Here is a 72,089-nt window from a genome sequence, read left to right on the forward strand (position 1 = left end):
TTGTGAACCGTGGAGAGTATATACAGTTCAAACCGAATCAGAGTTGATTTCGAGAATTAAAGCAGTTTAGAAATGTGATCCGAATGTTCAGAACTTAATTTCGATAATCAGAGCAGAGCATCGATCAGATTAACAGATATGTGATTTTTACTGTATGAGAATGATTATCTTGTGATGTCAAATGTTTCAGAATTGTACAGCAGAATTTGATATCGATAGTCAGAACCGAATACCAGGTAGGTATTTTTCTTTAATTTATATTATTAACTGATTTGTTTGTATCAAATAGTTCGAATCTGAAATGACAGATAGTGTCAGAAACACACAATAGTGGATTCAGTTTTCATTTTGGTGACTGAGAATGTATAATATTCGGACAGACAGTTTTGATATAGACAGATTAAATCAGTTATGATATGATTTGTACTGAAATGTTGGCAGGAATTGTACTGAAATATCTGAATTGCCAATAAATAAAGATAGAAAGATAGAAATCAAAAGATTTATTACAGAATTTGTATATTTCTGACTAGACATGGGGAGTATATTTCGCTGAATTTCGTAATGAGACCACTACAATACTTTCCAGATTGTGATATGATATGATTGTGATTGACAGATTGTTCAATCTATATATGTTAGTTTGTACAAGATGACGTACAAACATGACCAGAGGACAAAGATCGATGTCAAAGGAATGGTCAGATTGACCAGAATATAGAAGTAGACTATAGCAGATTGTGAATTTTGATTAAATTAGTACTTATGGCAGAATATACCATGAGCTCTTTCATATATTATTCACAGATTGACAGATAGCCAGAGTGTACTATCCAGATATTGGAAGATAATTAAGGAGCTGTAGTGTTGGATGCTAGAACTAGTTGACATGACATATTGTCACTATTTGAATTATCGTATAATGATAGCTATCAAATGAGTATTAATAGCTACAGATGAGACATTGTACAGTGAGTACTGCGGATTTCCTTTGAATAGGAATGATATTACGGTGATATCTGAGATTGAATTTGATAAAAGCAGAAATCTGATAAAGAAAATGAAGCTGATTCAGAAAAGAATGAAAACCAGCTTCGAATGAACAGACTGAATATGCCAGAGTCGGACGATAACTGTTAGTATTTGAAGCCGAAGATTAAGTATATCCTTGACCGGGATAAACAGATTTAATAACAGCTGATGATGTTGATTTGTTATGATTTGTTGAGTGGTATATACGGATTTGGTATAGCCAGTATTGCGAGATTGATTTTCTCAGAGCTATTTTAAGGGGCATTATGATATTATAATTTTGAATTCTTATTCCAGATTGGAATCAGAGATTCATAAAAGAAAAATATTTCAGAACGAAGATTATTCTGTTGTTGAAAACACAGTCAGATTGTCAGAATATCAAAGAAACTATTTGAGAAATAGAATCTAATATGATTGAGATTTCAGAATGGATTTATTGAAATGAGTTTCTGATTTAAACTCTGTATACATTTCTTCTGATATATCTGAATTGATTACTAGCGAGTTCGAGGACGAACTCAGATCTAAGAGGGGGAGAAATGTAAGGCCCGAGATTTTATTAATGTAATCTGAGATTAATCTGAAATGATTTATTTATTAATTGAGATGATTATAAACGGAACGGATAAGACCGGGAGAGCCAAAAGAATATTTGACATGAGGTGCAAGGAAGAATCCCCGCGCACATGCACGACATGTATGGGCGCACATGCGCGAGGAAGACAGAACCATGCGCGCACATGCGCGGCTTGAATGCGCGCACATGCGCCGAACGTCCAGAACCTTGGGCTCACATGCGCGAAAGAAAGACGTGCATATGCGCGAGAAGATAAATGCGGAAAGTGCCGGGCAGAACCTCCAGCGCATATGCGCGGCTTTGTGCGCGCATATGCGCGAGGCATGCAAAACTAAAAATCGCCACTTGGTCTATTGGAATGCAACGTGTATATATATGTATAGATAAGGAACAAACTTAATCTCCCCTGAAGCAAAAAGAAAGAAAGAAACGAGGGCCAAAGGAATTCTTAGATTTCAAATCATAGATTCGTGATTTTGGGAAATCTAACCGTATGATCTTCAATCCGAGTATAGTATTGAGTTCCTATCGACGCAGGCTACAGTTGGACGTAAGTTTTGTTACGTTTAGACATGATTTGAATTTATGATATTGTCAGAATTGAATATGAATAAGATTTGATTTTTCTACTACAGTAGACATTGTATGATTGAAGCCAGATTAAATAATAGACTGGTTATACAATTGTTATGATTTTCAAAGTTAAATTAATTGAGATTTGATATCGGAGTTGTGTTTGTTGGAAACTAGATTCTGGAGTTTGACAAAACATAAATCAATCGATTAAAAAAATATGAATCAACTGATACGCGGAAGCAAATTCGGCAACTGAACTTATCAACTGAAGTCAGTTGATACAATGATACAAAGTAAACTGATCAGTTGGAACTGATCAGTTAAAAACATTCAGCCGAATGTCTTAAAGTCTCTCAACTGAAGATGTCTCGGGAAAGAACAAAGAAGACATAACAGAGCACAAGAACGCCGCACAACAACCAAGACTACTTAAGACAACGCATTCCGGACAAAGCAATTAAGACGCCGAACTACAATCATTGAAGAGAACATTGACCAAGGAATGATGAAGTGGCAATCAACGGATACTAGAATTCAAATGCATATCAAAGTTACCGTTGAAAGAGAAGTATAAATATGACTGAAGAATAGCAGAAAAAATAACAGACGATCACTCAATCTTAATCTTGCTGTTACTCTGTCAAAATCTCAGCTCACTTTCATTTGAATTACTCGTAGCAATCAAGGCTACAATCTGAGCTTATTAGCACTCTCTAAAAGTTGTTAGATTCAATTGTGCTAATATCAGTTACGCACTGAGAATATTGTGTAGAACTAAGAGTTTCAGTTTTGGCAGTTGTAAGTCCAAACTGAAGTGGGTCTTTACAAGTGTTGTACTTGATCAAAGTCTTTAGTGAATATCCTATTCTTGTGATAGAAGGGGTGACGTAGGAGTAATTAAATTCTCCGAACATCCAGAAACAACTCTTGCATATTTCTTTCAGTTTCGTATTCTATCTTTCAGTCAGTTACTTTCCGCAACTACTCCAGTTTAACTGATTGTTATTGACCAACAAGATTCCGAGATTCAGTTTGTCACTAAACTGAACTCAAATATTGTTAAAGAACAATTTTAAGTGTAAGTGTTTATTCAACCTCCTTTCTAAACACTCTTGTTACGACAACCGATCCTATCAAGTGGTATCAGAGCAGTTGAATCTTGTTTTTGAATACTTCTAATCTATAAATCTGCTAGCATGACTTCATTCAATAAAATTCCTATGTTCTCAAGAGAAGATTTCGATGACTGGAAAATCAGAATGCAGGCTCACTTAGCTGCACAAGATGATGACATGTGGTATGTCATAACAGACGGACCCATGAAGATTCTAAAAGCAAACACAGCAATTGCCATAACTGAAGGGGTACCACAGAGAATTCAAAAGCCCAGAGAAGAATGGGCAACTGAGGACAAAAGAAAAGCCAATCTTGAAAATGTGGCCAAAGATACTCTGTACAAAACACTGGACAAAGCAACATTCAACAAAATAAAGATGTGCAAAACAGCAAAAGAAATTTGGGAAAAGTTGATTCAGTTATATGAAAGAAATGACCAAACAAAAGAAAATAAACTCTCTGTTGCTGTTCAGAAATTTGACAATATCAAAATGAAGGTTGGAGAATCAATGAATGAGTATGATGAAAGGGTGAGCAGTATTGTAAATGAATTAAATGCACTCGGAAAAGTGTATACCAACAAAGAGGTTGCACTAAAAGTGATGAGAGGTCTTCCAAAGGAATGTGATGTCAAAACTATGGCTATGAGAGAATCTAAAGACTTGAACCAGATCGAACTTCATGAACTATTTGCTGATTTAAAAGCTTATGAATTTGAATTGCAGAACAGAGAAGGAGAACCATCTACTCCTACAACTACAACTACTTTAGCAGCTGTCAGAACTGAACCAACTAGTTCAGCCGAGAAATCTGCTGATCAGTTAAGCAATGATGCTATGTCATTATTCATCAAAAAGTTTGGGAGGTTCATGAGAAAGAACCAAGGAAACTTTCAGAAGCAATACTTGAGAAATAATTCCAAAGAAGAAACAAATGCTTGCTACAATTGTGGCAAAACGGGTCATTACATTGCTGACTGTCCTAAACCTAAAAAGGACAGTCAAGGATCAACTGACAGAAGAAAGAAACCTTATGAGCATAAGAGAAGACCCAGAGATGATAAGAAAACCTAAAGAAAGAAACACGAAGTTCTATTAGCTGAAGAGAACAAATCCAAATGGGCAGAAACTGATAGTGACGAATCAGAACCAGAAAGCTCATATAGCTCAAGTGATGAAGATGGAGTCAAATGTCTAATGGCAAATGATACTGAAGCAGAATCTACAAGTCAACATGAATTTGATTTTATTTCAACTGATTTTACACGAGAAGAACTCATTTTAACATTGCATGAAATGGTAAATGAGTACCAGAAATTTGCATCATCATTTGAGGAAATAAAGTCAAAGCAAAATGATCCCATGGACAACAAAACCAAAACTGATGAATCAGTTGATGGGTTGAGTCTAAAAAGGGAAATTGCTGAGCTAAAAGCAGAGAGAAAGAAAGATCAGTCACTGATCCAGAAATTGATCCTTGAAAATTCAAAACAGACTGAACTCATCCAATCTTGGAATAAGTCGTCTACTGCACTGAATGAGATGCAGAATTCACAAAAATCAGTTTCTGATAAAACTGGTTTAGGGTTCAGTAATCAAGGAGAAACGTTTTCAAATGATAATCAACCAAAGCTGACAATGAACAAAGGGAAGTACATTCACTTTGTCAAATCAGCAGTGGTACAAGAACAAATTGAGCCCAGTAAACTGATTGAACAACCTACTGAGAAGTTGAACAAGGCTAGAAGATATGGGATTGGCTATAGTCAAAAGCTTTCAACTGATTCACAAAGCGGGTCATCAAAAAGATTTCACAAAAACTATTCGAATGGCTATATCAACTACTATAACTGCAAGCCAGTTCAGAAGAGATACAGATTGAACAATCAGTTGAATAAGACTAAAACACATACTGTATCATCTGTACACTATTCACCAAGCACACAAAAACCGAGAAAAACCATTTGGAATACAGCTACTGGAAATTCAGTTAGACTAATCCAAGTATTGGTTCCAAAGGGACTAATAAGCTTTGGACCCAAATAGATATGGGTACCAAATCATATTATGTGTGTGCTTGCAGGTAACAGGTACAAATAAAAATTCAATATGGTATTTGGACAGCGGTTGCTCACGACATATGATAGGAGATGCAAGTATGCTATCTCAACTGACCAAATATAGTGGTCCAAACATCAGTTTCGGAGATAATTCCAAAGGTAAAACCGTGGGTAAGGGTAAGCTTATCCATGGTAACTTTACTATTAAAGATGTTTTATTAGTAGAAAATCTGAAGTATAACTTGATTAGCATCAGTCAGTTATGCGACAATGGATTCTCGGTACAATTTGATAAAAACTCATGCTCAGTGAAAACATCAACTGATGAAATCATACTAACTGGTAAACGATGTGGAAACACATATAAAGTCAGTTGGAATAAACAGTCTCATGCACCAGTATGCTTTATTGCTTCAAAATCATCTCAAAACTGGTTGTGGCATAAAAGGGTAAATCATTTAAACTTTAAATCCATTGCTTATCTGAGTAAACATGAATTTGTAACTGGTTCGCCCAAAATAAATTTTTCAAAAGAAAAACTTTGCTCAGCAAGTCAGTATGGAAAACAAGTACGATCTTCTTTCAAAAACAAGGGCTGTAAATCTTCATCCCGATGTTTAGAACTATTGCACATGGATCTCTTCGGTCCAATACCAATCATGAGCTTAGGGGGAATGAAATACACCTTGGTGGTCGTAGATGATTTTTCAAGATTTACTTGGGTTATATTTCTCAAATCCAAAGACCATACGGCTGCACAACTGATTAAACTCTTCAAAAGACTTTTAAATGAAAAATCAGTTGGGATTGATCGAATCAGATCTGATCGAGGAACTGAATTCATCAATCAAACACTTTCAAGTTTTCTAGAAAATGCTGGAATCAAGCATGAGCTCTCAGCAGCAAGAACTCCTCAGCAAAACGGTGTAGCTGAGAGAAGAAATCGGACCCTTAAAGAAGCTGCTAGAACAATGCTTGCTGATTCTGACATTTCTCAAAGATTTTGGGCAGAGGCAGTAAACACTGCATGTTATACTCAGAACAGATCAATGATTAATAAGAATCATATGAAAACACCATATGAGATCTGGCAGGAAGAAAAAATATAATCACTTATTTCAAAATATTCGGCTGTAGATGCTTTATTCATGATAATGGTAAAAATTACTTAAAAGCATTTGATGCCAAATCTGCAGAAGGAATATTCCTTGGATATTCATCAGTTAGTATAGCTTATAGAGTCTTTAATAAGAAAACTTTAAATGTTGAAGAATCTGCGCATGTTGATTTGGATGAAACTGTACTAACTGATAAGCCAACTGATCAAGTTGAGCTAGCTGATCGATTTACAGATATCAGTTTGGAAGATGATGACAAAGATGAAAGTCATAACAATCAAGACATCTTTCAAACACCAGAACCAGAGATATTGGATCAATTAAATGAGCAGGAAGTCAATGCTGACAATCAGTTATTAAAGTAAACTGATAAAATTCAAATACCAGCTGACGAAGCATCAACTGAAGCTGAAAATTTCATTCAGTTACCAACTGAAGAAGTTGCTGATGCAACAAATGCAGAGTACAGATGAAAAAAATCACATCCACCACAACTGGTAATAGGAAATCCATCTGATCCAGTAAGAACTCGCAATCAAATGTTAAATTTATTTATTCATTCAGCATTTGTTTCACAACTAGAACCAAAGAAAACTGATGAAGCTCTTGCTGATCCTAACTGGGTAAATGCTATGCAGGAGGATCTGAATCAGTTCACTCACAATAATGTCTGGAACTTTGTTCCAAGACCAACTTCAAAAACCATTATAGGTACAAAATGGGTGTACAGGAATAAACTAAACGAGGACGGTTCAGTTATATGCAACAAAGCAAGACTAGTAGCACAAGGATATTGGCAAGAAGAAGTAATTGAATACGATGAGACGTATGCTCCAGTTGCAAGATTGGAAGCAATCAGAATATTTATTGCTTATGCATCTCACAAAAACTTCAAAGTTTACCAGATGGATGTGAAGAGTGCATTCCTAAATGGTCAGTTACAAGAAGAAGTATATGTCGAACACAAACTTCCTGATCATGTATATTATTTGAACAAAGCATTATATGATCTTAAACAAGCTCCCAGGGCTTGGTACGAAACTCTTTCAAAATTCCTAATTGATCACGACTTTACCGTCGGATCAGTTGATAAGACCTTGTTCAAATTTACTAAAAATAATCATATTCTATTAGTTCAAATTTATGTTGATGATATAATTTTTGGATCAACTAACCCCAAATTGTGCGAAAAATTTGCTAAGTTAATGCAGGATAAGTTTGAAATGAGCATGATGGGTGAACTGACATTCTTTCTTGGACTACAAGTGAAGCAATTGGAAACTGGTATATTCATTAGTCAAACAAAATATACAAAGGAGTTGCTAAAGAAATTTGGTATGGAATCATGTTCAGCTGCAACTACTCCCATGAGCTCATCAGTTAAACTAGACACTGACGAAGGGGGAATATCAGTGGAGGCGACATTATATAGAGGGTTAATAGGTTCATTGTTATACCTAACAGCCAGTCGTCCTGCTATTGTTTTTGCTGTCTGTATGTGTGCAAGATTTCAAGCAAATCCTAAGCAATCACATTTCTCAGCTGCTAAAAGAATTCTGAGATATCTTAAGGACACGCAAAATGTTGGGCTATGGTATTCCAAAGACTCCACCTTCAATTTAGTTGGATACTCAGATGCAGATTATGCAGGATGTAAGCTTGATCGCAAAAGTACAAGTGGATCTTGTCAGTTCTTAGGAGACAAACTGATCTCTTGGTTCAGCAAAAAGCAGACATCCATAGCTACCTCAACAACTGAAGCAGAATATCTTGCTGCTGGTAGCTGTTGTGCACAACTGATCTGGATTCAGCAACAACTGAAGGATTATGGAGTAACATCAACTGAATCGCCCATATTTTGTGATAATACCAGCACAATTGCCATCACTTACAATCCAGTTCTTCACTCAAGGACCAAGCATATAGATGTCAGGTATCACTTCATCAGGGATCATGCGTTAAATAAGGATATTCGACTAGAATATATTTCAACTGAACAGCAAGCAGCTGACATCTTCACAAAACCGTTACCCGAGGCTAAGTTTTCTTATTTTCGAAATATTCTTGGTTTAATTGATTTATCTTAGAAATTATTAGTAATATTGCTTCACTAACAGAATTATACGAAGAAAATAAGAACACAACAAATTGAAAATAACACTTCATTAAGAATACCAACGTTCCCATTTTACAGAAGATATCATGGAATCAACTCAATCTAGCCACGCCCTAACCCAATCATTTAACTCATAAATTCGAACTCTAGCAAATGCCCTAGATTTCGAAATCTTATCAACAACATGCCACTCCTTCCATAGCATCGCCTCCAAAAGACATTTGTCTTCAACCAAATCCCTAACATGTCTAACTTCAAAACGTTCAAGGTATTTCAGTGCTCTTGCCTCCTGAGCATGAGTAGGAATAGCACCACTGTCACTCACCCTCTTCAACTCATGAATCTTTTCCCATGTTGACATCACCTTCTGAAAGACATATATCTCCATCTTTCTCTTGATATTTGTTAAACGAGGGGTTGACTGCTCAGTAACATGAACATGAGTGCTGCTGCATGCATCAGAATCAGACATATTGAAATATTTTTGAACTGATATTGCATCACATTTTTATCACTATCATCTTATTTATAGGAAAATGACGTTGGAGAAGCTGAAGAGTCTCAAGACAATTAATGCGTCTTTCACATTTACCAAGGACTTTAAGTTGTCAGTTGTTCATTGTCAACTGACACCAGTTTGAATTCTGTTAATAATTGTTTAAATAGTCCCAGTTCATTATCAACATATGACAGTTAGTTTCTCATCAGTTTATGTCACAACTGATGAAATATATCATTTGCAGAAAAACAGAGTTAAAATCAGATAAATATTTCATTACTTATAAATGTTGGTCTGGATTACATCATCATACTTCTTCTCCACAACAATTATCCAAAATTTCAGCCAAACAAATAAAGAAGAAGGAGCAGTCATGAGAAAGCTGTGAGAATGAGCTATGCGCCTCAGGATCTTCAATTCCTTGCAGAGCATCAGCTGATTCATGTGACCTGAAGACGTCCACCCACACAGCAATATTCAAGTGCTCTCGCACTTGATTCAGTTCTGCCACCAATTCAGGAGTGGTGGCCTCCCCAGAGTTATATAAGAGCTCAAGCTCCAGCAATCGCTCCCAGTAATGCAGACTTTCATAGAAGACTTCGTCTTCTATCTCAGCCTTCCTGGCCTCCACAGAAAAGGGAGAAAAACTTGAGTCACCTGTATCAGACATTTTTGAATATTTTGGATGATATGTCTAAAACTAATTGAGTCATTTCTATTTATAGGAGAATATCAAGAAAGCTGAAGAGACGTCAACGGTTCAGCAAGACCAATAATTTCTCTGACTCTTAAAATTATTTTGTAGCACTACTTTAATTATTATATGCACCAATCTAGGGGGAATTTCAGTTTTTAAAGAAGTTAACTGAGAAGACAATCGTTTCTGAATTCTCAACTGATTTGAATCAGTTTCCCAACTGATCGTTCAATTTGAAAATTGTACAAATCTTCTCACATAAGTTAACCAATTAAAAACTTATTATATTCCAAATCAAGTGACGTGACTAAATTCTTATGACGTGGCATATTTTAAAACCGCTCATTATTATATACACACGATTACAGCACATGTGCACACATTTTTATTCAAAAATTTTCCCGGGCTGACACGTGTCCAGAATTTGAACAATCACAAACAAAACCATTTTGCCCGCTTCACTTCAGTTCCATTCTTCACAATTACAATCAGTTTCTAAGAGTATACAAATTTCAGAACTTATTCTCTTCAATTTGCAGATCACTACACTTTCCGAAATGGCAAACCAGATCCCAGCCCATATTTTGAATGCGATGGTCATCGATTTTAACTCGGTTCTATCGATTCAAGAAGCAGACGTTAAGAATGTATTTCTAAAGCTTGAGTCAGCAGGTATCAAGGTGTTCTTAGGACAATCTTCTCAGAAGATGTATCTCAAGGAGGTCAATGAATTCTATCGGAAGGGATTTATCACTGCTAATGACACTATCTCTGTGACTATCAATGATCAGTTGCTACTCCTTTCTGAAGAAGCTTTCGGAGAAATCTTTTCTTTGCCAACTCATGGTTATGTCAACTTTTCTGAAGTAAAAACTCAGGACATTGAAGAAATGCAGTCTCGATTATCTGCTGATGGACGGAAAATTAAGGTTTCCGATCCAAAGAAGGAATTGAAACCAGAAATTCAGTTGTTAGCTGATATCGTGGCAAAGGGAATATTAGCAAAAGCCGGTCCGTATGCTGCTCTTACGCTCGAAAAATTCCAGGTAATGACCATAATCATGGGTGAAAAGAAAGCAAATTGGAGATATATTCTTTTTAACATCTTGAAGAATATGCTCAAGTCATCCAAACAGTCATGTGGCTTGGCCATTCAAATCAGTTATCTGTTAAAACTGAAGGGTTTAGTAGCTGAAAATACTGAAACATCATCAAAATTCAAGGTATTTACTGCCAAAAACACCTTGCAATCAAAAACCAAACTAGAAGTTGAGCCATCACCAGTCAAGAAGGCCAAAACAGCAAAAAGGAAACCGATTCTCAGTGAATCAGATTCAGAGAAAACTCTTTCCCCTAGGCTTGTCAAGAGACCAAGGACTAAAAGAACCAAACCAATAACAACAGTGGAAGTTATTCAATCAGCTGCTGAACAGCCTATTCAAGCTATCCCTTTGCAAGTAATCTCACCTGATGATTCAGTTACCAAAGCAAAGACACCAGCTAAGGTAAGAGCTCCCTTGACTCTTGTAAATCACCCTACCATCTTGCCTAGAGCCAGATCTAAAGGTATAATATTAAGGGAACCAGAGCCATCTACACACTCTAGAATGGATCTTCCTCACACTCTCTCAACTGACAAAGGAAAAGGCAAGCTGGTTGAAGAACCCCGGCCATCCAATGTCATTCAAACACACATTGACCTAGTTTGGGAACATGTCAATGCATTTGCCACATCAAATTAAAATCTTTTGATTGTTGGAAAAGCTTCAGAACAGAAATCTTTGCCAAAGAACTGAAGCATAAATCTCAACTGAAAAAGTTCATCAAGCTAGAAGCGATTGTGATGAAAGTAGTCAAAGCTGCTACAATTCCACAGGCATTAGAAAGGCAGAAATATTTCTTTGATCAGATTCGCGTCAGAAAGCTAGCAAGAATGGTAGCAAAACTGAAGTCCAAATACAATCCCTCAAGTCCAACTGCATACAATGATAGAGCTATGTTCACTCAACTATACACAGATGTTAGTAGTCTGCAGAGGGAAATCAGATTTTGGGAAGAAGATCAGGAACTAGTTCTTCATGACAAACCACTCAACTCAAATACTGAAAAAGATTTATCCTCCTCTCCACAAAAAGAACCATCTCCACATTAGGCAACTGAAAAGCCAGTTCAGGGAATACCTCAATCCTCTCAGACAGAACATCAGCTATATTCTGAAGCAGAACTATCCTTGGCAAACATTGATGAAATCATTCAAGCTGTTGCCTTGGAAGCTCAGCTAGAGGAAATATAACAGTACAACTCAGTTACCCATTCAGCCGAACAACCAGAGCAAGACATTAAGATATCATCTGAAGCACCAGCTGAGTCACTTATTGCTGAAAAATTTATATCTGCTCAAACTGAAGATCAAACTGAAGTGCCAAACCAAACTTCAGAGAAAGAAATAACTGAATCGGAAAAAGCTCAAACTGAAGCACCAGTTCAGTCAGAAAGTTCTGCTGAACAAGTTATTCAAACTGATGAACAAGCAAAATCCTCAGAACAAGAAACTGCTGAACATGTAGAAGGTCGGTTGCTCACTGAATCAAAGGAGCAAGAACAAAGTTCAGTTAACTCTCCACAGGAAGCTCCTATGGATGAACCATCCATCTCCATCATTCAGCCAGACAGTCAAATCCTTGATAAAAACCAACCATCATCATCTCAAATTCAAGAAAAAATTCCAGCTCAGCCTATGGCTGGAACAATGGAAACTAATCAAGCATTAGTCCTTTTTGAACAACCATCGAAGCATTCAGAAACGCCCAGCCAGCGACCTCCAATTCAATCCACAGAAATGGATGTTGTTCTTGAAGAAATTCAGAACATACAGTATAGTATGCAGCAGATGCTAGCTGAAATCAAGAAAATTCAATTCGAACAACAGTCGCATACTGTCATATTAGATTCTTCGATTGAATTTGAATCAGCAAAACTAAACGCTCTTCAAGCCAACATGGACTCTCTTAGCAGAACAGTGCATGAAATAAAGAAGGGGCTAGTTAGCTCACTCTGTACAACTCAGGATGTAATCAGTCAGAGAGTTGAGCGACTGGAAACCACTGTTTCAAATCAAATAGAATTGCTACAGACCTCCCTCACAACTGTTGCCTCAAGTATCTCAGCCGATGTAAAACTTCTATCCATTGACGTTCAAAAGTTATCAGACCAAATGGAGATGTTTGACAAAAAGGGGAAAGGACAGCAGCTGAAGAAGAATTAATCAGATTAGTTATATTCTCAGATTTTATGTTATCTACAAAGAATCCAGATATTATATTCTCAGATTTTATGTTATCTACAAAGAACCCAGTTATTTTATGATTCAGTTGCGTAATCTACAAAGAGCTCAGTTATTCGATCTTAAATCACTTGGTTTTGTCAAACACCATAAAGGGGGAAATTGTTGGAAACTAGATTCTGGAGTTTGACAAAACATAAATCAATCGATTAACAAAATATGAATCAACTGATACGCGCAAGAAAATTCGGCAACTGAACTTATCAACTGAAGTAAGTTGATACAATGATACAAAGTAAACTGATCAGTTAAAAACATTCAGCCGAATGTCTTAAAGTCTCTCAACTGAAGATGTCTCAGGAAAGAACAAAGAAGACATAACAGAGCACAAGAACGCCACACAACAACCAAGACTATTTAAGACAACGCATTCCGGACAAAGAATATAAGACGCCGAACTACAATTATTGAAGAGAACATTGCCCAAGGAATGATGAAGTGACAATCAACGGATACTAGAATTCAAATGCATATCAAAGTTACCGTTGAAAGAGAAATATAAATATGACTGAAGAACAGCAGAAAAAATAACAGACGATCACTCAATCTTAATCTTGTTGTTACTCAGTCAAAATCTCAACTCACTTTCATTTGAATTACTCGTAGCAATCAAGGCTACAATCTGAGCTTATTAACACTCTCTAAAAGTTTTTAGATTCAATTGTGCTAATATCAGTTACACACTGAGAATATTGTGTAGAACTAAGAGTTTCAGTTTTGGCAGTTGTAAGTCCAAACTGAAGTGGGTCAGTACAAGTGTTGTACTTGATCAAATTCTTTTAGTGAATATCCTATCCTTGTGATAGAAGGGGTGACGTAGGAGTAATTAAATTCTCCGAAACATCCAGAAACAACTCTTGCATATTTTTTTCAGTTTCGTATTCTATCTTTCAGTCAGTTACTTTCCGCAACTACTCTAGTTTAACTGATTGTTATTGACCAACAAGATTCCAAGATTCAGTTTATCACTAAACTGAACTCAAATATTGTTAAAGAACAATTTTAAGTGTGAATGTTTATTCAACCCCCTTCTAAACACTCTTGTTACGACAACCGATCCTATCAGTGTTGTTACTGATTTTAAGTGTACCGATATTGAGATTATGAATTGTAATGATACTGATTATGAATTCTGGTAGTAACTCTGTGATGTTGACATTGACGGGGTTATCAAGACTGTATTGTTATGCCGTCGAAACATCAGTTGATTGAGATTGATCAGATTCAGTAATGATTTCGATTGTATCGTGATATCGTTGATATGAATAAGATTGTACATTGTTCCGATATGGATCAGATTATGTATTGATTTGAGTATTGACCAGAATAGGTTTTGAATTGAGTTATATACTGATATTGTATTTATGCAATTGTCATTGCCAGACTGGTATGGACAGATTGGAATACAAGACTTCGTCTTCGTCAGACCGGGAAGACAAAGGTATAATTCATGTTTGTTTGGGGAAGACACAACTCAAATGAGATTCAATTTGAGTTTCCCAACAAAATCACATACTAGAATTATTGTTTATCTTTTGATATGATTTTGATTTGTTTATAGACTTATATTCAAATCTCTTGATATGATGATGTCTTGTTTATAGATTTATATTCAAGCATTTGAGATAGGAGAGTCATTGGCAGACATGCCAAACTAGACGTTCGGTGGTATCGACGCTTCGGATCAGAGTCAATCCGATTGTAGACAATCGATACAGACAGGACCGAAGTCTAGGAATAAGACGTACAATTACCCCGATTGGGAGGGTAGGTGACAGACAGTGACGTCTTATTCACACCGGGATCCCTAGAGTTAGAGTCGAGTCGAGTCGAGTCGAGTCAATATATGAATTGAATTGAATTGCATACTTATTTTATGTTGGTTTCAGAGATTATGGAACCCATTGTTATGGCATGCTTATTTTGATTTGGTTTCATAGACTATGGAATCTATTGTTATTGATTTTATGCATGATAGTATGCTTTATGATTTATATTGTGTTCATGCATGTCTACCATGTTTTATACTGGGATTTATTTTCACCGGAGTATCCGGATGTTGTCTTGTTTTGTATGTGTGCATGACAACAGGTGGGATAAGATCGGGGTCAAGAAGATAATGAGAGAAGAAGAGTTTAGAGTGGTGATTCCGGACTTACTGTAGACTTGGTTTAATACTTGAAATTTAGTAGTCGAACCTTAGACTAGTTTGAATGATTGTTGTATATAATTGTACGTTTATACTGAGATGTATATTAGTTCAATTCCATTACGTTCCGCATTTACATTTTATAAAGAAAAATTTTTAGACCCTGTTTATCTTAATTGATAATTAAATCCGAAAGATGATTCAGACGATGATTAGCGTCCGGGTCCCCACACTTGAAATCTTGAATCATATGTCTATCGATGTAATCTTTTGTTCTGTAGGTTTGTCCTCTGCTCTGCTCAACTGATATGCATTTTTATTCATAGACTTCAATTTGTAATGGTCACAAATTTAAAAAAAGATTTGTCCAAATAATGATAGTTGTTTTGCTGCTTTTTGTAGAACCCGTAAGTCTACGTATAAGCCATGCATAATTCTAGTATTTAAATTTTAAAATGATTTATTTGCATGAGTATTTAAATGTTTTTCCATAATTTAATTATTTTCCGTAGTAGTTTAAAATTTTTATCATTTCAGTTAAATTCAGTGAGGCCGGACTGGAGTTGGAGTTTAGAGATAAAATTTAAGATTTAGAAAACATTTCTAGAATTTATTTTAGCTAATTAATAAGTTAATTTAAGTTAAAAGAAAGTTTAAGGAATTATTTAAGTTACTTGAGGTGAGTAGAAAATAAATTCATTTAAGTTCCTTAATTAAGGGAGTAGTTCACTAAATTATTTAAAAAGATAGGTAAGGCTTTTAAGGATTATAAATTTACTAAATAATCAACATTTCCCCTCCACTTAATCTATAAATTTCGGCCACCTTAGAATATTAAGCAATTCCATTGCCAACTCACCCTTTGACCCATTCTTGGTTGTGTTAGCATGCTAATCTTTTAAATTATTAGTCAACCTTAATTAATTAATTAATGAGCATTATCCTAGTCTAGTTAACATGAAAGAATCGGCCACATGCACCTCTAATATTCCTCCAACCAATATTTGATGAGCAACCAAAATTCAAAATTCAAAAATAGTAGACTTGGTCTTGCATGTATCCCACCTATATTGCACCCATCTCCCTCACTCCCCTAACCACAATTTCTCCCCCCTCTCCACCAAAACTTGAGAGCTTTTCAGAGGTAAAATTCAGTGATAAAAATCGTGACCCTCATAGCTAGAAACAAGAGAGAAAAAAATCAGTAGCAAACAAGGTAGCAAAAGCGCTCCACCTCCTCCGCGCCGGATCGTCTCATTCTTTCGTTTTTCTTTCAAACGAAACTAGGCATGCATATATTCTTCCTTGACTCTTCAATCAAGTCCTATTATCAATTTTTTACAGTACATGATCATTATTTCCATGAAAAAACCGAAACACATCAAGAATTTTGAAAACAAATGTTGCAGATTTTCGGCCCTCCATTTCAAGCTTCATGGTTTCTTGTGTTTTGATGGTTTCAGGTATTGGATCGATTCCAGGCTCCCAAGGCGACATATAGACATGTAATAGGACGCATTAGGACCATGATGGTCCATTCATTTAACCCCATGTACGCTGGAAGTCGAGAAGATGACAGCAACTTCCCTCTTGATCTATTTGAGTTTCGAAAATTGTGGTCTTCTGTCAAAGGGAAATGAATATGATCTTGGCTGCCCCAAGGCCTATAGCCATGGTTAGATCACTTCCCTATCATGTCTAAGACGTGACTAAGTCGCCCTTTTGGAGGCTTGGTCCATGGTGAATCGGTTTTTAAATAAAACAACAAGAACAGCCCCTTTCCCCTTTCGGCTTCCTCATTTTTGAGCAAGTGTAACATTTGGTTTTAGGGAATGGTGTGGATCTTGGTTGGCCTATGGCCCTTAGCCACGGTTCATACCATACCTCTGGATGTCTAGATCGCGCCATGGTCAATCAAATGGCCACTGTAACGACACGAGATATCAAACGAAGCAAGACACCACACGTACGCAAGGGTGTTCTCGATTGGAGCTTTCGGTTTTCTGCTGGTGTGATGCGAATTGTGGCTGGCCTAGGGCCCTTAGCCATGGTTCAAATCATTCCTTGGAATGTTGGTAAGAGGTTTTGGTCGGTGGTTCAAGCCCCAATGGCCATTAACCTCTCAAACGACGCAAGGAAACCAAAGCACAGCTGCTGTATTTTTGTGGACAGCAACTTGCTTCTGCGGTTCAGTGGCTCGTTTGAGTTCTTGGTTGGTTTTTAGCCCATGGCATTGGACCGGACAATGCCTCATCGAGTTAGGAAGGTCATGTTGTCGGACGTTTGTGATTTGGATCATTTTTGAGGTCGTACGAGAATTTACGGTGCGATGTGCCAAATTGACTCTCGAAAGAGCGTTTCATGTTTTGGCCTCCATTCACCTAGATTTCGACCCTCACCATTTTAGGGGTATTACTTCATCATTTTAAGCGTATTTTAATCATGACTATATGGTGTTCCAGTGTTGGTTCGGGTTGGTTCGGATTCATGATTAAATACGAAGTCGTTCGGTGTAATTGTCACATTTTCGAATGTTATTGCATAGTTTGGTCCCATAAAGCTATTGCATATTTTTCATGGCATATTTAGGTTGCAGCGAGCCTGAGAGCGATCCAATCCTTGAGCATTAAATTATTACAGGATATTTAATTGTGCCATTTAATTATATTACGTGCATAAAAATATAAAATGTTCATTTTTGAGATTATACGATATTGCTTGTGGCCATTTCACTATCATGGGATTATTGCTAAATCCGGTCGCAGTTACCGGTCCGGTCGCCAGTTACCGGTCAGTTCAGTTTGTACCACCCAGTATACTGTGGCATAGTCTGATCAGACGTTCATTATTTTACCCGGTCGCCAGTTACCGGTAATGGGAGCATTTTATTATCCGATCGCCAGTTACCGGTCAGTTTCAGTGCAGGGGCCACTTGCGTAGACCATGATCTCAACAGAAAATTTATTACAGGCTATTTCAGTACAGGGCTCCAAGGAGCAAACATTTTCACTATGACTTTCAGTTCAGTTATGCACGTATTATAATTGCTCATGATATGTTATTTTCACATTGTGCCTCATAACATGATATTTTTACTCCTATGAAATTTTTACTATATTTACTCGTTATTTACGATATATGCATGTTGAGTTTAGACTCACTAGACTTGATTGTTGAAGGTACTGATGATGCCGGGGCCGAGGGCGGGGACCAGTGAGCTAGCTTGGGTCGGCAGTAGTGGAACCCGAGGACCTCATTTTAGCATTTACCATTTTTATGCTCAAACAATTTATCCGTTGTTGGATTATTCTTAAATTGTTCTTTTGCAAACAAATAATTTCTTCCGCTGCTATTTTTAACATTTAAACTTTATTTAACGATCTATTTTATGAATGAGGCATTTTACTTACTTTACAAAGAAATTTTTTAATTTTTCCGCAAATATTCAAACACGAATTTTCGGGCCGTTATAATTTTTGTCCAGCCATCTTTATCCGACATCCGTACAAAATTGTAGTACAGTTTTTCTCAATTTTTATCCGGTAAAGAAACAAATTTGGATAAATAAAAAAATCAACTTTAATTACTATATATTTTTTAAAGTAAAACAACATTAACATCATGTTAAAATAGTTTTTACAGAAGTACCTAAATTTAAAGGGCCTAAGTCCTCAAATACACAATTCGACCAGTAAAAAGTCTATGTATCAAGAAAATACGTCACTTGATTACACTAAATGTTGAAATTTCATGTCAATGTTCTATATAAGGTCTGGAGAATGTGTGCACATGTTTAAACTACAAAAAACATTGAAGAAGATAAATTATAAATAACATCAACCACTGTATTTATATCAGTGCCAATATTCACTATATCTAGTTGAATCAAAACAAAACGGTGAACCTCTCCCTTCTTCACATTTTCTCTGATAAATGAATCCAAATTATAGGCAAGCCCAAGCAATAAATCACCACAACATACTAGTTCTAAACAATAGTGCTGATATGCATAAAATTGAAATAAATAATGAATTTTTTTAGAAAAGTTTACAATTTTATATTATTTTTTATTTTGTTTTTATAAAGCCAAAGCATTTAAACACGAAGAAGAAAAGAAGGGAAATAAACCAAAACCCTTTCCTCACCATTGGAAGAGAAAACTGACTTCACTCCTCCACACTGGGTACGCTCCGGGATTTGATTCATCGCTAAAAATACTCGCTCTCCTTGTAAAGTTTAATTTCAGTGCACCTTCTTCACGAGAAAAAGGAGTTTTGGTGGAAACTTTTGTTCAATTTCTCTGCGTAGAGAAAAAGGTTGAGAAATGGCGGAGGTGGCGGAGAAGCTGACGCCCGAGGGAGAGAAACAAAGCATTAGAGATATAACTGTTGCCGCCGAAGCACAAACAAAATCCGGCGATAATTTTTATTTGATCACTCAAAGGTATTACTCTGAAACTATTTAGTGTATGAGATATATTCAAAAAACCTAGCTATTTGTTTTCATTTTGTTTTTTTCATTGATTATTTTTCGTTACTAGTCTATAATGTCTTTGAATATGCGTTTTAACCTTTTAACTTCGGTTCTTCTCAGAAAAAAATGCTTTGGGTTTAAGAGTGCTTAATGGTGTAAGTTATTTGCTTGTCGGCATTTTTAATTGATGTCGTTTTTATTGTCAATTTTTGGGTAAATGTGGTTAATTACGGCGACACTGAATGTTAAAAGATGTACTTAGGCTGACCTTACGGTTTTCCACTTCATCAGTGTGCTTAGCTGATGTTTGCCTTTCAATACGGAGTTCATTTTAGTGGTTTTGAACTTCTATTACGGTTGGCTTTACAAATATCCGCAAACTGAAAGGATGGAGATGATTTTTACTTTGCTTCTATCTACACATTGTGGATTTAGAAGTCGGATATGCTAAGTTACTTAATATAGGAACATCTAAAATCAATTTCAATGGGACTCCAAACTCATCAACTAAATGGATTGAATGCAAAGTTCGCCCGAAACTGTAGTGGTAGTCGTCAACTGTCATCAACTAAATAGATCGTATCCATGGTTCCGCGTGCATTCTCGGAACGGTCACAATAACTGTCACAGTTTTTTTTAAATAACAACCAAAGACCTATAAATTTTGAACAATATTTAATGGGAAAAAATTATAATAAAAAAATTGAAAATTTTGAAAAAAAAATTCAAAAACTGTTCTGGAACAGCAACGATGGCTGTTCTATTCTGCAACGGCCGAGAAGTCGGTGATAATCCTTCAGAAAACAGTGTTAAGGTCATTCACCATTTCAGCCAAGGAACTTTGATGCTTCAGTGACTGTCTCCGTTCCGGCCGTTTCATGCCTGCGACAGCGAATCATGATTGTGATATGCATTTCCCTAAACTTTGCAGTAATAATAATCACGTTGAATGCATTTAGAATGTCTGGGTTAGATGTGGACAACTATCAGAAAGGGAAATCAATCAAAATTATTGTCTCGACTCTTGTATCAAACCATTAAATGTCACTGAATGGGCTTGATGGATATCCACAAGTTTGCTACAGTTTCCTTTTAAAGGCTTGTTAACAAAGTGTGTGAATGAGTTTTTTCCTGGTCAAATCAGTCAGGGAGGCCGCTTCTATCAAACTAGTTTATGGTCTTATTAAAAACGTTGAAGCACCTAGCAGAGTTTCCCTTTTTATTATATTATATTGAGGTAGCAGAAACTCAACTGAATGACCTGAAAAATCCTTTTTTTACCTCGCTGCATCTTTTTCGATCTTTGGAATTATTTGCCCCTTGTGTGTTTTCCTATTTTGGTATCAAAAAAATTCACAAGTTCCATTTTGTTATTTCCATTCATTAGGTTTAGTCCGATCAGACATTCATTTCTTTTGGGTAAAATAATATGTTTCTTTGACTTGTTTAATTTTGGAAACTGGTAGATGGTGGCATGGTTGGCTTGAATATGTGAACCAAAACCAGTCAAGTATTGTCAATGATGGATCTTCTTCTGAGAATCATGAGTCAGTTGGCTCGAGTGCATTAAAGAGGCCATCTTGCATTAACAATTCGGACTTAGTAGATGAAACTGTGTCTAAGGATTCTGATATGGACATTGAACTTCATGATACCTTAGTTGAAGGTACCGACTATATATTGCTTCCCCAAGAAGTTTGGAATCAATTTTCTATGTGGTGAGTAATCATTACTTTAACTTATTCTGACATTCCATAACATGTTATACATACATATGTTCACACACGTCTATGATATTTTGTTTATTTATTTGAAACAATTACCTGAATATTTATGCGAATGCGAGAAAACAGATACTTATCTAAAGTAAATCTTTTTCTCAGTATAAATTGGCCCTATTTTGGTGTTCTAGACAAATGTCTTTATCATAAGGCCTCTTGAAAGGTTTCCTTGTGGTTATATGTGTGTAAACACTAAAGTTTGGTGGAATAAACCCATGACCACCAACTTCAATTTCTGAAAATGTGGGTTGTTGACAGTATTTGTTATGGTTCTACCAAGAAACAAATTTCTTTCGGAATGATAAAAGCATACATTCAAAGGATAAGATATTGTCCCAATCCAAACTTGTGGTTTGCAATTGACTTCCAAACCTGTGTTTCTCAATTTTTCCAATTAGCAATGAACTAAATGTTGTTCCTTTAAGGTACTTGTCCATCTGTTCCCATAATGTTCACTATTTGTAGCTCTCTATAAGTTTCTATCTCAAAGCTGGATTTCCTTTTGTGCAAGTACACTGAATTCCTCCTTGAAGGTCTATTGACTTATTTGAAAAATTATAAAAATGCCAATTTTCCCAATATCTTTAACTATTCAATTGCCGTCATGGTCATGATGGTTTTGAGTATGGAAAGAAGGGTGTAGAACCCTGATACCAGAGTCTCACCAACTTTAAATCATCATAATTGCAGTGTTGCCTGTAGTCTATCACTTAAACTATTTTAGTTTTCTCACTCAATAAGATTCAAAGTAAAAAATGTGTTCTAAAGAAAAGAAGCAAAAAGAAGAAAGATCATTGCACCCAAAGACCGCATAAAACTGTTTGCAATTTTTCTCTTTTTCTTGAAAAAATATCAGTTGTTTGAGTCATTTTTAGCAATCAGTTCATTTTGCATGGCAATGTATCTCGTTTGTGGTTTCTCACTTGTCCCATTTCTCGTCGTCTCTCATTTTTCTTAGCTTCGATGCTTCTTGTCTTAAAAGACAAGCAACACTTGGGTTCTATTCTTAGTAAAAGTGTGACATGATTGGGCAGTATGAAGTGCCGGTCTACAGGCTTATATAGGTTCAAATTATCATTAGACTGTGAACATTAATTTCTTTTTGCTGCATATTGTTGGAAAAAGTGTGTTGAGAAACTACATGAACTTGGAGCGTTAATCATTTCAAGTTTTAATGTTCAATTTTGTTTGTCCTAAGTTTAGTATGTCCAGTTTATGATTCAACATGACTGATAATTAGAAAGGAATTATTTCTCCGAAAAGCTATTTATCCGGTCATGTTATTTGATAAGGATTCTCTGAATATGTTAACATTTTAAGATTCTAGGTTGGTTTGCTCAATTTTAAATTTCGGTATCTTGACCTATGCAATGGTCTTGATTTTCTCAGTTCCTCTTTGAATAGAAGTCGAAGAGAGCAAGAAAGAGAGAAGGGTAAAATGGTAAAAGAGAACTTATTCACTGATAACTTATTGAGTTTCTTTGGCTTCTTCTTAAGTGTGACCAATTGATTGGAGAGACTTGATCTGAAAAGATGCTGTTTGCCTTTTTCTTCTTTGGGTAATTCTTTATGCCCGATTCATTATTGTTACAGGCTATGTAAAACTGGCCAGATCCATATGTAATATTTTTAAGAGACTTATGTATACAAAGTCTGCTACTGTTTTACTGGTAAACTGAAATTAAACTGCTCCGATTTCAAGTGATTTATGGTTTCTCTCGAGCTGTTGAATTGAAGAGCATTATAAATAAATTTAATTGTATACTACTTTTGTCAGGGCCCGTGCTCTTAATTAATATTTAATTACCAAACAACAATGATTTAGTTGTGTAAACAACGAAAACGAGTTTAAAACATTCATTTGGGCCTACAGAAATTTCGACATGACCTCCCGTAAGTAGGACATCCAAAAAATTCAAAACACAACAACAATAGTATACGCTCGAAAATAACATCAAGGTCACAATCAACCAAATAAATATCCTACAGCCGGACTGGCAAGGACTAGACACAACATACCACAAATAAAAGCCAAAACAACATAAATACATCATATACAGCTACACAGGGCATTTCCCTGGCAAATGTATCAAACCAGTATAATATATAGATATCTGGGAACTCTGACACAAACCAACGGACTACTGGGTACACTTGTTGACGCTCCACCAGACGCGTCAAATCCCCTGAATGACCTGCTATGACGTCAAAAACAACCACAACATAAAAAGAAAACAGGGGTCGGATCCCAGTACGACAAACCAGTAAAATCACGACGTATATAAAAGACATGTAATAATACCAAGTAAATGCAATGACATGCTATGCATGAATGGTAACAATGGGACAACGGATACCAAATGGAGTCCAAACGAATAGCATCATCAACAGTAACAGTGGCCACCCGTGCCAGGAATGCAGTCTTTTTTTCCTTCTATGGATTTACATTGGCTTTCTATTAGAGGAATTGGGATAACAGTTAAAACGGATCTTATGAAAGTATTCGCTGAATTTTTTGAGGGAGGAATTGTCAATGGATCTACAAATGAAAATTATATCTGCCTTATACCAAAGAAACAACAAGCGACGAAGATTAAAGACTTTAGACCAATCAGTCTGACAACGAGTTTATACAAAATTTTGGCAAAAGTATTGACAAACAGCTTGAAGGGCGTAATGAGTAACACAATAGCGGAAAATCAATGCGCATTCATAAAAGGAAGACAGATAACTGATTGTTGTCTAATCGCTAACGAAGTTGTGGAGGAGTATAGAAGGAAAAAAAGGCTGGATATTGTAAGTTGATTTGGAAGTATGGGAAATGGGCTGGGACTATTATAGTTATTGGGCCTCACATTCTCCCTCACTAATAAAAGATTTCGTCCTCGAAATCTAACAAATACAACATTGATATCCACAATATTACGACTGATAATACATAGGAAATTCAGAATACATCTCGTAATTCATTACATTCTCAAACAAATGAGGCCATTCATGTCGCATCTTTGCCTCTAATTCCCATGTAGATTTCTATCTTCCATGTCTACTCCATTGTACCAAAACCAATGGAATCGTCTTGCTCCTGAGTTGTTTTTCCTTGTGGTCCAAAATTTGCACTGGATGTTCAACATAGCTAAGAAAACTGTCCAACTCTACATCCTCGATATTCAAGATGTGAGACGGATCTGGCTCATACTTCCGCAACATAGAGACATGAAACACATTATGTATCAAAGGCAACTCGGCGGCAAATCTAAAAGATAAGCTAACGTGCCAATTCTCTCAACAATCACATACGGACCAATATAACGCGGAGCTAATTTCCTTTTATGTCCAAATCTCATAGTACCCCGGAATGGTGATACTTTCAAGAAAACATAATCGCCCACTTGGAACTCTAAAGGTCTACGCCTTTTATTAGCATAACTGGCTTGACGATCCTGGGCTGCTTTTATCCTTTTCCTGATCAATTCAACTTTATCTTTCATTTCTTGAATAAATTCGGGTTTTGACATCTGTCTTTCTCCTACATCTTCCCAACATATCGGCGATCTGTACTTTCTTCCATACAAAGCTTCAAATGGTGCCATACCGATTGTAGCCTGGAAACTATTATTGTAAGATAATTCAACCAAAGACAATGATTCTTGCCAACCACCTTTGAAATCCATCACTACTGCTCGTAACCCGTCTTCAAGCGTTTGAATGGTTCTTTCTGATTGACCATCTGTCTGTGGGTGATAAGTAGTGTTCATAGCCAACTTTGAACCTAAAGCTGATTGCAAACTTCACCAAAACTTCGACGCAAACATTGGATCACGATCGGGTACTATGGTTACTGGCACACCATGCAATCTTACTATATGCTCAATGTACAGTTTCACCATTTTCATATAAGTACAAGTACGATCATAAGGAATAAAATGAGCTGATTTAGACAATCTATCGACAATCACCCAAATCGCATCACAACCAAGATTTGAACGAGGTAGATGTGTCACAAAATCCATAGCAATGTGCTCCCAGTTCGACTGCGGCACTTCAAGACTATGTAATGTTCCACCGGGTCTCATTATCTCGGCTTTAACTTGTTGACACGTTAAACATTTAGCCACAAAATGAGAAATATCTTTATTCATAGCTTCCCACCAATAATGAGCTCTCAAGGTATGATACATCTTTCGAATTTATGGATGAATACTGTGTCGACTACAATGTGCTTCCCGCAGTATAGCTTCTTTCAAATCTATCAAATTAGGAACCACAAGTCTACATTTAAAGCGCAGACTACCATATGAGGCAACACTAAACTTTTCTGTCTGACCTGTTCGAGACAATTCCTTTAATCTATGAATGAGCGGATCGGTCTTTTGTGCTGCTTTGATGCTGGATAAAATCTGTGGCTCAACTTGAATAGATGATACTATAAAGTAATCTCCACTGATATAATAAGTCCATCCTGAAGTTCCCAAGTGTTCTTGAACTTTAGAGATAGTCAAAGATGTCAGCATATCATTCTGAACTTTCCTGCTGAGAGCATCTGCAACAAGATTCATTCGACCTGGTTGATACTGAATGTCGAAATCAAAGTCTTTAAGCAACTCCATCCATCGACGCTGTCTCATGTTCAAGTCAGGCTGAGACAAGATATTTAAGACTCTTGTAATCCAAATAAATCACAAACTGCTCACCGTATAGATAATGACGCTATATCTTCAATGCAAACACAATGGTAGCCAACTCTAAGTCATGAACTGGATATCGGGTCTCATGCGGCTTCAAATGACGAGAAGCATATGCAATCACTCGCCTATTTTGCATTAGAACACAACCAAGTCCATTTAGAGATGCATCTGAACAAACAACATATCCACCTGAGCCTGATGGCAAAGCTAGCACTGGAGCTGTTGTCAACTTTTCCTTCAAAGTCTGAAAACTTGACTCACATTCATCAGTCCACACAAACCGTCGATCTTTTTGCGTTAATTGGGTCATAGGCCTTGCTATAAGAGAAAATTCTTCAATAAAACGCCTATAATATCCTGCCAAACCTAGGAAACTGCGAATATCGGAAATATTCGTCGGTGTTGGCCAATTAATAACAACTTCCACTTTACTAGGATCCACTGATACTCCTTGAGATGATATAACATGACCCAGAAATACTACTCTGTCCAGCCAGAATTCATATTTAGAAAATTTTGCATACAATTGCGTTGCTCTGAGTGTCTGGAAGACTAACCTTAAATGTTCTCGATGCTCCTTCTTTGTTTTTGAATAAATCAGAATGTCATCTATGAAGACAATAACAAATCTGTGTATAAATTCTCGAAAAATACGATTAATCATCCATAAAAACCGCAGGAGCATTAGTCAATCCAAAAAGCATAACTAGAAATTCATAATGTCCATAACGTGTTCGAAATGCTGTCATCAGAACATCTTCCTCTCGAACTCTAAGCTGATGATATCCAGAACGAAGATCGATCTTTGAATACACTGATGTACCCTGCAACTGATCAAACAAGTCATCGATACGCGGCAGAGGATATTTATTCTTCACAGTAGCTTTGTTCAACTGCCTGTAATCAATGCATATTCTCATCGTTCCATCTTTCTTCTTTACGAACAATACCGGATCTCCCCAAGGTGACATACTTGGTCTAATATAGCCTTTTTCCAGTAAGTCCTGTAATTGCTCTTTGAGTTCTTTCAATTCCGCTGGAGCCAAATGATATGGTGCTCTAGAAATATGATTTGTCCCGGACACCAACTCAATGCTAAAATCTATTTCCCCCTGGGGTGGAAATCAAGGAATCTCATCGGGAAATACATCAGGGAATTCCTTGACAACAGGAATATATGAAACTTCAAATCTTTTTCCCTGTGTCGCATCAACTGCATAGATCATGAATACTTCATTTCTTGTTGACAAGATTCTAAACATTTCCATTGCTGACATTAATGGAATACGTGATTGTGAATCACTACCATAAAAATTCCATTTATTCCCAAAATACGGTCTGAATCTGAAAACTCCATGGAAACAATTCACGGTAGCTCGATAATTTGACAGAGTATCCTTTCCCAAAATACAGTCGAAGTCAGACTTATCTAGCTTGATCAGATTAGTTATCATGATATTATCATCGAATCTAATCGCACAATTCAAAATTATCTCACGAGACATCAAGCATACACCGGCAGGAGTAGAGACTGACACAATGTCTATCAACGGAGTAGTAGCAATCTCATGCTCATCAACAAATACAAGAGATACAAATGAATGAGATGCTCCTGTGTCTATCAGTTTACGGGCATGATGATTAAATTAAGGCAGATACCTGCAATAACTCCTCCTGGTGTATCTTGAACTTGGTCCTGGGTTAAAGCATGAACTCGAGCCTGATGTGGCCCTGGAAAACGTTGCTGAACAGAACCTCTAGGCTGAGGATAGCTAGACTGCTGAAAAGATTGAGTCGGAACAAAAGGTCTAGTTGCTTCTCCTCTAAAACCCTGGCCAAACTGAGGTTACTGAAATTGTTGTCTTATTGCATTCGGACATACTTTAACATAATGTCCAACTTGACCACAGATATTACAAGATCCATGAACTTCCGTACACTGAGTACTGATATGCTTACCACCACAACGATCACAAAATACTCCACCTGGTGACCCAACTGAACCTCCACGCTGACTGCTGGAACTAGAAGAACTACCACGAGTCTGTTTCTTGAACTGTTTTCCTTTGGCCTTAAAGTTTTGTTGCTTTGATTGTTGATAAGACTGCGAAGGCTGATACGGCAGTAAATGTTGGTATAGTGGTGCACCCACTGGCATCGGCACATTACCTCCGAAACTCCGAGGAAAACATGGTTGAACTGACTGTGGTTCTGCCAAAAGTAGACTTGCCTCCACATTCTTGGCTTTCTTTATAGCATCGGCATAATTAACAGGCGTTCCAGCTACTACTAAAGTACAAACGGTTCGATTCAATCCTTGCATAAAATGAGATAGCTTGTTCCGATCACTGCTAGCAATATGAGGAACATAGGCAAGAAGCGCTGAAAATTGAGAGGCATACTACACTACAGTCATATTATCTTGAGTCAATCTATTTAATTCAGCTTCCTTGGCCAAATAATGCGAAAGCGGTGAATACTCTCGAGCAAACTGAGCGCAAAATACCTCCCAAGTAACTCTTTCACTTGATTCTTTCAGAGCTTCCTTAGTAGTCTCCCACCATAACTGAGCTCGGTCTTTTAGTTGACAAATAGCCAACTAAGAATCAAAAAAACCAAAAAACCCTAGAGAGAGGATTTTTCAAAAATGCTCTCTCCCTCCTTGAGCCCTATTCCACTCAGGTTCTTCTTCCGACCAGCCAGATTCTTAACCGTCTGAGTTTTATCGACTACATTTCTACCGTTACCGGCGTCGGCAGGCCCTTTTCAAATTTCAAATCTCCATCGTCGTTCTCTAAATGTTGCGCTAATCGAGAGATGTAGGCTGGGATTCACGAGCTCTTCGGACCCGGTATCTTTCACTGGTTGTCGACATTCATTCTCCATTATAGTATCTCCACGTTTGCAAGTCAGGACCAGAGAACTAATGGCAAGCAGACTCAAGCAACTGAATAGAGAGGAAACAATCAAGATTGAGTTTTAAGTGTTCTCATTTAGGATGGTGAACGCAGGCTTTTCAATTCGGTGCTTGGAAAGAACAAGGAATGCAAGCTATTTATTGGATTTAGATCGGGAGGAGGCTGGTTGGTTCAACTCTAAAATCATGAACTTCATACTTAATTCCCAATCATGCTCGGACTTTTCTCGGTACAGAGGAAGAAATGCGCTAGTCACCATACAAAGATTTGTTAATGGGAGAGGCCGATTCCTAGAGATCTCAAGGTTTAATTCGCTGGGGAGGAAACAGATCATCATTGTGCCAAGCGGGTTAAACTCTCAAGGGTGGTTAAGAATCTCAAATATCTTTAATAAATTATTGGTAGGGAATGCTCAGAGGATGGATCAAGCAACTCGTGATCACAGAAAAGGCCCAATCAGAGTTGATCGTGCTCAACAGGCAGTTTGGAATGAAGAAGGTAATTACTGCCGAGGTTTGAAGAAGATCCCTCAGGACAGTTGAAGGAATGACATCGAAAGGAACTGGAAAGAGGCCCCGATTGTCACTAAAGGAAGAGCTAACGTCTCATGGGAACAGATTGCAACGGTATTAGGCAAGGATGTCAAGAGGAGGATCAAAATTTATTCATTCCAAGATAATAAAGCAGTATGGTGGCCGGCAAGTTTGAAGGAATTCTCCTATTTTGTTCATTTGAAACGAGGATTCTTTGATAGTGGAGTTTCCTTAGTTTTTGAGGAATGGAGTCCTAATATCAACTCAACTGATACGGTTTATAAGTGCTGTAATAGTTGGATCAGGATCTCTGGATTATCTTGGAATTTATGGACGATAGACAACTTCAAAGCTATTGGGGATCGATTCGGGGTATTGGTGGAGATCAGCAATGATACGTTATCCTTCCGACAACTAGGGGCAGCCAAGATAAAGGTCAAAGGAACTAGAGAAGGGTTTATTCATAGCAGAATGTCTATACTTTTAAATGGGTAATGCTCGAACCTTAGAATTGTTGTTGATTCCTTCGATCTTAAGGCGTTCGAATCTTACGCTAAACAAACCTACGCCCAAGTACTGATTAAAGGCAAGCCTACAGTGGCAGTGTGGGGGAATTCCAATATTCCCAGGACCATCGAAGATAAGGGGGAGTCTACTTGTTGTCAAAAGGGTAAGTTTACTTGGTCAAATTTCCGGGCTAATCCAATATGACATCAATTGGTGGTTCACAGCAGTGTACGGCCCATGCAAGCCAAGACAAAGAGATCTTTTTTGGGATGAATTAGTGGGTTTGAATTCCATTTGTGGAGAAAGGTGGTGCGTAGGTCGAGACTTTAAAGTGGTTCGAAACTTGAGCGAAAAAATGAATAACAATTCATATACCACAAGTATGTACTGCTTTGATAACTAATAGAGGAATTGGATCTGCACGACCCTCCTCTACTGAATGCTAAGTTTACTTGGTCAAATTTCCGGGCTAATCCAATATGTTGCAGACTAGATAGGTTTTTCATATCAGGGGGTTGGAAGGACATCTTCCCTTCGTTCAGACAGACGGTGCTACCAAGAATTACATCAGATCACTACCCCATTTTGTTGGACACTGCGAAATTGAGATGGGGTCCTTCACCGTTCAGGTTCGAGAATGCTTGGTTGTTGCACCACAAATTCAAAGAGGAAGTCGCAGCATTGTGGAATACAGGTAGCACGCAGGGGTGGGAGGGTTATAGGTTCATGAGTAAACTCAAAGAAATAAAAATAAGTCAAAAAATGGAACATTGAGGTCTTCGGTGATGTGAATGTCAGAATTTCGGAGTTGCAAAATAAAATTTCGCAATTGTACGCAAGAGAGGAGGCGGGAAATTGGTGTGCCAACTTACAAGAGCACCGAAGAGGCAAGATGTGAGCTGGAAACTTTATACATCCGAAGATTTCAAACGGAGAGTCAAAAAGCTAAAGTGAAATGGCTCAAAGAAGGGGACTAAAACACTAAGTTTTTCCACTCATTGTTGACTGGCCGAAGGAATAGAGCAATGATCGATAAGATAAAGTTGGAGGATGGGTCGGTGGTTTAAGAAGAAGAAGAGATTGAGAACAAAATCGTTGGTTTTTACAAACATCTATATAGGGCATCGGAAGGAGACGAAATGGGTATTGAGGGGTTGGAGTGGAGGCCAATAGATTAAGTCGAGGCAGAACAATTAGAGGTGAATTTTTCGGAGGATGAGATCAGAGAGGCAGTGCTTGATTGCGATGGATTCAAAGCACCGGGGACGGATGGATTTACATTGGTTTTCTATCAGAGGAATTGGGATAACAGTTAAAACGGATCTTATGAAAGTATTCGCTGAATTTTTTGAGGGAGGAATTGTCAATGGATCTACAAATGAAAATTATATCTGCCTTATACCAAAGAAACAAGAAGCGACGAAGATTAAAGACTTTAGACCAATCAGTCTGACAACGAGTTTATACAAAATTTTGGCAAAAGTATTGACAAACAGATTGAAGGGCGTAATGAGTAACACAATAGCGGAAAATCAATGCGCATTCATAAAAGGAAGACAGATAACTGATTGTTGTCTAATCGCTAACGAAGTTGTGGAGGAGTATAGAAGGAAAAAAAGGCTGGATATTGTAAGTTGATTTGGAAGTATGAGAAAAAATAAAATTCAGGGTTGCAAGTTTGTCGGTGTTATTGACAGAATATAAACATCTTAGTGTCTCTGATATCGTTAGGGATTGGAAATATGTTTGGTCGTGATAACGGCGGTGTTATTTTGTACTCTTTTTAATTAATTTGCGGATTGCTTATCCGCTTTTGTAAATCTTAATTTCAATCTAATAAAAAGTTGTTTCTACTAAAAAAAAGTTTATTTGGAAAAAGCTTATGATAATGTAGACTGGAGATTTGTTGATTTTGTGCTTAAAAAGAAAAGGTTTGGAGAAAAGTGGAGGAAGTGGATTAAGGGATGCATCTCTAATGTCTCGTTCTCGATATTTATCAACGTAAGACCACGGGGGAAGTTTAAAGGGGAAACAGGACTCGGACAAGAAGACCCTTTATCTCCTTTCCTATTTAATCTAGTGATTGATGGATTGGGGCTGTTGGTAGACAAGGCCAAGGCGGATAATGTTGTAAGAGGTCTTGTGGTTGGGAGGGATAAAATCGAAATTTCACATATTGAGTTTGCAGATGATACGCTATTCCTTGTACAATCTGAAAGCCATTTGATGGAAGCGGTGGAAATATTGAAAGTGTTTTGCAGGAAATCAGGACTCAAAATTAACTTCGGAAAAAGCTCAGTTTTGGGTTTGAACTACTTGGATGAGGATGTTGATAAGGTGGCAAGAACAATTGGGTGCAAGAAAGAGCAATGGCCGATTAAGTATCTTGGGGCACCTTTGGGAGGTAATCCGATGAAAATGGAATTCTGGGAACCCGTGGTTTCAAAAATGGCAAAAAAATTGGCGAGTTGGAAAAAGTCATTTCTATCAAGAGGAGGTCGGCTGACTTTGATTAAATCGGTGCTAAGTGCCATGCCAACTTACTTTATGTCCCTTTTCAAGGTACCTACTAGAGTGGCACAACTTATGGAAAAATTGATTAGGGATTTTTTATGGGATGGACCTGATGGGGAGAGGCACTCCCATGTTGTTAGTTGGGAGCAAGTGTGCAAGCCGAAAGAGAGAGTAGGTCTTGGTTTGGGTAATATACGGTTGAGAAATTTGGCCCTTTTAGGTAAATGGTGGTGGAGATGCGCAGTGGAACAAGAATCTATGTCGAAAAAAGTTTTGCCAAGCATTTACGGGATTCAAGAAAATGGAAGCGACGTAAGGTTGGCGAAGAACTCCAGTTTGAGAAGTCCATGGAAGTTTATCTCTCGTTCTTACTCGACTTGTCATCAGTTGATTGGCACGGTGCTTAAGGGGGGGAATTTCCTCCGTTTCTGGGAGGATAGATGGGTGGGGGTGCTGTCCTTCAAAGAGTGTTTCCTAATCTTTTCCGTCTTTCATTGTCAACTAACAAGCCAATCAATCATTTTTATTATGTTGAAGACTTTCAAGGTGTATCTACCTTTCAGTGGGATGTGAGGTTCAGAAGAGGGTTAAACAACATAGAGTTGGGAGAGTTCAGTGATCTTTTAGGTGTCTTAGACTCGGTTAGGTTGTGCGTGGGGTTAGTGGACGTTCGGGTTTGGTTAGGAGATCTTTCTGGTGTTTTTTCAGTCTCATCTCTTTACGACTCTTTCTTCTCAGTCAACTCATTTCATGTTTTTCCATACTATTCTAACATCTGGCAAGTACCAATACCACCAAAGTTAAAAGTGTTCTCTTGGATTGTGGCTTTGTATTATCACCCCATTGGTGTACTCTATGCAAGGAAATTGAGGAAAACCAAGATCATATTTTGTTGCATTGTTCATATACGACTAGAATCTGGATCAAAGTTATGCATCAATTGGGATTCGAGTGGATTTTCCTAAGCGGATCGAAAGACATGTTTCTCATGGAACCGGGATTCCTAAAGGGGAAGGGACTTCAAAAGTTTTGGTACATAGTTGTCCATTGCATTTTTTGGTCTATCTGGATGGAGCGCAACAGTAGAATTTTCAGGGATAGAGATGACTCGTGGGAAGATTTATGGGAGAAGATCAACTTTAGAGTGGCGAGCTGGACGATCGTTATACCACAGTTTCAGCATATGACGGTCTCGGACCTTGTTAGAGATTGGAGTTTTATTTATTGTTAGCAAATTTGTGATAAAGTGCTAAAGGTTATCTACTGTGGAATTTGGATTTTGATGTCGTGTGGACCGCTCATCCACTAAATTTGTAAACTCGTTTTATATTATAATAAATCTTAGTTTTTGATTAAAAAAAAACAAATAGTCAACTTAAGTTGCAAATCAGGAGTGTACTCCAACATATTAAACAAACGCTTCATACTTTTTAACCATGCTACAGCTTTCTCACCATCTTCATTTCCAAAGAATCGAGGAGGACGCATGTTCTGAAATCGGGATATCACTAGTTCCATTTCACCCATTCCTCTAGTCAACTGATCCATATCATGCTCAACGTTAACATTTCGCACTTCAGCATGAAGACGACGACCTCGTCTTCCCCAATCAGTCTCGTTAATTCCTCTAACATTAGGAGTTTCAGATTCCTGAACAACTTCCTTTCCTTTTCTGCCCTTACGACCAGGTGCCATCTACAAGACACAAGGATTTAATCCACAGGCAGAATCAAAATAACCGGTTTAGTAAAAGAGCATAAACTTAAACTAATACGCTCTAGTCATGCTAATTCAATTAATTCAAAACATAGAAACAAGTAAGAGAAAATAATTCTAAACAAGAGTGTTCTAGACTCTAATTTGAGCGTATCCCAGTTACGCTCTGATACCAAACTGTCAGGGTCCATGCTCTTAATTAAATTTAATTACCAAATAACAATGATTTAATGGTGTGAACAGCGAAAACGAGTTTAAAACATTCATTTGGGCTACAGAAATTTCGGCATGAACTCTCCGTAAGTAGGACATCCCAAAAATTTCAAAACACAACAACAATATACGCTCGAAAATAACATCAAGTTCACAATCAACCGAACAAATATCTTACAGCCGCACTGGCAAGGACTAGACACAACATACCACAAATAAAATCCAAAACAACATAAATACATCAAATACAGCTACACAGGGCATTTCCCTTGCAAATGTAGCAAACCAGTATAATATATAGATATCTGGGAACTCTGACACAAACTTGCTGACTACTGGGTACCACTTGTTGACGCTCCACCAGACGCGTCAAATCCCCTGGAATGACCTGTTATGGCATAAAAAACAACCACAACATAAAAAGAAAAGGGGTCGGACCCCAGTACGACAAACCAGTAAAATCACGACTTATATAAAATATATGTAATAATACCAAGTAAATGCAATGACATGCGATGCATGAATGGTAACAATGGAATAACGGATACCAAATGGAGTCCAAACGAATAGCATCATCAGCAGTAACAGTGGCCACCCGTGCCAGGAATGCAGCATCAAATCGCCGCTTGTCCATGCACGTAGCATCGGGAATGCGAGTAGCTAAGTCCCTCGTCCCTAGCTGTCATCTGGGAGTGTGGCTAATCCTAACTTACTCGTCCATCTGATGACTCAATATATCTCAACACAATCAACATAAATCGCCGTCAAAGGAGTCAAGGCTCATTATGTTATCCCAATACAATTTATGCATGAATGCATCAGAATAAACATTCAAGGCACATAATAGCAAACAATATTCACTGAATATTCTTACACGCCAATATAAGCGTCATAATGATATAGGTTTGAGCGTACCTCAACTACAATTTACAATACCACAGAAAATCTTAAGGGCTTCCTGATGAAACTCGTCCAACGATATAACCTACAATATAAATTCGCTATATACTTCAATATAAAATGCATTTCAACCGACTAAAACAATTTAAATCGGAGCGGTTAAAATTCGAATTATGGGCAGCCTATAAAACCCATTTATAATCTGAAATTTCAAGCTTAATACCTCAATAATCTAGGCTAAAACGCACAACGTTGATCTTGCGAAGATGGCTCGCCGGAAAATTCGCCGGAAACACTGTTCACGTCAGAAAAACAAGCTGGAAAAATAGGGGAAAAGCTTAATTCTTCACTTTTACAAAGTAATCCACCGAGAACAACCAATAATCGAAGCCAAAACCTTACCTAAAAGTTAAAACCGAATCAAAGCTTACACACACCGTTGCTGGAAAACATGCCGATCAAGCTCGATAATTTCCGATTCATGGCAGGAAAAGTCTAATAGAATGGAGGAAAAAGATTGCTAGCTGCTGGGCTACTTCTCCGACTGAGGGCGGCGCTACGTGACTGAAGCAGCAAGAGGAGAAAAGGCGTTGGTTGCAAGGCAGGGGATGAGCTTCTTTCTGGATTGAGCCGCTCGCTATCTCTGATTTCTCAAATGGGTTGGTTTTTATATTATGGAAATGGGCTGGGCCTATTATAGGTATTGTGCCTCACAACTTTAGAGCAACATCCCTTCAAGATTAGGGCTCATTATGTATATAATATATAATCCAGAAGTGGAAATAGCTAAGTTTTCTTTCGTTGTGGATATAAGCATGTAAAAGTCAGCTAGATTTTTTTGCCACAAAATATAATTAAATGTATGCTCTGATGTCATTATAATGCGAGTGAGTTGTATTAAGTTCAATTGTAAACCATGGTGAGATTAACAGATTAATATAAAAGGGATTAATATTGGCCTTTGCTGACTTTAGGTATGGAGGTGGTCCTGTATTGGCCCGAAAAGTTATCAGCACTGGCCTTTCACAAACAGAATTGTCTGTAGAAGTGTATCCTCTACGGCTTCAGTTGCATTTGATGCCAAAAGGTGTCAGTTCTGTCATAAGAATAAGCAAAAAGGTATAGCAGTTGTATGCCCCGCTCTCAAAGGGAATAAGACAATTTATGTACTCGTCTTCCCTAATGGCTGCCTATTTTTTAGTATCTGTTGCACTGAGTTTCATCTGGCAGGAAACAATTGGCAAACTTCACCAAAGAGCTTATGAGATTTTTGATCTTAACTCGAAGCAAGTAAGACATTGTCCCTTTATGTTGTTACGTTGTTCTCAATTGTCTTTGTTTTCTTAAACTTATGATGATAAATTTACTCGAATAAATTTCCTTGCTCAGGTGTACATTTGGGATTACTTCAGTCTCAGAAAGCACGCATTGATGAGTGACATGGAAAAGACGCTCGATGATGCAAATATCCAGATGGATCAGGATGTGGGTTTTTATGTTTCACCTCCTATTCCATGTAACTGCTATATCTGTCAAAATCATGTTTATGTGAGAGTGCTTTTTGTTGGACCTTAAGCTGAACTATCATAATGTCCCATTTAAAAATCTATGTTCAGATCGTCTGCTCATGTCAATAATTTTGTTCGGCATAAATCATAGTGTTTCGAGAAGCGATGTCAAATATTTTTTTAATGAAACTCATGTTTTCAACTCTGCATGAAGTTTCTTGCAGATCGCCTATTATTGGTTAATTGATATGTTTACCAATTTTAAATTTTGACACAATGTGTACATATTATGTTCTTTCGATAAGCAGTCTTTGAAGCGGATTACAGTTATTTTCATTGTTCTTGTTGGGCGATGTAGGCATGCATGGCATTTGGGTTCTGGGGTGGAGTTTTGGGTTTTTATTCTGAAGGCATTTTTGCAAATTTATTGGTTGTCAACTTTTTTTTCTTCATATTCTTGTTGTATTTGCACACAAAGTTTCACTATTACCAAATTTTAAGAATATTTTTACTGAATGCAATGTTATTTTGGTGAAAGAAATATTACAGTGGACATTCTTTATACTTCCTGATGAATTGTAGAAGTTTCGAGAATGTCTTTCTTGATGCATGAGTTAAGATCGATTAAAAATTATAGGCCTTTATTTTCTTCTGTTTTCCCAGTAGTTTTTTTTAAACAAAAAAAGGAAAAACCAAGTACCTTGGTAAAATACATTTTTGTGTCTGATTTACTTTTTGTGAGTTCACATGATTTTTATATTGCCCTTTGTGCCTGATTTCCGTATGTTTCTCTCTTTCTATGAATGTAAAATTTCTTTCGCAGGCAAAAAATAGACTATTGTCAAATCTTTAGAATATTTTGACTGAATGCAATGTTAATTTATCAAAAGAAATATGACTGTAGTAGTTCTTTATACTTCCTGATGAATCGTAGAAGTTTCGAGAATGTCTTTCTTGATGCACTACTTTAGCTCAATTAAAAATTATAAGCATTTTTTTTCTTCTGCTTTCCCAGTAGTTTTTTTTTTTTTTAAAATTAGCGAGTGCCTTGGTAAAATACTTTTTGTGTCTGATTTGTTTTTTTATGAATTCTAAGGATTTTTATATTGCCTTGAGGTGCTTGAGCTTGATTTGCTAATGTTTTCCCCCTTTCCTTATAATATAACTTTGTATCTTTGAGAGAGGAAAAATAAATTTGTATCTTTGCATGTATTATATGCCTTGACAAATGAATTTTTTTGGTTCCCTTTGTTCAACTTAGTTATCTGTCTTTTGGTTCTTTTTTCCGGATGATAGGAACTTGAATAATTTAACATTATATTCAAAGTTGACTTGATGATCATGTTTATCTACCATTTCTTTATTTGCTGAGAACTTTACCTGATTGATAGATGCCTGTGATCTTTTACTGTAACATAGGCACAATAGTCTGATGTTCGATTTTTTTCCTCATGACCGAAACAGATTTTGGTGGAGGTTGTAAATAGTAATATTGATGATGGCATGAATTCCATTCGGGAGAACGGATCTGTCGATAATGGAAATGTGGCTGTTGTACCTTCACACTCAAGTGTACCAATTTCCGAAGCTGTGTCTTCAAGTAAATACACATCAACAAATGGCAATGCAGAATTGTCCCATGCTCAAAATTTAAATACGGAGAAGGCATATGGACCAAGTGGGGTTAGTACAAGGGGGTCTTCTTGTGGTCTCACTGGACTGTTGAATCTTGGAAACACTTGTTTTATGAATAGTGCAATACAGTGTCTTGTTCATACACCAGAATTCGCGCGATATTTTCGTGAAGATTACCATCAAGAAATCAACAGACAGAATCCTCTGGGCATGGTTGTAAGTTTCAGAAGCAATGATAAGAATTAGTACACATGCTCATATTTTCGAAGCTTTAATTCGAAATATGCAAGGCATTCAGTTGAAATCATTTAGTTTTTTTTAAATAAATATTTGAGTTTTAAAGGAGTGAATCCAAATTCTGCTATACATTTGTGACAAAGCTCATACGTAAGTTATTCACTCACGATCCATTTTTTAACTAATTTTTTAATAATGAATACTAATTCATGGCATCTTAAATCTCGACATCTTGGGTGCATTTAAATGGACTTTTTGTGATGTTGACGGTGTTTACACTTTACCTACCAATACAAGGATTTGTCTGCTAGTGCTAATCTGTGTATTGAACCGTGTTTCTAGCATTATTTTGTGTTCTGATTGATTTCTTCTGACATGCACTTTTTTGTGAATCTTGATATATTTTGCAGGGTGAGCTTGCTTTAGCATTTGGTGATTTACTTAGAAAATTGTGGGCGCCAGGGCGAGCACCTGTTGCGCCCAGGCCATTTAAAGCAAAGCTTGCTCGCTTTGCACCACAGTTTAGTGGATGCAGTCAACATGATTCACAGGTTCGTTGCATTTTGTAAAGCTTTAATGAATTTATACTGGTATTGATGAACACCATCAGTCAACCAGTATATTGCTGTCTTTTTTGTGCAGGAACTTCTTGCATTTTTGTTAGATGGACTTCATGAAGATCTGAATCGTGTCAAACATAAGCCATATATAAAATCAAAAGATGCTGATGGCCGGCCTGATGAAGAAGTTGCTGATGAGTATTGGGCAAATCATATTGCTCGAAATGATTCGATCATTGTGGATGTGTGCCAAGTAAGTAATCGTATTACTGGTCAATTACTTCTTCAACCTCGTGGCTGTACTGTTTGTGGGGTTTGTCAATGCCTAGTTGATGCCCCTGCTTTTGGTATGTTCAGATCCTTATAACACAATTTGTTGCCAGAAAATGATGGTTCCTTATGATCATTATTGCTTCTGGTCGTTGTATCCTGTAATTTTCTGTGACAAACTTTTTACCAGCGTTTTCATTTGTCACCTATTATAGATTCTGGTCTCTTGTGTTTATTTTTAAAAATATTATGGCATTAGAATTACTTGCACTTTTGTTGTGCAGGGTCAATTCAAGTCAACTCTAGTCTGTCCTTTATGTAGTAAAGTTTCAGTTACATTTGATCCTTTCATGTATCTATCCCTGCCACTTCAGCCTGCAACCACTCGTAATATGACAGTAACTGTTTTTACCTGTGACGGAAGTGCTTTGCCAGCAGCGTGGTCTGTTACTGTTCCAAAGCAGGGACGCTGCCGAGATTTAATTCAAGCACTAAGTAATGCTTGTTCCTTGCAAATCAATGAGAAGCTCTTGCTCGCAGAGGTTGGCAAAGTATAAATTCTGTGGTATCTCATATTTCTTCAAGGATTTTTTTCCTGAATATTTTTTTGTTGCATTGTTCTAGATAAGAGGCCATTTGATTTACCGGTTCCTGGAGGATCCATTGATATCATTATCTTCCATAAAAGATGATGATCACCTTACTGCCTACAAGATCTCAAAAGTGTTGAAGAACACAAAATTCCTACAATTGATTCACAGGCGGGAAGAACAGTATGTGAAACACAATATAGAGTCTGCATTGAAGAATTTCTTCATGCATATTATTCTCCTAGAATCCAGCATTACTTTTACATCTCTTTGATATTGCTTCTTTGATCTCTATGTTATAGGGGTTCGGGAAATGCCCAGAGTGCTCTTGGATGGAAACCTTATGGAACACCTCTTGTTTCACCAATCTCGTGTGATGATACAATTACTAGAAGTGATATACAGTTGCTAGTTCATACAATGCTCTCACCTATGTTAAGAACAACAAATCTAGGTGCTGTTACTTCTAGAAATGTATCAATGACAACTTTTGATGAATCTCATTCTGCCAGAATTTCAGAAGCTTGTGCAGATGTTAATACTGCTGATCTAAGAAAAGGAAATGGCAACAGTTTGAAACCAGTGACCTTACTGAAACTTCCTTTGCAGTTTGTTGATGAAAACAATGCTTGCATTGATTTAACTGTGGGTGATGATAAGGTTGTTAAGTTGTCCTCATCCTCTATGTCAATACTTGTTTTTTTTGACTGGTCTCAGAAGCTTCTGGGAAGCTATGATACCAGCCAAATAGAAAACCTACCAGAAGTTTGTAAATATGGACATTTAGGCAAGAAAGCTCGTAATGAACCTCTCTCATTGTATGCTTGCTTGGAATCTTTTCTACGTGAAGAGCCATTGGTCCCAGAGGACATGTGGTAACCTCATCATTTCCTTTACTACAATGTCCCTTTCACTTCTAATGTACTAGTTATTTGTTTAACAGCCATACGGCTGCAAATTTTTATAAAAACTTCTCCATGTTTGTTCAAGATTGAAATCGTGTCTGCCAAGACACCCCAAACTTATGGACTAAATTGTGTTTCTTCTCTCTCAAATTATGAGTAGATATTCGAAAAGCAACATTTTCATTTGTTTTGATACAGGTATTGTCCTCAATGTAAGGAGAGGCGCCAGGCTCGTAAGAAGCTGGATCTTTGGAGGCTTCCTGAAGTTCTTGTCATTCATTTGAAAAGGTTCTCTTACAGTCGATCTGTGAAGCATAAGCTAGACACATTTGTCAATTTTCCCATTCATGACTTTGATTTGACAAATTATGTTGCAAGTAAGAGCAACACTCAGAGACAGATTTATGAACTCTATTCCTTGACAAATCACTATGGTAGCATGGGAAGTGGGCATTACACTGCACACATTAAGGTTTGCAACGTTCCTTCTATGTTTATACTCCCATGTTCATCGTGTCTTGGCACATTAATTAACGGATTGGTTTTAATTTGACTTCACAACTCCTTTGGGTGTTTTCTACTGTTCAACGCAGCATCCTCAGATGCTTAATTGTATGTCAAGTACTTGACACACTGAAGCTGTTTTTATTTTACATCTTAAAGAATCGAGTGTGGATGATTCTTCTAATTTGTGTACTTTATGTGCAGCTTCTGGATGAAAACAAGTGGTACAATTTTGATGACAGTCACATATCACCGATCAATGAAGAAGACGTGAAGTCAGCTGCTGCCTACGTTCTGTTCTATAGAAAGGTTAACAGTGACAAATGTTCTGTAACTAACGAGTCAACTTAGTGGTGGGCAGCCATAACTTACCTTTCCCATGGCAGCATGTTTTGATGGTCACCATTTGCCTGTAAATCGACTGTTACCTTGTAGTTCTACATTATTAAGAAATTTAGACTCTACAGAAATTCAGAGGCAATGGTTAGTTAGCAAAAGCAAGTCAATAGTTGATTCCGCCCCTGGGAATGAATGTTGTTATGAAATATAGAAAAGTGAACTAACCAAACTCGTATGAATCCTTTATGTCGAGGAAAAAATTTACTTGTGTAATCTGTATGCATTAATGTTAATGATATGACTTTAAAGCACACTTCATTGTTAGAATTTTCTTCTAAATTTTTAATGGTTCAATGGTGTTTGTCATGGAACTGTATAGTTAGAGACCAACTCTCTAACAAATCATTAGTTACGGTTACGTTGAAAGTGAGTTCTCACAACTTATCATGCCGGAAGTTCGTCCAGTTAGATTGCCAAGTAAAATATGAAGATAAGAAGTCAAAATCCCACATTCCTTGACAGGAAGAAAATAATTTTTATTTATATAATTCTTCAAATATGAGTATTCAGATTATGCCCAAACTTTCTTATTTTCTTATTCTAAGTAAACTAGAACAAGTGAAATCGTTATTTCATCATATTTCTCTTCTTTGCTTAACACAATACATATTTATTTAAAGTGAAAGGATAAGGAAATATATAATCTAATATATAACGGGTTTGATTAACATTTATCAACATTCCCTTCAAGTTGGCACAAAACTGTGGTTTATGTCCAACTTGTTCACTTGAACTTCAAAAGGTAGCCAGCCTTAATTGGATGTTTTGTTCTATCATGTAAAACCAGATTGTGAGCAATGTTAATGACTGATTTGTTGTCGCAATATAGCTTCACATGTAGATTCAATGATATCTTCTAAAACTCTTTATAACCACAGAACTTCACATATTCCATGTGCGTTGCTTTGAATTATGCCTCATCATTATTTCATGCAACCAATTTTATTTTTGCTTCCCCAAGCAACCTGATTTTCCAATAGAAAACGTACAATATCCAGATGTAGATCTCTTATCAGTAATTGATCATGCCCAATCTCTTAGATTAGATGTCCTGCAAGCCAACTGTTGGCTAAAGATTTTATTGACTCAGTTGTAATAAACAATCTTTATTTTTATATAATTCATTATTTAATGGTTTTATTGTTTCTTTATCTGTATACACATGTGACAAACATAGATAAAGACCTTGATTATACTTTAATACAAATGAATCGTAATTCGATGTTGAAACTCATTTGTAAACACTGTATAATCTAAATTCATTCCTAGTCGATTGAGCCGCCTAAAACATGGATAAAGGTCGCTTGAGCTTGAGACTAGTATCTGTGATGTTGTGTACTGTGTTTCTTGGTAAGGGCATAGAGATGTCCAAACATGCAGATGTGTAGTCATATGATGATTATACCGAACAACCCTCTCTCGGACTTTCCAAGTGGTTATCATTCATCGAGAGGATAAGTCTGTGGTTATGATTGTATACCAATAGTCCTTACGACCGGGGACAACACTGATGCTCTATATGCTAGGGCTGTGCTTTGACTCATTTACCGGCTCCAGGAGAGTCATCAGGTGGCGAGGTTGGGTACAGTTGCGACAGATATAGTGCATTGTATTCGTGGATTCACCGCTTGTTGCGTATTTTCTTAATTGCTTGCAAGTGCACAACGTCAAGTTTGTAATAAAATGTATTTTCGAGTACAAGTGTCGATCCCACGAGGAATATATTTCTAAATTAATATTAATTCTTGTGATTGAAATAGTCCCGACTTTATTTAGAATAACCAATTGACAGATTTATTTATACCAATAACTAGATTTGAAACTAAATTAAATTATAGTACAACACCAAACTTTTTATAACAAATAAATATGGAATAAAAGATCTAGAGGTCCGATTTCACGCAACTATCCACCATGTGTTATTTTGTGTAGCTATATTGTAAATGTCCTTATTATACCTTAGCCAAGAATTCTAAATTATCTACTCCCTCTCTCTCGAGTGCTAAGTAGATATTAATTATCTAACAACAGATTGTAACGTCCCCATCAACAATCTATAATTAAATAACACAATAAGCACTAAATTCTTTTAATGGCTTCAATAGCAATATATGTCCTCCCGAACTATATAAATACTATCGATGTATTTTTCCCTTTCTTGTTTATAGATTTCCTTTTCCAAGTGATAAATTATAAACATAAGAATCATTCAAGATATGGCCAATAAAATGAAAACATTAAGATTGGAAAAATACAAATGAACAATAAGGAAAACTTATATAACATAAATCATAAATCCCAACACATGGTTTCTAGTTTTGTTCCATCATTCTTCTAGAAATAAAAATTAGTTCATAATAATAATAACACAACAACACATAAATCTTAAACAAGACATATCAAATAAAAGTAAAAATAAAGAAAGAAGAACTTAGAACAAGAGATTTGGAGTGCAATGAAATTCCTTTCCAAAAGTGTGCAAGAGAATTCTCAAGAACTTGATGAACTTGATCTTCAATCTTTCTTCAGCAGCCTCCAATCCTTCCCTTGGCTCCCATGACCTAAATGATGAATAATAGAGGCCTTTTATAGTCCTAGACAAGTCTTATACGCAAAACATCAAAGTCAGCAACTCCCATGCGCAGCACACCAAAGTTTCAGAATTTCCGGACTCTGTCTGTGCATGACCGCGGGTGCGGTGTAAGTAGGACCGCGGGTGCGGTCGTGCTTCGCAACAAAAATCATTTTTCACAAAACTAAGACCGTGGGTGCGATGCTGACAAGACCGCGGGTGCGGTCTTGCTTCGGCAAAAATTGTCCTTTGCACTTTCTAATTCATCAATTTATTACTCCAAATTCTCATTCTAAGCTTCCAAACTTCAATAACAAAAATAACAACAAATCACATAAAACCTGCTCAAGAATCAGAAAATTCCAAGTTAAAAACAAGTAATAAAAGTACAATAAATTGCACTTATCAAATTCCCCCAAACTTAAGATTTTGCTAGTCCCGAGCAAAACAAAACAACACAAACAAACAAACAAGTCATGAAATACTTTAAAGAACTTGGCCTCAAAATATTTTAACTAACTCTTCATGCATTCACAATTCAAATCAATCCAACCATTTGTTCATCCGGATACAATCATGCAATCGGTTAATTTTCTTAACTTCTAATCTCTTCAACTCATGTTTCAAAACATTCTCAATCAATTTCAATTTTTTTACAAACACAAATCAAGAGGTCTTTTCCGGTAAAAATTGGGTTCAAAGCAATATTCATTCAAGAAATGGATACCCAATAAATATTTGATGCAATGAGGTGTGTGTAAAATTGATCAAGATTCTTACTCAATGAAAGTGTTTTTCGATTGTCCATAAGCTAGATCCTCCCAATCACTCTCCACTAGTATATTGGACAACTATGACTAGGTTAATAGGATTTTCAACGGTTGTAATGTTAGGCCTCGGTTCATGGCTACAAATAAAGATTAGGAGTTCAAATAAGGGAGTAACTTGAATTTTATCTCTTTTGCAAACTCCACTTTTTTTTTATCTCCATTTTTTTTCTTTATTCATTTCATATTTTTTTCTCCAACTTCATCAATGTAACATCATTCATTTTTTTTTCTTTTCTTTTGTAGGAGAATTTTCATTTATTTGATCCTTTGAATTCTTACTCCCTTGAGAAGGTAGGAAATTAATTGTATAAGATATTCAACAGGGTAGTAAATGTGGGATAATTGAAAGAACATCGAATGGGAGTCTTTTACACATATTAACGTGTGCCATTCGAATTCATATAGGCTCAAAGAGGTGACAAATGATAAATTATTTTTATTTGGTAGCTTGAAAGGCTCAATCGATCCAAAAATCACCTAAATCATTCCTAAATCATGAGTTGTCCGTATTTCGCCTCGAATAATGTTTGGATAGTTCTAGACAAAATCTCAATTCACCAACACAGAGTAGAATCTAATCATCGTGAAAATGGTGTCTCAATGCATCAACCAAATACATATATATTCAAAAGAAAAGTGCTTGGCTTCCAAGAAATTTCAAGGACACAATTCTTTTCTCAAATAGGCTCAAGAGGGCTTCAAATAAATATTTATGAACAATATAAATGGCCCAAATAACATCAAAGACTGCCTCAATCATCTATGTGTTTGCAAAAAAATTATTTCGATGTCAAATGAAAATCACAAAGTTTTATAGAAATTATAAGTCTCAAACTTAACGCATCTCATGATTATTCTCTAAATTTTTCAAATTGATCGATTAATATGAATGTAATGCATGACCTTTCTTTTCAATACAAAATTTTTTCATCATTGGCCAATTCACAATAAAAAAAAATTTCATGACTAAAACACTACAAACACACAAGCAAATAACTAAAAAAAAATAATAATAATACGGTAATTTTGAGAAAAATGCATCTGCCAATGATTTATTTAAGAATCGGTACCCACAAGTTTTTTTTTGTATTTTAGTACCTGACACAAGATCAACTTAGTTTTTACTACTTGTTTCAAGTATTTTTACCTTTTTACCCTTTTTAACTAATAAAAAACTATTTAAATTCTTATTTTTGTTAGTCCTTCTCTTTCCACTCATAATTCACAAATATATTTGGATGACATGTACATTGAATTAAAATATTTTTTTATTTAAAAAACAATCACAACTAAGCATTGAACTTTTTGAAATACTTTGTTTTACTTGGAAATACTAAATTTCAATTTTAAAATACTTGATTTAGTAAATGACATACTCAGAATTGGTATTAAAATACTGAATATTCGAAAATGTAATGCAAGTTCACCAAGTGCTTGTATTTCCATCCAAGATCTATTTGGATGACATGTTCATTTCATTTAATTTTTTTTTTATTTTTAAAAACATAAATTCGCAACTAATCATTGAACATTCTCAAGTACTTAGTTTTACTTGCGAAATACCTAATTTCAGTTTTAAAATACTTGATTTGGTAAATGAGATACTCCAAATAGGTATTAAAATACTGGATATTCGAATATGCAATTCAAATTCACCAAGTGCTCGTATTTCCATCCAAGATCCATTTGGATGACATGTTCATTTCATTTAATTATTTTTTATTTTTAAAAAAACAATTTCGCAATTACGCATTGAAATTTTTCAAGTACTTAGTTTTATTTGCGAAATATCAGTTTTAAAATACTTGATTTGGTAGTTGAGATACTCATAAAAGTTAATAAAATACTAGATATTCTAGTAGGCAATGTAAGTTCACCAAATGCTCTCATTTCCATCCAAGATGCATTTGGATGGCATGCACATTTCATTTAAATATTTTTTTATTTTTAAAAGAAAAACAAATCCACAACTAAGCATTGAACTTTTTGAAATACTTATTTTTACTTGCGAAATACCTAATTTCAATTTTAAAATACTTGATTTAGTAAATGAAATACTCAGAATGAATATTAAAATACTGAATATTCGAATATGCAATGTTAGTTCACCAAATGCTCGCATTTCCATTGAAGATGTATTTGGATGACATGTTCATTTCATTTAAGTATTTTTTTATTGTAAAAAAAAACAAATTCGTAACTAAGCATTGAATTTTTTCAAATACTTACTTTTACTTGCGAAATATCTAATTTCAATTTTAAAATACTTGATTTGATAAATGAGATACTCATAATAGGTATTAAAATAATGGATATTCGAATATGCAACGTAAGTTCACCAAGTGTTGGTCTTTCCTCGAAAGATGCATTTGGACGACATATCCTTCTCATGTGATATCTATTTTGTAAAAAAAAAAAAAAAACAAATTCGTAACTAAGCATTGAATTTTTTCAAATACTTACTTTTATTTGCGAGATACCTAATTTCAATTTTAAAATACTTAATTTGATAAATGAGATACTCATAATGGGTATTAAAATACTGGATATTCGAATATGCAACGTAAATTCACCAATTATTGGTCTTTCCTCGAAAGATGTATTTGGACGACATATCATTCTCATGTGATGTCTATTTTGTAAAAAAAATATCAAATTCCCAACTAAGCATGAAACTTTTAAAGTACTTAGTTTACTTGATAAATACCTAATTTCAGTTTTAAAATACTTGATTTCATAAATGAGATACTCAGAATAGGTAATAAAATACTGGATATTTCTAATATTCATCATGATGAAATTTCAATGCAATTGAAATTTTAACAAATACATTGTTCATCACTCCTCATTAAATAAAAACAACAATTTATTTTGATATACAAAGAAAGAACTTACTTTTACTCCGGGACAAGTATGCTACTATATTTTTGTTAAAAGTAAGTGCTTATTTTGATCTACAAACAAGCTTATTTTGATCTACAAACAACTTACTCTTACTCCACGATTAGTAATGAACTGTGTTCATTTCTTTAAATGACATGAATAAGTATTTTAATAAATCTTAGTTGGAAAAACCAACCATGACTGAATTTAAGTTGCATATTCAAATATCCAGTATTATATCACATAATATGAGTATCTCATTTACCAAATCAAGTATTTTAAAATTAAAATTAGTTATTTCACAAGTAAATGTAAGTACTTCAAAATGTTCAATGCTTAGTGATCGAGCAAATCTTTCATTGTAAAATTCTTAGTAAAAATTAATAATATTCAAGCTCGAAATAATCGCAAGTGCACGATATCAAGTAATAATATAGTGTACAAGAGTATGATTATCTTTCCTTTAAGGACTGTATTTCTCAATTATTATTCTCATTTATTCAATTTTTAGCAGCGATATTTCAGATGATTGTTTACTACTACAATTATTAAATAAAAAGAAATGGTTCAAGGATTAAATGATGAAATAAATAAGCTAGAATGATTGATTAAAGTTCAATGAGAAATGAATTTGTTGAGAATCTCGGTTCACCTACCCCTCGCTAATCTACTTAATTCGTTCGACAATGATCTATTCTTTCGAAGAGATTTCCTATCCAATTGAACATGCCCTTTCAAGCTATGTCAAACTAATTCAACTTAATGAAGTAACTAAATCTCTTTAATTATTTATCAAAGGTGAATTGCATGTCGTTTTATTTCGACCTACTGGACTATGACTATCGACGGGTATCTGACTTCATATTTTTATGTAAATTGTAAATCCACGGATTATGTTACTCGTTCCTATCAGAGGCTATTCTCTCGAAGAACATTGCCTGGAATCTTCAAACATTCGCTTTAAGCCTATTTTTCTCTTTCAAAGCTTTGTAGCTGCTGAAAAGTTCTTGAACATGTCATCCAAATGCATCTTAGAAGGAAATTCGAGCACTTGGTGAACTTACATTGCATATTCGAATATCCAGTGTTTTAAAACTCATTATGAGTATCTCATTTACCAAATCAAATATTTTAAAACTGAAATTAGGTATTTCACAAGTAAAACTAAGTACTTGAAAAAGTTCAATGCTTAGTTGCAAATTTGTTTTTTTACAATAAAAAAACAATTAAATTAAATGAATATGTCATCCAAATATAGCTTGGATAGAAATGAGAGAACTTGTTAAACTTACATTGCATATTCGAATATTCAGTATTTTAATATGCATTCTGAGTATCTCATTTACCAAATCAAGTATTTTAAAATTGAAGTAGTTATTTCGCAAATAAAAGTAAGTACTTTAAAATGTTTTATACTTAGTTGCGATTTTTTTAAATAAAGAAAATAATTAAATGAAAGTACTTTAAAATATTCTATACTTAGTTGCGATTTTTTTAAATAAAGAAAATAATTAAATGAAATGAACATGTCATCCAAATGCATCTTGGATGAAAATGCGAACACTTGGTGAACTTACGTTGCATATTCGAATATCCAGTATTTTAATACCTATTCTGAGTATCTCATTTGCTAAATCAAGTATTTTAAAATTGAAATTAGGTATTCCGCAAGTAAAACTAAGTACTTGAAAAAGTTCAATGCTTAGTTACAAATTTGTTTTTTTACAATAAAAAAATAATTAAATAAAATGAACATATCATCCAAATGCATCTTGGATGAAAATACGAGCATTTGGTGAACTTACATTGCATATTTTAATATCTAGTATTTTAATACTTATTCTGAGTATTTCATTTACCAAATCAAGTATTTTAACATTGAAATTAAGTATTTCGCAAGTAAAACTAAGTACTTGAAAAAGTTCAATGCTTAGTTGCAAATTTGTTTTTTAAATAAAAAAATATTTAAATAAAATGTACATGTCATCCAAATGCATCTTGAATGGACATGCCAGCATTTTGTGAACTTACATTGCCTACTAAAATATCCAGTATTTTATTAACTTTTATATGGGTATCTCAATTATCAAATCAAATATTTTAAAATTGAAATTATGTATTTCGCGAATAAAAGTAAATACTTCTAAATATTCAATGCTTAGTTGCGAATTTGTTTTTGTTTTTTAAATAAAGAAAATAATTAAATGAAATGAACATGTCATCCAAATACATATTGGATGGAAATGCGAGCATTTGGTGAACTTACGTTGCATATTTGAATATCTAGTATTTTAATACACATTCTGAGTATCTCATTTACCAAATCAAGTATTTTAAAACTGAAATTAGGTATTTCACAAGTAAAACTAAGTACTTGAAAAACTTCAATGCTTAGTTGCAATTTGTTTTTTAACAGTAAAAAAATAATTAAATGAAATGAACGTGTCATCCAAATGCATCTTGGATGGAAATGAGAGCATTTGGTTAACTTGCGTTGTATATTCAAATATCCAGTATTTTAATACACATTCTGAGTATTTAATTTACTAAATTAAGTATTTTAAAATTTAAATTAATTATTTCGTAAGTAAAACTAAGTATTTCAAAAAGTTTGTAGGACCGAGTGCTTACCGCTTTACCAAAAGCTATAGCTAGTGGTAATGGTGCAACTCAAATCTTTTAAACCGCACAACAACACAAGCACCATGGTTCGATTGCTCTACCAAGCAAGGACAATTATTGCACCCAACAATCTCCCTCCCAGTTATTGCACTCTTTGCAATCAATGGGAATCGAACCCATGACCTTGGCTCTGATACCAATTGTAGGACCGAGTGCTTACCGCTTTACCAAAAGCTATAGCTAGTGGTAATGGTGCAACTCAAATCTTTTAAACCGCACAACAACACAAGTACCATGGTTCGATTGCTCTACCAAGCAAGGACAATTATTGCACTCAACAAAGTTCAATTCTTAGTTGTGAATTTATTTTTTTTTAAATAAAATTTTTTTAAATTAAATATACATATCATCCAAATGCATCGATCATGAGTGGAAAGAGAAGATAACAAACAAAAATATGTATTTATATTTTTTTTTTATTAATTATAAGGGTAAAAAGGTAAAAATGCATGAAACATGTACTAAAAACTAAGTTTGTCTTTTGTCAGGTATTAAAATAGAAAAAAAAACTGATAGGTACTGAATCTTAAGTAAATCATGTGCAGATGTATTTTTTTCCAAATTGCCCATAATAATAATAATAAACACAAAAAATAAACTAAATAAACAAACACACAAAAGAAAATAAACACACCAAATAAAATATAATAAAACACAAAAATAAAATAAAATAAAATAAATCAAATCTCCCCCAAACTAAAACATGTGCATCGTCCTCGATGTAAATAAGCATGAAAATCAGGAGAATACACATACCTCGGGCAACGACCGTCAGTGGTCATCGCCATCATCATCATCTTCATTATCTTGGGGTGGTTGGAACTCCGGCGGGTGGTATAAAGGTGGCCACTGTGGAGGAGGTGGAAATGGATGTCCAGAAGTTGAAGCAGATGGAAATTGCTGAGCCAAGACCGATGTGTAATCTATCATATATCACATAAATGTGTCGGTCCTAAACCGAAACGCATCCATTTCTTGGCGTTGAACTCGCATATCTTCTTCCAACTGGGTCAATCTATCTCTCCTGTTCCTTTGTTGTGGTTGTGGTTCTTGAGCTTGAGCTTGGGCACGTCTCTCTGCAGCTCTCCTGTTGAAATCCCTTTCAGCTCTGCGTGCTGCAGCTTGGTCATTTCTGACTGCCCCATATGGTTGGATTACCATGATGACATTCTTAGGCTTTAACAATTCTTTAGTCGTTGCCCAAGTCACTCCCGCGTTTTGGCACAATGCAGTGATAAGAGAAGGATGGAGTAAGCCACTAGGAGAGTTACCTCTTGCATAATCAAGTATCGAATGCTGAAGCAATTGACCTAAATCAATTGCCTTTCCTGTCATAATGCAATAAGTAAGGATAGCGCTCTCCTTGATGACGGTGGTGGTGTGTTCGGTCGGCTTAATCCTAGCAGAAATAAATGAATAACAATGTTTGGCAACATCTGTGAGATCAGACTTAGCTAGGCTGACATGCACATCATCCCTCATTCTCCACTCCGCTCCCTGTATGCAAATTATTTGAAGAATATCGTTATAATCAACATGCTCATACCTGTATTCTTCATATTCATCGTGCATTACATGAGGGATACCATATAACGTATTGATCGTATGTGCATCAAAGGCAACCATTTTTTCTCGCACAAACACCGTCAATTGATCATACCTAACCTTGAGGTTAGCATAAAACTCTCTCACCAATGAAATGACAGCATCTTGTGGCTGCCTGCCAAACTCCATCCAATTTCGAGTAGTAAGCATTCGTCCAATTTCGGAATGAGGAAAACTCAAATCAATTCCCCTTTCTTTTACAATGCTTTTATTTAAAATTTTTCCATAGTGCTTCTCCGCCTTCTCATCCCAAAACCTGCTTGCATCGTAATTTACAGATGCTGAAGATGCACCCTTTGACTGTTTTTTTCTTGGAGGCATTGTATCGAACACCTTTCAATCAACAACTTCTCCTCAATTCAATTCACAAACTTCAATGATTCTAGCACTCCCCCAAACTCAATACAAACAATATCCACACCTCAACAATTTACCCAACAATCAATCAACAATATCCACAATATCAATAATGTACTTCACTAAATGAAATTTCCTTCCATAGCCACTAACACCAATATTTTCGAATTTTCCACAATTATGCAATGGATTTGCTCACCTTGAGTGTGTTGAAATGTTTCTTGAAGAACAAAATCAAAGCTCCATCAAATTCTTGAAGAAATTTTCGAGCCCCCTTTCAAACCCTAGGTTTGGTGTTGATTTTTGTGGAAAGAAAGTGATATTAGATGGAATGGGTGAAGCTATTTAGGTTGGAGTGTTAAATTTGTTGAAGGAATAAAAAAAATTTGGTGTGAAAAGTGTGTTCTTGAGGAAGGATTTCGAAATGGAGGAGGGGGTTTTTGAGTGGTGTTCTTCGATTATGTGTAAAATCTGCCCAATTCTGTATTTAAAACCATCGACCGCGGGTGCGGTGCTAACAGGACCGCGGGTGCGGTATGCTCTCGATTTATTTTTTTTATTCCAGGTTGTGCGACCGCGGGTGCGCTTCGGTAGAGACCGCGGGTGCGGTGTGCCTTCGATTTTGTAGCGCGGGTGCGGTGATGTTTCGGCATTTCTTGCATTATTCAACATGGCAAGACCGCGGGTGCGGTACAGGTAGCACCGCGGGTGCGGTGTTGCTTCGGCACACGTAGCGCGGGTGCGGTGTCCAGGAGGCGGCGGGTGCGCTCCTGCTTCGAATTTTCTTGTATTTTTAATGCTCCACAAGCGCGGGTGCGGTGCACATGAGACCGCGGGTGCACTCCTGTTTCGTCAAAATTATTTTCTTCTCAAATTTTCAGTCCTGAAAAGAAAACAATTGGGATTCATTAAATTTGGGAAGATATAAGCACACACTATATTAAAAATACACAACCAAAAATAATCATGATACAAAAATAAAATCAAAACCGAAACAAAATGCAAAATAGAAACAAAAATTTTGGTTGCCTCCCAATAAGCGCTTGGTTAAACGTCTTCAGCCTGACTGTCAATTGTCTGATCAGTTTGGTTCGCTCAGCTTGACACTGTTGATATTCCTGACTTCAGTCCCATAGTACGGCTTAACTCGCTGCCCGTTCACCTTGAAAGTCCTCCCATCACTGCATTTTAGCTCAATCGCCCCATGAGGGTACACTTTCTCCACCAAAAATGGTCTTGACCAACGCGATTTCAATTTACCAGGAAACAACTTCAGACGGGAGTTGAACAAGAGTACTTGTTGTCCTGGTTTTATCTCCTTTCGTACAATGAGTTTATCGTGCCACTTTTTGGTACGTTCTTTATAAATCTTGGTATTTTCGTATGCATCATTGCGGAACTCCTCCATTTCATTTAACTGTAGTTTTCTGCCATCGCCAGATGCTTCCAAATCAAAATTCAACTTCTTAACTGCCCAAAATGCTCGATGCTCCAATTCCAGCGGCAAATGACAGGCTTTACCAAAAACCAACCTATAGGGAGACATCCCAATAGGCGTCTTGAATGTGGTCCTATAAGCCCACAATGCATCATCCAACTTTATAGCCCAATCCTTTCGGTTTGTATTGACAGTCTTTTCTAATATTTGTTTGATTTCCCGGTTGGATATTTCAGCTTGTCCGTTCGACTGAGGATGATATGCTAATGCCACTCTGTGCTTCACATTGTATTTAGCCATCAGTGAGTTGAAAATTTTATTGCAAAAGTGCGTACCTTCGTCACTTATGATGGCTCTCGGTGTTCCAAATCTGGTGAAGATGTTCTTGTGCACGAACTTAACTACAACACGAGCATCGTTAGTACTGGTGGCGATTGCTTCCACCAATTTCGAAACATAATCTACAGCTAATAATATATAAGATTGACCAAAAGAAGGGGGAAAAGGTCCCATGAAATCTATGCCCCAGACATCAAAAAGTTCCACTTCCAAAATATTTGTCAGTGGCAATTCGTGACGCCTAGAAATGTTTCCTAACCTTTGGCACCTATCACATGATTTCACTAAGGTATAGCTATCCTTAAACAAAGTAGGCCAGAAAAAACCTGATTGCAATACCTTAGCTGCTGTTCGTGTTGCTCCAAAATGTCCACCATAAGGTGATGAATGACATTGTTCCAGAATTTTTTTTTGCGTCTTCGCCATCAACACATCTCCAAATCACTTGGTCAGCACATCTTTTATATACACAAGGATTATCCCAAAAGAAAAATTTGATATCATGGAAGAACTTCTTTTTCTGATGGTGATTTAGATATGGAGGAAGAGTACCACAAGACAAGAAGTTAGCTATATCAGCAAACCAAGGGAGTTTAGATCTTACCTCAAACAGTTGTTCGTCTGGAAACGACTCATTGATAACTCCACCGTCAGTTCTTTCTTCCAGTTCTAGTCGTGACAAGTGATCTGCCACCTGGTTTTCACAACCTTTCTTGTCTTTTACTTCAAAGTCAAATTCTTGAAGTAGAAGTATCCATCGTATCAACCTGGGCTTGGCATCCTTTTTGGCAAACAAGTAACGAAGAACTGCATGGTCAGTGAAAACAGTTACCTTGGTGCCAATAAGATATGTTCTGAACTTGTCAAATGCAAACACCACTGCTAGCATCTCTTTCTCAGTAGTTGTATAGTTCTGTTGGGCTTCATTAAGTGTACGACTTGTATAGTATATAGCCTTGAACATCTTGTCTCGCCTCTGTCCCAATGCTGCTCCCACAGCATAGTCGCTAGCAACGCATATGAGCTCAAATGGCTCCTTCCAATCAGGCACTATCATAATGGGAGCAGAAATCAGTGCTTTCTTGATCTTGTTAAATGCCTGCAAACAATCATCATAAAAAATAAATGTCGAATCTTTCTCTAACAAATTACATAAAGGTCTAGTAATTTTAGAGAAATCTTTGATATAACGACGATAGAACCCGGCATGTCCCAAGAAACTTCTGATCCCTTTCACATTCTTCGGTTGTGGGAGATTTTCAATTGCTACAACTTTAGCTCTGTCAACTTCTATTCCTTTAGCCGAAATTTTATGCCCAAGCACAATACCTTCTAGAACCATGAACTGACATTTTTCCCAATTCAAAACTAAATTCTTCGCCTGACATCTCTGCAAAACAAGCATTAGATTTTTCAAACAGTGATCAAAAGATGAACCAAACACAGAGATATCATCCATAAAAACCTCCATTATTTCCTCGACCATGTCAGAAAATATGGCCATCATACACCTCTGAAAAGTAGCAGGTGCATTGCACAGACCAAATGGCATTCTCCTGAAAGCAAATGTACCGTAGGGGCAAGTGAAGGTAGTCTTCTCCTGATCCTCCGGTGCTATGACAATCTGATTGTAACCTGAATAACCATCTAGAAAGCAATAATAATGATAACCACCCACTCTATCAAGCATCTGGTCAATAAAAGGAAGAGGGAAGTGATCTTTCCTAGTAGCATCATTTAATTTCCTGTAGTCTATGCATACTCGCCAACCAGTCACTGGACGAGTTGAAATCAATTCATTATTCTCATTTCTCACTACAGTTATTCCCCTTTCTTAGGCACTACTTGTACTGGTGAAACCCACGAGCTATCAGATATAGCATAAATAACACCAGAATTTAACAGTTTTAATACCTCAGCCCTCACAACCTCTTTCATTGCTGGATTAAGTCTTCTCTGATGATCAACATAAGGTGAATATGACTCCTGCATCAAAATTTTATGCATACAAACAGTAGGGCTAATCCCCTTTATATCAGCAATTTTCCATCCCAAAGCAGATTTAAATTCCCTCAACACTCTTAACAATTTCTCTTTTTCAACACAAGTAAGAAAGGAAGAGATGATTTCCGGATATGTCGAATTTTCACCTAAAAATGCATAACAAAGGTGACTTGGCAATTCCTTCAATTCAGGAGATGCTTTTGGTACCTCTTTACTTGCATCTTCAAGTAGCTCTATATGATGCACATCACTCTTTTCTTTAGGCAGTGTATTGAGAGCTAGTATCTCATCTTGCACATCCCAATCACTTTCATCCAGTGCATACGCCGATTCCAACAAACTCTAAGGAATCTTTCGTCATCCTACCTGTACCAACATGAGATACACATGATTCAATTACATCAATACTATTACAAGTACTTACCTCATTTGGTTCTTTGATTGTGTTGTAGATGTTGAACATGACTTCTTCTCCACCTACTCTCAATGTGAGCTCGCCCTTGTGCACATCAATCAAAGCTTTTCCGGTGGCCAAGAACGGCCTTCCAAAGATAAGCGGAGTCTCCTGATCTTCTTCCATATCTAGAATGACAAAATCAGCAGGAAATATAAATTTGTCTACCTTTACCAGAACATCCTCCACTATCCCCCGTGGATATGTAAGTGATCTATCCGCCAACTGCAGGGTAATAGTGCTAGGCTTCACCTCGCCAAGCTCCAAAGTCCGGTAAATAGAAAAAGGCATTAAATTAATACTGGCACCTAAATCACATAAAGCTTTATTGATTCTAGAACCACCAATAACACAAGGAATAGTAAAACTCCCTGGATCTTTGAGTTTCTGTGGTAGTTTCCTTTGGAGTATGGTGCTACACTCTTCGGTTAACTTAACTGTGTCGAACTCATGCAACTTCCTTTTCTTTGACATCACATCTTTGATGAACTTTGCATAGTTTGGCATTTGCTCTAAAGTATCAGCAAATGGAATGTTGATGTGAATCTTCTTGAAAATCTCCAAAATTTTTGCAAATTGATCATCCAATTTCTTCTTTTTGAACCTCTGTGGATATGGAAGAACTGGCTTAAATACTGGAGGTTGTTCAACTTCAACTTCAGCTTTGGATCCCTCAGTTTCAACTTCTTCAACTGTTATCTCATTTTCATCCTTCTCTTTGGAATTTTTAACCTCAAGTTCTCTTCCACTTCTCAAAGTTACAGCTTTGCATTGCTCCTTTGGATTCACTTCAGTGTTACTTGGGAATTGACCTTTATTTTGATCTCTCAATGCATTAGCCAATTGACCAATCTGTGTCTCCAATGATTTCATTGTGGCTCCCATATTTCCCATGTGAGTTTCCATGCCATCAAGACGAGATCCAGTCCTAGCCATTCTTTTATTAGATTCAACAACAAATGTCCCAACTAGATCCTCAAGTGAAGGTTTTCCTTCCCCCTTTGATGTATTGAACCCCGGTGGAGGATTCAACACATTCTTATTATTGGCATATGAAAAATTTTCATGATTTCTCAAACCAGGATGATAAGTGTTAGGGGGAGGGTTACCTCGATATCCTCCGTAGCCACCAAAATTCCTATTGTTGATATAATGAGCTTTATCAGGAATATGTGGTTCTTCAGTAACAACCGATGCATTTTCAACCTCTGATGTACTAGCCTTATTCATTGCTGCAATTTGAGTTGTTAAAGCTGAAACTTGAGCGGTGAGTGATGTAATAGGATCTATGGCATAAATTCCAGCTTGCTTCTTTACTCCAGATCTCTCAGACGGCCACTGATAACTGTTAATGGTCATCTGTTCAAGCAAATCATATGCTTGATCGGGTGATTTTGCAAATATCGTACCACCAGCTGCTGCATCCACAGTGCCTCTTGTTTGTCCATTCAAACCGTTGTAAAACAATTCAATCTGTACCCAATCTTCAAAACCATGGTTTGGACACCTCCTCAACAACTCCTTATAACGTTCCCATGCCTCATATAATTGCTCAAAGTCAGTCTGCCAAAAAGTACTTATCTCTATCTTCAAATGTGCAGACTTCGCAGGTGGAAAATATTTAGCAAGGAACTTGGTTGCTAACTCCTGCCATGTAGTGATACTTCCCAAAGGAAGCTATTGGAGCCATCCTCTTGCTTGGTCCCTAAGAGAAAAAGAAAACAAACGCAATCGAATTATATCATCAGAAACACCATTTATTTTTACCGTATCAGTAATTTCAAGGAATGTTATGAGATGTAAATGAGGATCTGCAGTAGCGGCTCCTCCAAACTGATTCTGTTGAACCATGTTTATCAATGCAGGCTTAAGCTCAAAGTTGTTTGCATTAATAGTCCCTCGTGCTATGCCCGAGTAATGAGCATTCAGTACCGGCCTAAAATGATCTCTGATGGGTATTGCAGGGGGTGGATTTTCATTATCTCTGTTTTCAGCCATTGCTCGAATCTCTTCTCTTCTTGCCTTTCTTAATCTTCTTGCGGTTCTTTCGATTTCAGGATCAAAGATAAGCAAGTCAAGATTTTGCGATCTTCGCATGCACTGTCAAACAAAGATAAGACACAAATCAATGTTTAATGTATTACAATAAAAACAGCTCTAAATTAAAATAAAGACTAATTGGTAACAATACTAATATAAATTTAAAATATACAGTTCCTTGCAACGGCGCCAAAAACTTGTTGCGTATTTTCTTAATTGCTTGCAAGTGCACAACGTCAAGTTTGTAATAAAATGTATTTTCGAGTACAAGTGTCGATCCCACGAGGAATGTATTTCTAAATTTATATTAATGCTTGTAATTGAAATAGTCTCGACTTTATTTAGAATAATCAATTGACAGATTTGTTTATACCAATAACTAGATTTGAAACTAAATTAAATTATAGTACAACACCAAACTTTTTATAACAAATAAATATGGAATAAAAGATCTAGAGGTCCGATTTCACACAACTATCCACCATGTGTTATTTGGTGTAGCTATATTATAAATGTCCTTATTATACCTTAGCCAAGAATTCTAAATTATCTACTCCCTCTCCCGAGTGCTAAATAGATACTAATTATCTAACAACAGATTGTAACGTCCCCATCAACAATCTATAATTAAATAACACAATAAGCACTAATTTCTTTTAATGGCTTCAATAGCAATATATGTCCTCCCGAACTATATAAATACTATCGATGTATTTTTCCCTTTCTTGTTTATAAATTTCCTTTTCCAAGTGATAAATTATAAACATAAAAACCATTCAAGATATGGCCAATAAAATGAAAGCATTAAGATTGGAAAAATACAAATGAACAATAAGGAAAACTTATATAGCATAAATCATAAATCCCAACACATGGTTTCTAGTTTTGTTCCATCATTCTTCTAGAAATAAAATTTAGTTCATAATAATAATAACACAACAACACATAAATCTTAAACAAGACATATCAAATAAAAGTAAAAATAAAGAAAGAAGAACTTAGAACAAGAGATTTGGAGTGCAATGAAATTCCTTTCCAAAAGTGTGCAAGAGAATTCTCAAGAACTTGATGAACTTGATTTTCAACCTTTCTTCAGCAGCCTCCAATCCTTCCCTTGGCTCCCATGACCTAAATGATGAATAATAGAGGCCTTTTATCGTCCTAGACAAGTTTTATACGCAAAACATCAAAGTCAGCAACTCCCATGCGCAGCACACCAAAGTTTCAGAATTTCCGGACTCTGTCTGTGCATGACCGCGGGTGCGGTGTAAGTAGGACCGCGGGTGCGGTCGTGCTTCGCAACAAAAATCATTTTTCACAAAACTAAGACCGCGGGTGCAGTGTAAGTAGGACCACGGGTGCGGTCTTGCTTTGGCAAAAATTGTCCTTTGCACTTTCTAATTCATCAATTTATTACTCCAAATTTTCATTCTAAGCTTCCAAACTTCAATAACAAAAATAACAACAAATCACATAAAACCTGCTCAAGAATCACAAAATTTCAAGTTAAAAACAAGTAATAAAAGTACAATAAATTGCACTTATCACCACTCACCCGCGGGTGTGGATATCCTATGTGATCTGATGAAATTATAGTGCATTGAATCTCTGGCCAGAGTATGAGATGTACGTTAGAGAAGGAGTTCTCCAACAGTACATGCGATGCCACTATTTATAGTTATCACATAGTTATCGAATTAATATGCTGCAACCCTCGATGAACCAATGATTGCAGATTCGATCGGGATATATGAGATGAAGAGACCGTACCATACGTTAATCATAATCGACTGGTTCTTGCAGACACTATCAGTGATACCTAGGGAATAATGAGGCGATGCTACTAGACGCTCTTACCATGATTCGATGGGTTTAATCAGAAATATGATTTCTGACGTTCTCATGATCAATTGTTGATACATAGAATGGGGCAAATAAGGGTAAGCCCGAATAAAGGATTATGTCATGAATCACAAGGAGTTGTGAACCCACGGCTAGCTCTATCCCTGAACCATTGAGGGTCAAACAAGTACTGGATCATTTTTTCCCGTTGAGAGAATAAATTCAAGCATAATATTCAAGGAGTTGAATTTATGATAATTAGATTTTGAGAAAATAAATTCAAGGAGTTGAATTTATGAGATAGTAAATTCAAGAAGTTGAATTTATGAAATTTGGAGAATAAATTCAAAGAGTTGAAAAAGTTTAGTTTATTAAATATTGAATTTTGGAGGCTATAAATTCAAGGGGTTTAATTTATAATTTAAATATAAAATTCAAATGTTGAATTTATAATGAGTTTAAATTAAATGTAATGGGTGTATGTATTATGGACTTGTAGTAGTAAAAGACCAACATACAAATTGATAGGATCGGTTATCACACTAAGAGTGTTTAGAAGGGGGGGTTGAATAAACACTCACACTTAAAATTGTTCTTTAAGAATATTTGAGTTCAGTTTAGTTACAAACTGAAACTCGGAATCTTGTTGGTCAATAACAATCAGTTAAACTGGAGTAGTTGCGGAAAGTAACTGACTGAAAGATAGAATACAAAACTGAAAGAAATATGCAAGAGTTGTTTCTGGATGTTCGGAGAATTTAATTACTCCTACGTCACCGATTCTATCACAAGGATATGATATTCACTAAAAGACTTTGATCAAGTACAACACTTGTACAGACCCACTTCAGTTTGGACTTACAACTGTCAAAACTGAAACTCTTAGTTATACACAATGTTTTCAGTACGTAACTGATATTAGCACAATTGAGTCTAACAACTTTTAGAGAGTGCTAATAAGCTCAGATTGTAGTCTTGATTGCTACGAGTAATTCAAATGAGAGTGAGCTAAGATTTTGACAGAGTAACAGCAAGCTTAAGATTGAATGATTGTCTCTATACTTCATCTGCTGTTCTTCAGTTATATTTATACTTCTTTTTCAACGGTAACTTTGATATGCATTTGAATTCTAGTATCCGTTGATTGCCACTTCATCATTCCTTGGGCAATGTTCTCTTCATTGATTGTGATACGGCGTCTTAATTGCAATAGCCGAAACACATTGTTCTATGTTGTAGTGATCAAGGTGCGATGCTCTTGTAATTTGTTTGTCTCCTTTGGTCTTTCCTGAGATGTCTTCAGTTGAGAAGCTTTTAAGACACTCTGTTTTTAACTGATCAGTTTCAACTGATCATTTTACTTTGTATCATTGTATCAAATGTCTTCAGTTGCCGAATATGCTCATATTTTGTTAATTGATTGATTTACGTTTTGTCAAACTACAGAATCTTGTTTCCAACACAAATTACTAAGGTTCTTAATTAGAATTTAAAAAATTAATTAATTAATTAAACTAGTTGGACTAGAGTAATTAATTGATTAAGAACATTAAGTATTTAATTTAATTAATGAGCCCTAAGCTTATATATATGTGTATTATGCTTAGGGTTAAAGACAATTCATTCATAATTTTTTGAAAACCTAGCCTCCTCCTCCTCTGTGATTTTTCGAAAATCTCAAATCTCTTTTCCTCTCAAAATATCGGCCACCACTCCTAGGATTTTAGGAGTTTTTGTGTCGCCTTTAATTTTAATCTGCAACGAAAAACATCTTCTAAATTTCTAGTGCAATTTAGAAGTGGAATAAATCTTATAGTCGTGGACCTGATTTGAAAATTGAAGAAAGGAGTTTTTGAAGATCGTTCGTAGGGATTCATCAAGAGCTATATCCGCCTATACCAGATTAGTTAGAGTCAAGTGATTTAATTCACTAAAGGTATAATTCTAACACCCTATGAATGTTTGATTATAAAACCATACGAGTGTCCAAATAAATTTTGATTGTCAAAATAAAATAAAATTTTTAAAACTTCCGCTGCGTTTTGGGCATGAGAAAACCGAGATCCAACAGTGGTATTAGAGCCATGTAATCTATATCGTATGGTTTTAAATCATATTGAATAATTTATTTCTAACCACACAAGAAAATTTTTCAGAAAATCGATGCACCATTAAAAAGTTATTTTTCCAGAAAACAAAAAAAATGGGGGATGCCTGGAACTGTTCCGGGTAGTGCCTGCACGCACAGTGTCGTGCGAGCAGCGAGCGGCGCGCTGTGTGGAGCGTCTGCACAGCGTGCGGCGCGCATGGCGTGCGGAACGTCTGCGCGCATGGCGTGCCACCGTGCTGCGCGTACAGGGCCCTTGCGGCTGCCCGAAACATTCGGGCAGCGAGCGGGGAGCGCGGGCGCCTGCCCGGGAGTGTCTCGGGAACCGTGCTGGATGATGGGCTTGAATTGTTTTGGCCTAGGGTGCAATTTTCTGATTTTTCAAATTTTTGGTAAAACTGATATTTTTGAAAATTGGTTCAATTTTTATTTGGAAAATTAATAATTTTCTTGTAAAATAATTAATTAGAATATGATTTTAATTATTTATGGTAAAAATGAGTAGTACAAATAAATCAATTATTATTGATTTAATTGAAAATTAAATAAATATGTTTATTTAATTTATTAAATTCTTTTATAATTGTGGTGGTTAGTAATAAAATTATTAGATGTATGATTTATCAGTTGATTAAATTTGTTTAATTAATTGATGTTAATATTTGATATTAAATGCATGAAGAATAATCCAGAGCCTTGACCAATGTGTTAGGTGTATGTTATGATATTTTACTGTTTTATTCATTTTGTTAATATTTGATATTATTAAAGTGGACCTGGTTTATGACTCGTTCCCACCCCATGAGATATATTCCTTATGTGTCATGGCTATTTAAATGTAACTATTAGAAATAGTGGGAGATCAAGACTGGAAGATGGTGTGGCCGATGAACAAGATGAAGACATGTAAAATATTGGAAGCTCTTGTAATAGTTGCATTTGCATCCCTGCATTCACCTAGGTTTTGGACCTCGATCCATGTCTGGCTCACATGGATCTAATAGTGTTTGTAGTGCCCAAATTTAATACACGTATAACCCATGCATTCATTTAATTATTAAATCATTTAAATTAATTTTAAATGAGTTTTAGCGATGCAAGATTTACTTAAATGCGTTATTTTCAAATTATCTATGTTTATATGATGCACGTTAAAATGTCTTTCGAGTTCCACGTTTCAGGCGATCATTCGAGACGGGATTGAGGAAAAGACCCGGTGACGATTTGTGGCAATTTAAAATGTGGTATTTTATTTTAAATTGAGAACGGGGCGTTTTAAATAATTTATTAAGTTGTTAGTATTTTTAAAGCTTTAATAATGTATTGAGTGAATTAAGAGTTTAAGACCTTTAAAATTAGTGTGTAGATATTTTAATTGTAGAGTTTGATTTAACTAGTGTGTGTCAACTTTTTATTATTATTTTAAATAGTTTATTTAGTTAAGAGTTTCTCCTAATTAAAACGCACACACACACACACACACACACTTTACACATACTCACACACACTTACACGTTTTTACACACACTAAACACACACACTCACCTTAAGTTTCAGTTTTTATTATTTTGAGGAGAGAAAACCTAGGGTTCTTACTCCTTCAAGCAGCCGCCCCCTTCCCTCTTCGATTTCCAGCAATTTTTCGTGTGTTTCCTTCGAAGATTTTAGCGCCACGTTCGTCCCGGATCAACCTCGCTTCCATCTCCGCTTCGGTGTCGTCGTACGGTATTTTTAAATATCAAAAGGCACGTATATTCTGTTCTTTCTGCATCGATCTTGTCATAGTATGCATTGTGTATTTTTATGCGTGAAAATTTTTGTATGACGTTCGTCGTTTGAGCGGAAATTGATTTGAATGCGTTTGAAATACTTTTTAGATCTGAAATCTCGTAACTTGCTGTTCTTCTCGAAACTGCGATTTTTTCGTCGAGAATTTGAGAAAACTTTCAACTGTAGAACTTTTCGATACCTTCGTTTTGATATAAAATTAGAGATTTTTGGATGAAAATTGAGTGAGTTATGGAGTTTTTCGTGGGACTGCTCAAACTGTGACTTTTACGATAATTGTGTTCTCAAAGTTTATTTGTTGCAGGCTTCGTTGGAGATCGACGGATGATCGTTGTTGCACCTAGGTATGATTATTATGTTGTTGGGTCGATATGTGGTACGTCGGTTAGTGTCGATAGGCACTCGAATGCATTAGAATTCGTAGGAAAGAAATTAGTGTCGATTGTCACGTTTGTGAAATTGTATGCGTCGTAAGATGAACGTCGTGGCTTGAGATGTCGTACGAAATTTGTTTTATGTTATGGTATGCTAGGATGGGTCTCGGGGTGTCGGTTCATAGTTCGTGCAACCGGGTCTAGAAAGTTAAGCAAAGCATGTACAAGAATTTTCGTAAGTTCGCGATCACAGAGCCTGCACGGACCCTTACACGGACCCTGGCACGGGGTCCGTGCCTTTGTTCTTCCGGAGTGCCCTTCTTCCAGAGTCTGCACGGACCCTGGCACGGAACTTGGCACGGGGTCCGTGTCCACCCTTTTTCATGGAGTCTTTCACCCGAGTCTACACGGACCCCTACACGGAGGTAGGCATGGGGTCCGTGTCCCTTCTTCCTTCCGAGTGTCACTGCACCGCACCTAGACGGACCTGTACACGGACCCGGGGTAGGGGTCCGTGTACTCACTGTTTCGGAAAGAATTGTAAGTATATTTTGGGATTTGACGTCATGGTTTAGTGCAAGGATTTTCAAGGTCGTGTCATGGGAAATGTTAGAACGTCCTAAGTATTGATTGGACTTGAGAGTAAGTATGATTCCTACGTTTAAGTTATGCAAATTTATGTTAGTTGGTGCCGCAACGGCCCCGCTCGAAGTCCAACGAATCCCTCAACGCCAAGTAAGTATGTTGACGTGCAAAGAAAATATTTTAAGTTTTTGAGGTATGCTAAATGTCTTGTGACCGAAGTATGTTTAGGATTGGAAAGCGTTAAATTATGAACTGGGACCAATCCGTCCGTTAAATTATGAACGGGTTAGATCATGGTTGGAAAGCGTTAAATTATGAACGGGGACCAACCAGCCCGTTAAATTATGAACGGGGATCTTATGTATGTGGCAGTGGATACGTCCCTGTCAGCCCAGTACTGTGGTGTGTCTGATCAGGCGTTTATTATGTTATGGGTCACTTGCTTTGAAACATGCCTCTACGCAAAATGATGAAGTTATGTATGTTTACGTATGCAGTATGTTTAAGAAAGTTTATGTTGATGGCACGTCTAGTTTTGTATGTACGTACGTTCAAGTTCGAGTTATGTATGTCCTATTTTAAAGTTGCATGTGATCTTATTACGTAGTACTCGTTATTCCAGTTTATACGTGTTGAGTCTTTAGACTAACTAGACTTGATCGATGCAGGTGAGTATGTTGATGAGGAGGCAGGAGGTGGTGACCAAGGGACATGCTTGGACTGAGCGGCAGGCTAAACCCGAGGACCGCCCATGTTATTTTACGATTCTTTTTATGCAAGTTTAAAATACTCTGATGTTATGTTTCATTTCAAAACTTTTGGAACAGTGTTTCCTTTTAGCAAATTTTATTGGTGATGTTGATTTCAAATATTTTTATTGATGAAGGATGTAGTGACGACCGTATTTGATTTCATTTCCGCATTTCATTTAGTTTAAAAGAAAATTTTTAATTTTTCCGCAAATTTTAAGTAGTAAAGAATACGGTTCGTTACAGTTGGTATCAGAGCGGTGTTCTTGTAAAGGGTTACGCCTACTGCCAGTCGCAAGAAGCTCTCGAAGTCACACCTCAAGTCTGTAAGTTTTAAAGTTTTGAGTTATGCTATGTACTATGCATTAGTTCATGATTTCAGCATGTTTATGTTTTAAAGTTCAAAATTACGTGCATCTTATGATATTGGTATTATATTCATGCATGTTGGGTTTACATGGTGGGTAATTGTTGGAACAGTATGCCTCCTAGACGTATGATTAACCAGGAAGAGGACAGAGAGGCCCGCACCGAGGAGAGGGCCAATCCACCACCACCGCCACCGCCAGATATGCAAGCACAGATGCTTGCTGGCATGACGTAATTCTTCGCACAATTTGCGAGGAACCAGACTGTTGCAGGCCCCGAGGAGAGGCCTAGACCGGAGGCAGTATACGAGAGGTACCGGAGGATGAGCCCGAAGGAGTTTTCGGGTACTACTGACCCGATGGTGGCTGAGGGATGGATCAAGTCCATCGAGGTGGTATTTGACTTCATGGAGCTGACGGACGCTGACAGGTTCAGATGTGCTATATTCTTGCTGACAGGGGACGCTAGACTATGGTGGGAGAGCGCATCAGTGGCAGTCAATCTGCAAGTGCTGCCTTGGAATGGATTCAAAGAAGTTTTCTACTCAAAGTACTTCACTGAGGAAGTACGCTCCCGCCTGACCAGGGAGTTTATGACACTGAGGCAAGGGGATAGCAGCGTGGCAGACTTCGTCAGAAAGTTTGAGAGGGGGTGTTACTTTGTACCCCTCATTTCGAATGATGCCCAGGCAAAGCTGAGGCATTTTATGGACGGTTTGCGGTCGATCTTGCGCCGGGATGTGAGGGTAGCTGGTCCTACTACGTATGCAGTCGCCGTGTCCAGAGCTTTGGCGGCAGAACAGGACCAGCGAGACATAGAGGCGGATAGACAGGGCAAGAGGCCCTACCAGGCACCGCCGCAGCACCACCACCAGCAGAATCAGAGGCCCCAGTTTAAGAGGCCGTTTCAGGGGCCGCCAGCTAAGAAGCCTTTTCATGGACCACCAAGGGGCAAGGGTCCAGTACAGCAGCAAGGGGCGCCTCAGAAGCCCGTTAACTTTCCGGTGTGCCCTAAGTGCAACCGCCAGCACCCGGGGCCATGCTTATATGGATCGGGCAAGTGCTTCAAGTGTGGAGCTAGCGACCACATGCTGAAGGAGTGCCCGCAGTGGAAGCAACCAACTCAAGGGAGAGTTTTCGCCATGCATGCCCAGGAGGTGAACCCAGACACTACACTACTGACCGGTAAACTTTTTTACCTAAGCTCAGCATTACGTTGCCTTGCATGTGGAATTCTATTTGGGATTACTAGTGTGTTATTATTATTTTTGAGTAACTTGGGATATTGGGTACTTCTATACTTAAGGTTTATGTTAGTAAATTTTGGGATATAAGTTAGTTTGTGTGCTAACGTCTCTCAGGAAACATTTTTATTAAGAGATTATCCACGACTGCACTAATAGACTCAGGAGCCACTCACTCCTTCATATCGGAGACGTTTGCTAATCATTTGGACCTCAAGTCCATTGGCCTAGACGTGAACTTTTCAGTGACAGTCCCATCAGGGGAGGAGCTGTTAGCTACCAGTGTGGTTAGAGATATCGATTTAGAACTGCATGGCCACCTAGTATATGCAGATTTAATCCTACTGCCAATGCCAGAATTCGACATCATATTGCGAATGGACTGGCTGACTAAAAACAGAGTTCTTATCGACTTTCAGAAGAGATCAGTGCTAGTTAGACCATTGGGTATGGAACAATTTCTTTTTGAACCAGACAGATGGAGAAGTTTCCCTCGTATGATCTCGTGCATAAAGGCGAGGAGACTAATTTCCAAAGGGTGTCAGGCGTTCTTGGCCAGCATCAACTCAGCACCTGACATGCCCACTCCGTCACTATCAGATGTGCCAGTAGTCAGAGACTTCCCAGACGTCTTTCCTGACGACGTCACAGGCCTTCCACCAGAGAGAGAGGTGGAGTTTGCAATCGATCTCGTGCCAGGCACAGCGCCAATCTCTAAGGCACCGTACAGATTAGCTCCAGCTGAGATGTTAGAGCTCAAGCAGCAGATTCAGGAGCTCCTCGACAAAGGATTTATCCGCCCTAGTGTCTCACCGTGGGGCGCACCAGTGCTTTTTGTGAAGAAGAAGGATGGGAGCATGAGACTGTGCATCGATTACCGAGAGCTGAACAAGGTAACAATCAAGAATAAGTACCCGTTGCCTAGAATCGAAGACTTGTTCGATCAGTTGCAGGGAGCTACAGTTTTCTCCAAAATAGATCTTCGCTCAGGGTATCACCAGCTGAAGGTTAAGGATGCAGATGTTCACAAGACGGCCTTCAAGATCAGGTATGGGCATTTCGAGTTCTTAGTAATGCCATTCGGTCTGACAAATGCTCCAGCAATTTTCATGGATCTCATGAGCCGAGTATTTCAGCCGTTCCTCGATCAATTCGTCATAGTATTCATTGACGACATTCTAATATACTCGAAGAGCCATGAGGAGCACAACCAGCACTTGAGGACAGTATTACAGACCTTGCAAAGCCGTAAGTTGTTTGCGAAGTTTAGTAAGTGTGAATTTTGGCTAGAGAAGGTAGCGTTTTTGGGGCATATAGTATCTAGCAGTGGAATCGAGGTGGATCCAGCGAAAGTAGAGCTGTCAAGGATTGGGTTGAGCCAAAGAATGCATCAAAAATCCGCAGCTTTTTGAGTTTAGCCGGTTACTATCGTAAGTTTATTAAGGGATTCTCATCCATAGCAGTGTCACTCACTTCACTCACCAAGAAGAATGCCAAGTTTGTATGGAGTGAAGAATGCCAGAAGAGCTTCGACACGTTGAAGCAAGCTCTTATTTCGGCGCCAGTGCTAGCCATGCCAACAGGGCAAGCTGAGTTTGTACTTTTTACCGATGCATCTAAGCTCGGATTAGGCGCAGTGTTGATGCAGCAGGGTCGGGTCATAGCTTATGCATCCAGGCAGTTGAAAGTGCACGAGAAGAACTATCCGACTCATGACCTAGAGTTAGCCGCCGTTGTCTTCGCCCTGAAAATTTGGAGACACTACCTATACGGCGAGAAATGTCAGATTTTCACCGACCACAAGAGTCTCAAATATTTCTTCACGCAGAGAGAGCTGAATATGAGACAGAGACGGTGGTTGGAACTTGTGAAAGATTACGACTGCGAAATTAGCTACCATCCGGGAAAGGCTAATGTTGTCGCGGACGCATTGAGCAGGAAAGTGGCAGTTGTAGCTCAGTTGTCAGTGCAGAAACCACTTCAGTCGGAGATTCAGAGATTTGGTCTAGAGATTTATCCTGAGGGAAGAGCCCCTAGACTGTCTAATCTGATAGTCAAATCTGATTTGTTAGACCGTATTCGAGCAGGACAGTCTTCAGATGAGCAGTTGCAGAAATGGAGACTGAAAGACGAAGCCAAGGACAGTATGCTGTACACAGTTTCAGATGACATTGTGAGATACAGAGGTAGAATGTGGGTGCCTAGTGTTGGTTCGGTCAGACAGGATATTTTTACAGAGGCACACGCATCTCCGTATTCCATTCACCCAGGAGGTACCAAGATGTACAAAGACCTCCAGATATTGTATTGGTGGCCAGGGATGAAGCGAGACATCCGTATATTCGTATCAGAATGTCTCACTTGTCAGCAAGTAAAAGCTGAGCATCAGAGGACAGCAGGACTGGTTAAGCCACTCCCCATCCCCGAGTGGAAGTGGGAGAACATTACTATGGATTTCGTGGTTGGGTTGCCAAGGTCAGTCAGAGGTTCGAATTCTATTTGGGTTATAGTGGACCGACTCACTAAGTCAGCGCATTTTATACCAGTTGAGACGACTTTCTCTATGACGCAGTATGCGGAGCTTTACATCAAGGAGATAGTCCGTTTACTTGGGTTTCCAGTTTCGATTGTGTCCGACAGAGACCCGAGGTTCACATCGTCCTTTTGGAAGAGCTTACACGCAGCCATGGGACGAAGTTGCTTTTCAGCACAGCTTTTCACCCGCAGACAGATGGTCAGTCTGAGCGAGTGATTCAGATTTTAGAGGATTTGCTAAGAGCCTGCATGATTGATTTTCAAGGAGCTTGGGAGTCTAGACTACCTCTAGTGGAGTTCACATACAACAACAGCTTCCAAGCATCTATTGGTATGGCCCCCTATGAGGCACTGTATGGGAGGAAGTGCAGATCACCAGTTCATTGGGATGAATTTGGTGAGAGAGCAGAACTTGGTCCAGAGATAGTTCAGCAGACTGCCGACGTGGTGGTCAAAATTCGTGACAGAATGAAGACCGCCCAAAGCCGTCAGAAGATCTATGCTGATAAGAGGAGGAGAGATCTAGAATTTTCTGTTGGTGATCACGTATTCGTTAAGATAGCATCTATGAAGGGTGTTATGAGATTTGGAAAGAGAGGCAAGTTGAGTCCGAGGTTTATTGGACCGTTTGAGATTTTGGACAGAGTTGGGACACTAGCCTATCGTGTTGCCCTTCCGCCGAATCTGGCCGGGGTACACAATGTGTTCCACGTTTCGATGCTAAGGAAGTACCTAGCCAACCCTTCGCACATTCTGAGTTATGAACCAATGCAGTTGGCTCCAGACCTGTCTTACGAGGAAAAACTAGTCCAAATCCTAGACAGACAGGAGCGCAGGCTTCGGAACAAGACGACCAAGTTGGTCAAAGTTCAATGGCTGAATCAATCGGTGGAAGAAGCCACTTGGGAGTCAGAGGCCGACAGGAGACTTCGCTACCCGGAGTTGTTCGGTAAGACTTAATTTCGAAGACGAAATTTTTATAAGTGGGGGAGGAACTGTAGTGCCCAAATTTAATACACGTATAACCCATGCATTCATTTAATTATTAAATCATTTAAATTAATTTTAAATGAGTTTTAGCGATGCATGATTTACTTAAATGCGTTATTTTCAAATTATCTATGTTTATATGATGCACGTTAAAATGTCTTTCGAGT

The 72,089-nt window shown here is 37.0% G+C and overlaps 1 protein-coding gene across 5 annotated transcripts; it reads left to right on the forward strand.

The window, feature by feature from the left end:
* Positions 1-19,395: 19,395 nt before the first annotated feature.
* On the forward strand, positions 19,396-42,387 carry LOC140839350 (ubiquitin carboxyl-terminal hydrolase 5-like). Of its 5 annotated transcripts, none has more exons than XM_073205991.1 (13): positions 19,396-19,728; positions 21,225-21,476; positions 36,503-36,647; positions 36,759-36,818; positions 36,918-37,013; positions 38,501-38,887; positions 39,319-39,459; positions 39,551-39,721; positions 40,023-40,280; positions 40,363-40,511; positions 40,631-41,203; positions 41,432-41,705; positions 41,942-42,387. In XM_073205991.1, exons 1-13 carry the CDS (start codon positions 19,610-19,612, stop codon positions 42,086-42,088), a joined length of 2,772 nt encoding a protein of 923 aa, XP_073062092.1. In that variant the 5' UTR covers positions 19,396-19,609; the 3' UTR covers positions 42,089-42,387. The 5 variants fall into 5 exon arrangements, with proteins under 5 accessions (XP_073062092.1, XP_073062093.1, XP_073062094.1 ...); XM_073205992.1 differs by having other exon boundaries at positions 40,652-41,203; XM_073205994.1 differs by lacking the exon at positions 19,396-19,728 and adding an exon at positions 22,929-23,098 and having other exon boundaries at positions 21,350-21,476.
* Positions 42,388-72,089: the final 29,702 nt, after the last annotated feature.

The sequence above is a fragment of the Primulina eburnea genome, chromosome 8, assembly GCF_022965805.1.
Source record: "Primulina eburnea isolate SZY01 chromosome 8, ASM2296580v1, whole genome shotgun sequence".
In the NCBI taxonomy this organism is placed as follows: Eukaryota; Viridiplantae; Streptophyta; class Magnoliopsida; order Lamiales; family Gesneriaceae; genus Primulina; species Primulina eburnea.

Bases quoted from the DNA above. Each gene is read 5' to 3' on its own strand.
- LOC140839350 (XM_073205991.1), top strand. From the start codon at position 19,610: ATGGCGGAGGTGGCGGAGAAGCTGACGCCCGAGGGAGAGAAACAAAGC. The intron at 39,460-39,550 runs GTTCGTTGCATT...TTTTTTGTGCAG, and splicing joins GCAGTCAACATGATTCACAG to GAACTTCTTGCATTTTTGTT. The intron at 40,512-40,630 runs GTATGTGAAACA...TCTATGTTATAG, and splicing joins ATTCACAGGCGGGAAGAACA to GGGTTCGGGAAATGCCCAGA.